This window comes from Monodelphis domestica, chromosome 1 (assembly GCF_027887165.1).
Source record: "Monodelphis domestica isolate mMonDom1 chromosome 1, mMonDom1.pri, whole genome shotgun sequence".
Taxonomy (NCBI): domain Eukaryota; kingdom Metazoa; phylum Chordata; class Mammalia; order Didelphimorphia; family Didelphidae; genus Monodelphis; species Monodelphis domestica.
Window position 1 is genome coordinate 755,916,987 of NC_077227.1, and position 71,590 is coordinate 755,988,576.

General features: G+C 46.8%; 1 protein-coding gene across 7 annotated transcripts; it reads right to left on the minus strand.

Annotated features, from left to right (window-relative positions):
- Nucleotides 1-5,767: 5,767 nt before the first annotated feature.
- On the minus strand, nucleotides 5,768-44,552 carry NT5C1B (5'-nucleotidase, cytosolic IB). 7 transcript variants are annotated; one of them, XM_056814830.1, is made up of 11 exons: nucleotides 44,068-44,552; nucleotides 42,543-42,578; nucleotides 29,468-29,563; nucleotides 28,980-29,168; nucleotides 28,484-28,594; nucleotides 27,100-27,366; nucleotides 26,231-26,398; nucleotides 19,161-19,290; nucleotides 14,169-14,291; nucleotides 10,789-10,967; nucleotides 5,768-6,141 (listed from the first exon to the last, which is right to left on the minus strand). In XM_056814830.1, exons 2-11 carry the CDS (start codon nucleotides 42,573-42,575, stop codon nucleotides 5,803-5,805), a joined length of 1,635 nt encoding a protein of 544 aa, XP_056670808.1. In that variant the 5' UTR covers nucleotides 42,576-42,578; nucleotides 44,068-44,552; the 3' UTR covers nucleotides 5,768-5,802. The 7 variants fall into 7 exon arrangements, with proteins under 7 accessions (XP_056670808.1, XP_007506160.2, XP_007506159.2 ...); XM_007506098.2 differs by lacking the exon at nucleotides 42,543-42,578; XM_007506097.3 differs by lacking the exons at nucleotides 42,543-42,578; nucleotides 44,068-44,552 and adding an exon at nucleotides 41,694-41,845.
- Nucleotides 44,553-71,590: the final 27,038 nt, after the last annotated feature.

Consider the following 71,590-nt stretch of genomic DNA (forward strand, 5'->3'; position numbering starts at 1 on the left):
GAACCCCAACCAAAGAAAAAAGAGAATAACTGGGGAACTAATACCAGAGATTGATGACACTGAGCCTGTCTTTTGAATGCCATCACTCATAGCCAGATTCAAGTGTCCAGTGAAGTGGGCAAAAGAAAACGTGCACTTTGTAGCTTAGGGTCAACTGTAGGGGACTCCCCTTCACAAAATGATGGCTTGTTCTGAACCCCATTTACTCTGCCATCCAGCTTAGAAGCAGCTAGGAAGAGCAGCGCAAGAAGCACTTGGTTTGGAGTCAGGAAGACCAGAATTCAAATCTTTCCTTAGACACTTATAAACTGTGTGACCTTGGGCAAATCATTTAGTCTCTGCTTGCCTCAGTCTCCCCATCTGTAAAATGGAGAAGATAATAACAACCTTTACCTCTGAGGGTGGTTGTGAAAATCAGGTGGGTTAATATTTGTAAAGCGCAGGATAAATAAATTCACAGTTATGAATTTTAGCTAGAGGAAGAGTATGGGGTGACTGACATCTCTACAAAGGAGTAGAAATGAAGAGAAAAAGAATAACAGATTTTGGACCCCAGACACTAAAGTGTAGGGAAGTTTGGTGTAAACTTAACCATATTAAGACAACGTGAATTCTATGCAGACCAAAGTGACTGACTTTTAGGACAGAATGGGCAGTGTGGGGATTTCTTTTTCATATGTTGTATTCATTTCTGCATTTTAGGAAGAATGACTGTGTCTGGGATCTGGATCAGAGAGACCATTCAGTTGGCTGCTTTTTGAACTTTTTATTTTTGTCTTTAGAGGTCCCCAGAATGTCTTCCTTTTTAATAACGAGACAAGGGTTCTTTTCCTGGGTGTCCCCATGATGTAGGGAGGAGGAGGAGGAGGAGGAGATAGGCCTTAACTAGCTGTTTGCCAGTTAAAGTTGTCTTGAGATGTTCAAGGGAGGGACTGAATACCTACTGGCTCTTCTGTGCAAATCCCATCTGTCTCCCTCTACCTGTTGGCAGAACTCGGCCCTGTCCTTGCAGATTCATGCACCCCGTGTAGTCTCCACTCTGTGCTCACCTCCTGTGGCCTCTGTTTCAACTCATGCCTTACTAAGCACCAGGCGGGGAGCTTTCCCATTCTCTGCTTTCTCCCCTGCTGTTGAAGACTGCTGGAAGAAGCTGCCTGGGTCCTTTGTGAATTTATATTGCCTGATTCCCCTGGGCCGGTGCCATTACTGCTGTTTGCCAGCCCTCCTTCCTCACATTCTCTGCCCCAGAACAAATCAGACCTCTTCTGTCCTCAAGCCTTGTTCTCCCCTTCCCAGAAGACCTCACCTCATACTTTGGTGAACAGATAGAGGTCATCTTCGCTGTGCTCCCTCTCCTCCTGAATTCTGCCCCAGAATTCTCAGCAGCACCATTCCCTGATCTCTCCCCTGCACCATCTCTGAGGAAGCGGTGCCTCTTCTTGCCAAGGAGACCGTTACAATGACAGCCTTCCCATTGGCCATTCTGCCCCAGCTCTTCCCGAGACGCTCTCGTTCCTCCTCCACTCAGCTGGTAAATGAAGCTCGTCAGATGTGACCTCCTCACTTCCCCATGTGGGCCCCTGGGATCTAGGAACATCGGCCTGTTTGCTCTTCTTCACCCGCCACCCTCATGAGGACATCTTTCCTGGTCGTCGTCCATGCCTCCTTCCTCTGCCTTCTGCCTCTGCTTCTTTCTTCCCTGCATCTCAGCTAAAGCACCCCCTTTTGCCATTCTCCCTGAGGCTTAGGGCTTCCTGGCTGGGATTGCCTCCCATTTCTTCCAAATGGTACTGAGCCTGGCAGGAGCTTAAGGACTGCTTGTCAATGACTGACCCTGGATCCATCCCTTCTCATCTACTCCAAGAGCTTTCCCTCCTTCCCCCATAATATTCAGCCTCTTTCTATCCACTAACTTCTGTCCTGTGGACTAAGAATAGACCTCGTCTACCTTAAGAAGCCAGTCAGCAAGTGTTCAGGGTCCACTATTACCAGGCCCTGGGCTAGGCTCTGGGGTGCAAAACCCAGAAGGAAGTGGTCTCTGCCCTCCAGGAGCTCTCCCTCCATCCAGGATGGCAACATGCCCATGAACGTGTGTCAGAAAGGAGGTGGCTGGGGGACGAGAGGGTTCAGGAAAGGCTTCCTGGAGGAGGCGCCACCTCAGAAGAGTCCTGACGGAAATGAGATTCCAAGAGGTCTAAGTGGGTGTGAGGGCGTGTTCTGCTCATTGAGCCTCTTTCCCCTGTTTTGTTGTTCGGGGGGCTTCTGTTTTCTACCAGGACAGCCGTAGGTGCTTCCCAGGATCTGGCTACGTCGCCTCATCGTGATCGTGTCCTTCCACGTGATTATTCCTTGTCTCCGTAGTTTATTCTTTTAGCCACCTTTGGGTGTGCGTCCTAGAATTGTACGGCCTTCACCCATGACTGGTTTGATCGCATGTTGGGCTAGAAAGTATGACTTGTGTGTGACTAGAAAGTGTGATTCTGTGGCTTAATGCAAGTTCCACGTCCTGCGAGGGAAAGTGGTTCAGTCGTGCCTGGCTCTTGGTGCCCCGTGTGTGGACCACAGCTAGCCACGGAGCTCTCTTGGCAAGGATCTTGGAGTGCTTCCCCCTTTCCTCCTCCAGGGGCTCCAGGGCTCCTTTGTTCAGGTAGGCAGAGGTTCAGGAATATTCAGGAACAGAGCCCCACCCTCTGTTTTAGTGGGTTTGAAGACCCGGCCCTAGAGAGGTGAAACAAATGCCCCAGGTTACAGGGGGGCACATCGTTCTGCTCCACCACAGTCCCTCTCGGACTCCCAGCTGAGGTGTACAACAACCATTATCGGGGGCACAGTGTGGTATGTGTGAGGAGAAGGAGGAGGAATGGTAGTAGTAGTGGTAGTAGTAGTGGTAGTAGTAGTAGTGGTGGTGGTAGTAGTGGTGGTGGTGGTGGTGGTGGTGGTGGTGGTGGTGGTAGTGGTAGTGGTAGTAGTGGTGGTGGTAGTGGTGCTAGTAGTGGTAGTGGTGGTGGTGGTGGTGGTAGTGGTAGTAGTGGTGGTGGTAGTGGTGGTAGTAGTGGTAGTGGTGGTGGTAGTGGTGGTGGTGGTACTGGTGGTAGTAGAGCAGCAGTAGTAACCGGATTAACAAGCAGAGGGCTTCCTCATTGGTTGGGACAGCCTCCTCTGAGGTCCAGGGCACATAATCAGCTACATTGGAACCCATCAGAAGCCCCGATGTCTCTCCCTCTTGCTTCGGGGTGATCCTTCTCAGTGGCCAGAATCTGGTCCAGGGGTCGCCAGTTGGCCTCCTCAGGAGTGTTTCCATTTAGACGAGGGCATCAGTAAAGAGGTCGCCCCTGTTCTGTCTTTTCCCAGGCTGCCCCTCATCCTCAGAATGCCCCCCTCTTCCCTCCATCTCCCAGGATCACTGGTTTCCCTCGGTCTCAGCTCAGCAGCCACCCACTGCAGGTGCCACCTGTCTCCGGCTGCCGTGCCCCCATAGGTCTGTATTTGGAACCATCCCCCCAGAGTTATTGGACCGTACGCCCCCTTTGGCCCAGCGACAGCTGAAGGTGAAGGAGAGGGCCTGTGTGGAAAAGCATCTACAACGGCTCTTTCCAGAGGAGCAAAGACCTAGCGGTGGGGCAGGTGCCCATTGGTTGGAGCGTGGACATGGTGGAATCCTGTTGGGCCACAAGGAAGGGTGAAAAGGGGGACTTTGGTGGAAGGTGGCAAGACCTAGATGAACAGATTCGGGGGAGGGAGCAGAAGGGAGGACAGTTTAGACAATGACAATGACCTTGGGAGAACCATCAGCGTCAAAGGATGTCCTGAGGTCTTTCTACCTCCTGATGGAGGGGACATAGAGGTGGGGAAAGGAGGGAATGAGGGATACCTCATGAGAGAATTCATTTTGCTTAAATGTGCATCTTGTTGAAAGAGCCCCCTCCTCTTTTTCCTTTAGTGGTAGAGCTTAGAAATCAGTTGTCATTTGAAAAATGTAAATTTTCATTTGAAAAGAGGATATAAACTCCTCCGGGGCAGGAACTTTTCCCTCTAGCTGTCCAGTGCCTAATCCAATAATCCTAATCCGAATCCACAAATACTCACTGATTTATAATAGCCACTCTGCTGTTAGCTGAAAGAATTTTCCACCCCCTATCCACAGAATAGCTTCATCTGCTCTGTCCAAGAAAAGATCAGCAGGATTTAGGGGGCATCGGAGGTGGCATGGGAAGGCTGGGCACAGGCAAGTGCCAAAGGCTTCATCCTTGCCCAGCCTGTAAAGAGCAGCTGGACTGGAGCTGGCACTGGATGCAGAGCAGCCATGAGCAAATGTTTAGAGGAATTAAGATGGAGCTGGAGTGCAGATATCATGTAGCAGGAGATCCCTGAGGATCCGAGGCATAACAAGGTCCCACTATCTTCCCCAAGTCGTCATCAAACCAATAATCTTCTATGGCTCTGAAGGGGTGATAGCTGCAAGAAAAGGGTCTAGACCTACAGGAAAACGTGGACGTGATTAGCCAGGAAAGATCAGGGGGGCGATGATGTAATTCTCTGCTGTTGGCAGAGTGGCTCAGGCCTTCTTTGAATGGGGAATTTGGGGGGCATAGACTAGAGGCAGAAGGGACCCAGGAGCTATCTAGTCTGACTGCCCTCCATATCAGAGAGGTGATTTCTTTTGGTTATGCTGGTAGTGGGCATCGGAGGCTCCAAGCCAGACCTGAAAGTCACTCCTGCTGGGAGAGATGGCCAGGAAGAGGGCAGGTGATGGGCACGTGTGGGTCTCTGAACCTCTACCATCCCCCTAGAGTCCCACGCAGCCTCCTTCCAGAGATGTGTGAAAGCTGATTTGGGCCAAGCTTCAGCCTGGGCGCTGTTTCAGCTAATCTTTAAGTGGCCCCTAGAACAAGAGCCCAGGAGTTGGGATCAAGGGGTGGAGAGGGCAGCTCTTGGGTCTCTCAGACACCGTGTTCACCTTTTCTGATGAATGTGGCGGCCTCTTTTCTACGTTCCCCACAGTCAGTGCTGTGGTCCTGTGTAGCCAGGGCCCAAGTGCACCCCCAGCCCTCTCAGGTCCCCGGATTCCCAGAGTTCAGTGTTGTCTGGATGGCAAGTTAGGCCCTCATGGGAGTGTTTGAGGCCACGCGCTTGTAGATGCCCAGGACCGCTTCCGCGTCTTTCGAGATGACGTTGGCACTGGATCTCTAGGCCAGGCACGAACTCCCTGGAGTCTTTCATGGCTTGTCTGGTGGCTGAGGGAAGTGGTTTCTGTCAAGTATTTTAGACAGTGAGCTCGCCTTTGGCTCTGAAAGGGCCCCCGTGGCTGGGTATTAAGCCTGGCCTCAGTTCATACACTGGCCTTTCAGAAGTCTTGGGCTCTCCCTAATGGCAGATGAGCTGTCGCAGGGGTTGGACTTAGATGGTCCCCTCACCAAAATATCCTGCGGGTAGATTGACTATTTGACAGCTGGACAGGAAGCTCCTCAGGCAGAGCTGAATGAAATGGTCCAGAGAAGGGTGTGGCTTAGGAGCGTGCCCCAGTGGCACCATTCCTGCACCCTCCTCTCCCAAGGCTGGCTCATGGTGTCCAGTCCAACATTGCTTTTACCCAAAAGGCAAGCTACAGCTCTGTCTGTGTCTCTCTTCTGTAGGTCTCTCTCTCTCCCCTGTTTGTCTTTTTCTCTTTGTCTCTGTCTGTTACTTTCTCTGCCTCCCCCCTTGCTCCTCTCTCCCCACCCCAACGTTTCTTCCTCATTCCTTCCCTCTGACAGTGACTGAACATGGCAAGAGCAAACCACATTTTATTTGATCTTAACTTCCCTACTGATTCTGGCTACTTTTTCGAGAGAGGGGAAAGGGCACGCTGGCTACAATAGTACCAAACTTCTCTACCCCCTTGATGTGGAACATGTTATCATCAAAGAAGATGTGCGGCCGGATCTTGACCAAGATGGGCCCCTTGGGGGCCCCAGCCAGGAAGAGAGCTTCGTCGATCTCCAGGCCCCAGGCACGGAGCGTTTTGAGTACTCGGGCCCCAGAGCTGGCTGCACTCCTGGCAGTGATAAGATAGGTCCTGATGGGGCAGAGCATTCTCTCGTCTTTGGCATAAAACTTCTTTTGCAGCCGTCCTAAATCTTGTAGGAATTCTTTCAGGGGACCCTGGGGATAGAACAGGCAGCAATGACAAAGGGCATTTGGAAAACCCAGGAAGGCTAGACACAGAAATCTCCATCAGACCTGATCCATACCGGCTCATGGCTCTGAGGGAGGCAGCCTGCTGGATCTCTCTGTGTCTTGGTCCCCCCCCTCTCTCCCCAATATCTCCTTCTTTTTTTTTTTTTAAACCCTTACCTTCCGTCTTGGAGTCAATACTGTGTATTGGCTCCAAGGCAGAAGAGTGGTAAGGGCTAGGCAATGGGGGTCAAGTGACTTGCCCAGGGTCACACAGCTGGGAAGTGTCTGAGGCCAGATTTGAACCTAGGACCTCCCATCTCTAGGTCTGGCTCTCAATCCGCTGAGCTACCCAGCTGCCCCCCCAATATCTCCTTCTTGCATGGTGATAAGAAGCTGAGGACCACCAGCCATCACCAACCTGCTGTCTAGACCTCACAGTCCCTCGTGCAAGGTGAATGTTGCCTCTTCTTTTGCAACATGAACTCTGGACCTGGCTTTCAAAGGCTCCTAATCTCAGCTGCCCTCACATAGTCTGACGTCCAGCCACAGGGACTTTTCTCTGCCTGTCACACTTCTGCTTCCCTCTTGTGCTTCTGGACTACGCTCATCTTGACCCTTCATGAATGAGGTAGACCTCCCCCTCTGGGATTTTGTGCTACAGCCCAGCCCAGTAAATGAATCATCACCCAAGGACACCTAACAGAAGATGAGTGTCCCTGCATGTGCTGGCATGTACATGCCGGATAACCAGAATGCTCAGGGGACAAGAAATGTGCCCTTAGAGCTGGGTCCTCTGGGCAGGAAGCATCAACCTGTGCTCTTCAGGAATGATCATTTGAATCCCCTGGAGCCACCGAATCAACAGAGATCATCTGGGGAGAGTTAGAAGACAGAGATGACTCTTGGACTGTGACACCTTGCTAAGGGTGACCACGAAGATCTTTGTCATCTTCCCGAGGTTGATGTTAACAGAATCATATTATAATCCAGGAAATCTGGATACTGTAGGTTGTCAAGTCAAGACTTGACTGCTTGGTGGCTTCTTGAACGATTCTTGGAGGTACAAGTCTTTCTGGTAGAAGGCAATATGTAGGAAGTGTTACCAGAGATGATGGAATCTTGGGGAAGAAACAAAGGCTTTCAGGGACATACACAGTGTCTTACATCTACTCCTGAGTCAAGAGGATGGCAGATTTGGGAAATGGTTCGCTAAGAAGATAACACCTGAGAACAGGGCTGGGTTTTGTACCAAACACAGCGATGATGTCTAGAACACAAGAGCACACCGAGCAGAGTCTGGCAGGAATGCTTTCACCCAGAGCCATGCAAAAGACATTAAAAGAGTTTCAAGACCCAGTGAGAAGTTATTTTGCCTATATATTAGGGAGAGTTGCTGGGTCAGAGATCCATCCAGTCTACTACTTTTTGCTCTTTCTTTGTCCTTGGGAATCCCCAGGAATGTCTTCCTTTTTTCACAGAATTTGGTTAATAAATGAAGGGGACAAGGAATTTTTTCCTGTATTTGTGTTCTCCATAATCTAGGTATTGGGAAGGCTGGAAAGATTGATGGACCACCTCTTAATTAGCTATCACCAATTGAAGATGTCTTGGAGAGACTAAATAATGAACTTCTATTTGTTAAGCTGCCTGACTCAGCTTTGATCATCATGAGAGAGTCATGGAGACCTAGATCACTTTATCAGTTATATTGCTGGCCCAACCGATAACCCTGATAAAATCAATAAACTTATGTTCTTACCCCCAAGTCAGTCTCTTGAGATACTTTTAATTGTACCACAACAAAGCAAAATGGGGAGACAAACTTGCCTGGGTATTGCAGAAGTCCTAGAGAGAGCTTACAGTAGAGCAAGAAAAATAGCAAGAAAAATGCCTGGAAAGCAGAACAGAGAAGAGAGAAGAAAGGAGCCACGCTTGTGGACTCAAGAAGGTTTTATACAAATGACAACATTATGGGCAACTATAAATCCTAATTCAAGGAGGCAAGTTGGACCTCAGAAACACATGGTAACTCATCTAAAAAAAAGAAGCAAGCATCCTCAGAAACGTCCCCGGGACTTGGTGATAAAACCCATGGCTTAACATGGTGCTTATTGTCCACACCTTTTTTTTTTCAAAAGTATATTGTATAAATGGAGATTTTGAACCTTTGGACTTCATTCCCCAGAAGTCCTGGGAGTTCCCAAAATTCCCTATAATCTCTCCTGCATCTCCACATTGGCAAGATCACATTATTGGTTTTTAACTGGCGGTAACTCCTCCCATGCTCTCTTCTTTCATGATGTAGCATCAGCAGTGATGGTGGTAAGGTGGGAATGGCTGAAATGGCCAACCAGCCATGGGCACGTGGTTTTTATTTGTGTCCTCTTTATTCCTTGATTTCTAATGATCCTTAATACACCTCATAAAAATAATATTTTTATTATTAGAGATATAAATTGAATTTTTACAATATCAAGTAAATGGATGGTAGTGGTAGGAGTGGAGGACACAAGGTGACATTTCACTTTTCTTTTTTTTTTTTTAAGTTAAAACCCTTACCTTCCGTCTTGGAGTCAATACTGTGTATTGGCTCCAAGGCAGAAGAGTGGTAAGGGCTAGGCAATGGGGGTCAAGTGACTTGCCCAGGGTCACACAGCTAGGAAGTGGCTGAGGCCAGATTTGAACCTAGGACCTCCCGTCTCTAGGACTGGCTCTTAATCCACTGAGCTACCCAGCTGCCCCCCATTTCACTTTTCAATAGAGATTTTTCTGGGAGGGAAGACAGGGATGAAAGAGTGGAAACAAATCAGAGGAAATCTGAATAAATATTAACCGGGGCAGAAAAAGAAATGATAATGTTATTGGCATATGTGAAAGTACTTTAGGCAAAAAGAAGAAAGAGATGTGTGCTTCAGGAAAGATCACACTGAAATATCACGGAGGGGGAAGGTTGAAGCCCTTTGAACATTGGGGCAAAAACAAGATAAAATAAAACTGTCCTCTCATGCAGTAGGCAGAATCTTGCTGATGGGACAGGACCTAGCCTTGTGAAAGGAATGTCCATGCCTCAATGATTTCTGAAGAGTTGAACCAGGAACCTCCCTGCACTTGCCTCAGTGGGTTTGGCTTGTGAGAACCCAAGGTTCACTTCTTCAAGAGGACAGTTAGAACAGGAAGGTACCTTTCCAAGGAATTCAGTTATTATGAAGAGGGCCAGAGTGACCCACTGGTATTCTCACACCATCCCAAGACCTCAAAGAAGGCCTCCAGAACATTGGGTGGACCCACTGTGGAGAATTTACAGGAGGATCTCAAGACAAGAGTCATATGGGATGAACTGGCCAAGGTGGCTCAGCATCTGCATCAATTGAGGGGACAACAAATTGATAAAATTCCAGAAGCAATGGAGCAGGAGGTGGTCCATCGGAGAGCCTAATCGTGTATGGTATTTAGAATGAGCAGGGATAAAAACTATTTGTTTTCCACAGAAATTTGACTTTCCAATATAGACTTACTTCTCTTCCACCAAGGAAGGAGGGACGAAAAGAGAGACAGACAGAGACAGACAGAGAGACACAGAAAAGAGAGAGACAGAAGCAGTCATTTGTCACCAAATTGCTGATCATGCTGATGCCATTTCTATGGCTGTAGGCATGTTGTCTTTTATTTTCTTGCTTCCGTGTACTTCACTGCATAGGTTCAGATAGGGCTCCTGATGCTTCTCTGTAGTCCCCATAGTCTTCCTGGGGTACATTTCATTGTTTTCATGTATTGCACTGGGTTTATCCATTCTCCAGTAGATGGGCATCTACTTCCCCCAACCATTTGCAGCTATTGAAAATGTTGCTAAACATTGTGATGTATGTGGCATCTTTATTTCCGTCTTTCCCTCCTTGAGGTGTATGCCCAGCACTGGGACCTCTGAGCCTTTCAAAGGGTCTGGATATTGGAGGCATTTTTTACATCTGATAAATGAAAGAGTTAAAAAGGGACCCGTAAAATGATTAATTTGAAGATAAAACGAGTTATGAGGAGCAATAAGATAGAGTAAAGCAAGAAATAGTTTTACAGATGATAAAAGGTAGTAAGATGAGATGGTCCTTCATTTCAGGATGTATGAAGGTCATTTGAAAAACTTGCTGTGTTAAGCCTGGAAAATATAATTGGGAAAAACCTGAAAGGGCTCTTCATAGGTTTGAGAGGCCCTTCCATGGAAGAAGGGCCAAGCTTGTTCTTTATTCCCAGAGCAGATATTACAGAGAGGTAGATTGAGGCTGGACGGCAGGATAAACTTCCAAGACAGAACTGCCTCATTCTGGGGCAGCCCAAGAGGCCTTAAAGCAAAAGCTGGATGACCTTTTCTCCGGGATGTTACAGAGAAGGCCCTTTTCAGGGTGTGAGTGGGACCGGAGGGCCGCGGAGATTCCTTCTAAGATGTCAAAATTCTGTGCCTTTATCAAAATTGCAAAAGTGAAGTCAGTGGGAGCCCCCAACAGAATCCCAAATAAGTAGGAAAGCTGTCAAATGGAATCAGTTTCCCTACCAGAAAGGGAAGGATTTGGATTAGATCATGTATGGATTCTCCTCTACCTCTTACATTCTATGTCCATAGGAAAGAATTGTTCAACATACCTGAGCAAGAGGCTTGTTCTCATTAAATGGATTTTGAGAATTTTTGTCTGATCCTTTTTCAACACTCTGCTCCTCTTCGTCTGAGAAAAGGAGGGCATCCCCATCGAAGGCCACTCGGAGTTGTGTATCTGAGAACGGCAAGTCTTTATTCCCCAAATACATTGTGGCCGCAGCAATCCCTGGCAACACAGGCAACAGCTCCATTAGCACCATCCCACGGCCTGCCTCTGTGGTCTCCGGCCACCCCCCAGCCCGATTCCACTTTTTATAACGCCGCCGCAAAGATACATCAACCATCCTCACATCCTCCTATATAAGAAATAGCCAAAGGAGAGAATTGCGGAGGAAAGGGTGAGTCTCGACGACATGCCAGGCCTGCTTTTTAGGTATTCACCCAATTTCGCATGGCAACGGCGCCCCTCTTTTCTGTGCCCCCTGTGTCGGCTCCAGGGCTGGGTAAATGTTTCACATTCTATCCTCTTCCCTTTCTGCATCTTCCACTGCCCAAGCCTTGCTCCCAGGAGAGAAGGAGTGCTTCTTATTCCTCTTCCTCGGGGGCAGGCTCGGTGCCAATCTCTGGGGGTACAAAGAACGACAAAGACGGTGCCTGCCCTCGCGGAGCTAGAAAACGTGCCACTAGCCCAGTACAAAAGACACTGATTCAGAGCAGGCGGAAGATGGCTTCAAAGGCAGGGACTCTCCAGGAAAGGAGGTGGGGGAGGGTTTCCCACCAGAGGTGGTGAGTTAGAAGCAGCAGGAGAAATGAGACAAAGGAAGAAGAAGATGATTGAACATGTCTTTGTTGATTGGAAATTTAAAAAGATTCAGTGAGACAGAACACTGCCTTGCAGGGACCCCAGTCATGAAGTGTTTCCCGGCCATACATCAACACCATTCAAGATTACCAGCACAGACCTACCCCAGGAGGACAAAAGTCAGGTGAGGCCTAAAAGCAAGGGATTTGCCATTGGGCAGAGAGAGATGCAGGGCCGAGGATCGTCTCCTATCAATAGTGCGAGCCTGCAGGTAGTCCTTTTGGGGGCGCATAATGTGCTGGCTGCTTGGAGCTCCAGGACACTGCCGAGCCTTTGGACAGACAGTGATCCTTCAAACGAGTCTGCTCTGGCCTGCCCATCCACGCAGAGACCAAGTGCAGACAACGTCTCTCACCCTGATTTTAAGGAGCATTTCAGTCGCCTCCTTAAGGACGGGGTGGCAGCGGTTACCTCTGAGCCAGGCCAGACAGATGCACCATGAGAGGTGAAAAGGAGTGGAGAATGAGGGGGACCTCCAAGATTCCCATGAAAGCCAGGACTTTACCAATGCTCTGGGATGGTAGCAGGAACTAGAGCACCATGCTCTAGAACACTAAGAACTAAGGGAACATTAGGATTACCCAGAAGCTCGTGGAGAGAAGGCTCAGAGGGGTTCTTAGCAGGCTAGTCAAGACATTTTTGTTAAGTACTATATAGGTGCCAGGCCCCGTGGTAAGCAGGGAGACAGAATCCAAGAAAGGCGCAAGCAGGCCCTCGTTTAATGCGGAAAACCACTCCAGAACAGCTGTTTGCAAACTCTCGTTGTGTTTCTGTGATACTCTGGAGAGCACACCAGAGGGAAGGTGCTGGCGTTCATGGGCACGAAAGGCTTCACTCAGAGGGGAGGACATCAGGGAAGCCAGAGGTTGATATGAGGAGGGAGAACAGGCCAGTGTGAGCCAGAGAACATGCTCAGAGTTCAGAGACGGAATGTCATGTGTGCAACCACAGGGAGTCAACAAGCCAGAGTCTATAAGTGTTTGATACTGAATAATCTCTGGGAGCAGAAACACAAGCAGAGGGCAATGATAGTCCCCACCCTTACATTCTGATGGGGAAAGACAAGACCCCAAAGGGAGGGAAGAAGGAGAATTAAGGCACTCGGTGTGGGGCCATTATAGAAAAATCCCAGATAGGTAAGAGCGCAACCTGAAGAGGAATGAGGATGGGTGTCCTGGCCATCCTCTCTGGAGGCTGTGAACCAACAAAGCTGAGGGAGAGGCTGCCTCTAGTGAGACGTCCTGAATGAGGTTCTAGGCTTCCAGGATGAAGAGACTCTCATGGATTGTAGAGAAAGTATGGAGTCAGGAGGGCTCACCAGAGAGGAATAAAGACATGACGGAGTAAAAGCTCTCTTTGGAGCCAACGGGACTTGGCAGCAGATTGGCTACAGTGGAGAGGGAGTGAGGAGTCAAATGTGGCTCGTAGATTGCAATGCTGAATGACTGGGAGATGGTGGTGCGTTTGACAGTGAAATTTAGAAAGAAGATTAAGGAAGGAAGATAATGAATGCAGTTTTGGCCTCGTTGAGTTGAAGATCTCTGGGGGACATCCAATTTGGGACATCTAGACAGCTGGAGAGCGAAACTAGAGATCAGAAAAGAGATCAAGGCTGAGAGGATGCTTAGCATCGAGATGATCACTGAATACATGTGAGCTGAATCAAATACATGTGACATTCACTTCCCTCTCCTCTTGGTCCTTGAAAGCCAGGCGGTGTTACTTTCTTCCCAGTCGAGGGCTTCACACTTCCTGATCACTTTTTACAAAGCTTGAAAAAATGGAATTGAAGTAGGATTTTTAATAAAGCTTAGGAAAAAGGCTTGGAGAAAGGCAGAGACAAGGAAGGAAAGCTAGAAAACCCAGACCCAGGGAATGGTGGGCAGACCAGTTGGGATGAAGCCAAACGTTCACACAAAGAACCTGACATTAACCCGGAAGTGGAGACTGGAGTCAGATTACAGAGGAACTTGAATGGCAGTCTGTGGAGTTTGGACTTTGTCTTAGAGATGACAAAGAGTCACTAAGGCTTGAGCTGCAGCAATCATTTCGTTGCGTTGTTTCTTCCATGAATGAGCGTTTTTCCTTTAGGAAGAAGGTGGGGAGATAGACAATCTGCTTTGCAGATAAGTGACTGCAGGAGAGAGTGGATTGTGGGGACACCCCTAGAGTAGGGCTTATGGGAGCACAAGCACAGATCCAGTGGATAGAACACCGAGTCCTGGGTGGTCACCTGGAAACTAGCATGGAAAAATGACAAGAGGCGGTACAGGATGGTGTGGGAAGAAGAGGGGCAGCCTTGAAATCAGGAAGATGTGTGTTCAAGTCCCTCACATGTACTGGCTCTTAGATCTGGACAAGTCACAGCCTTTTAGAGATGTTAGATGAGAAGAAATGCCAACCTGCATTGTGGATGGAGCTCTTTCACCTGGGAGGTCTCTATTCCAGTGAAGACAATATCCAGTCTAGTACTTATCACTACATTCAAGCCCTAAAGCAAATGCTTCAGTTAATTTGACTAGGAATATTGAAGAGAAAGTGGAAAGGGGGGGGGGGGATCCATACCTTCTTCTATGGCTTCTTGGACCTTATCAGAATCTGCAGAAAGATATAAATTGGTAAGATAGGTCTTTAGGTAGCCAATAGGGCTTTCTCCACCAGTCATACAGAAGCGGTCAATCAACAAGCCTATAAAGAGACAAGAAAACCACTGTTATGGAAGGGAAACACCCTTGGAAAAGACAGAGATTCAGCCTGGAGAAATCTAGGGTCAGATCCAGCTTTGGACATTATGGCCATGAAATGGTCAAATCAAAAATGGGAAGGAATTCATATCAATCTTCCAACTCCAGACATTTTCTGCGACTGCCCCCATGCCTGGAACCCCTTCCTGACTTTCTGGGGTTCCTTCAGATCCCAGCTCAACTCTTGGCTTCTTTGAGAGGCTTTTCCCATTCCCCCGGCCACTAGTGTTCTCAGATTTATCCTGCCTTTATCTTGTTTGTAGACAGTTATTCGGTGGTTATCTATGGCCTTGAGAGCAATACCTTTTTTTGTATACTCAGGGCTTAGCACAGTATCTGGCACACCGTAGATGCCGAAGTCACGCTTGTTGAGTGATTGGCTTGCTGACTGAAGTGCTGACCTTCCCAAATCAGAAAGCTGGGCAGAAATTATGCCTGTTATGATTTCAGGTTAATGAGAAGAGTGAATGTCATCTCGTGGGGTTAGAGTCAGATACGCCTCAAAGTATCAGCACCCTCCTACGCGTGATAGAATGGAGAGCACCAGGAGATCCCATCCTTGTGCATGAATGGGGGCCGCCATTGTTATTCTGCTTAAGAAACAAACATTTCAACTGATTCTTTAGGGCTTCAGAGAGCATCAGACCAAGTACCTGGAAAGTCTTTTGCCCAGCAGATAGGATTACTTTAATAAATCAGACCATTAAAGCTGCCCTCATGGAAGCCAAGAATTCATGGATCGAAATTGTTTCATTCATTCAACATTTTTTTTCAGTCAACTGGTTAGCATTAATGTACAATAATAATGATAATAGCATACATTCAAGCAATCAATCAATAACCTTTTTAAGTGCCTACTATGTGCCAGACATTATGCTAAGAGCTGGGGAATCAAAGAATGGCAAAAGACAGTTCAACTCTCAAGGACCTCACAATCTGAAGGAAGAGGCCACAGGCCAACAACTATGTCTAGTGACGCTATATTTAGGGAAAATTGGAAATAATAGAGAGGGACGACACTCGATTTGAGGTGGGTGGAGAAGACTTCTTGTAGAAAGTGGGATTTTATCTGGGTCTTGCAAGAAGTCAGGGAAGCTGGGACTGGGAGAGGAGGAAGAGGAGGAGCATTCTAGGCATGGGGGACAGCCTGAAAAAAAATCCCCAGAGCTGAGAGGGTCATCTTGGAGGAAAGACATTATGATTGGATCGAAGAGTAGATGGGGTCGAAAAGCATGTATAGTTTTATAACTCTTTGGGCATAATTCCAGATTGGAAATATGTATTATATGATAATATATGTACAACCTAGATCTTATTATCTGCCTTCTTGAGGAGGGGGCAGAGGAAGAGGGAGGGAGAGAATATGAATTGAAAAATATCTGAAAGTAAATATTAAAATTGTGTCGACATGTAATATGGAAAAAATAAAAAGGAGTACCAGACAATCAGTAAAGTGTAAGAAGCTAGGAAAGGGAAGTGTGTGTGTGTGTGTGTGTGTGTGTGTGTGTGTGTGTTTAGGGGGACAGGTCATGAAGGGCTCTGGATAGTAGACAATTGTGTAATTGATCTTGGAGACAATAGGGAGCCACTGGAGATTATTGAGGGAAGGGGGAAAGATTGAAGGGAAGGATGACATGGTCAGACCTACATGTTAGGAGAATCACTTTGGTGGCTGAATGGAAGACAATGAATGGAAGACAAACTGGAGAGGAGAGACTGGAGGCAGGCAGACCCACCAATAGCTCTTACAGTAGGTCCAGGTGTGACGTTTTGAGGGTCTGCACCAAGACAGTAGTAGTATCAGAGGAGAGAAGGGTCATATGTGAGAGCTGCTGCAGAGGGGAAATGGATGGCATTGGGTGGGAAGTATGCAGGAGAGATTGGGTGAGAAGTCCAGAAAGCCTCCTGGGATGTAATCCTATGGGACTGGGAGGGGACGTGTTGCCATCAACAGTAAGGAGGAGGCAAGGGTTTAGAGGGAAAGATCATGAAAGATCTGTTCCAACATGTTGAAATCTGCTGGACATGCATTTGGAGATGTTGTTAGGAAGGGGGAAGCTGAAGACTAAAGGCCACCAGAGGGATTAGGGTTCGAAAAATAGATTTTAAAATTATCGGCATCAAGATGGTAATCCAGTCCATAGGATCTAATGAGGAAATGGCCCAAGGCAGAACCTTGAGAGACACTCACTCTGTATAGGCTCATTTGCTCTTAGAAACCTTGGAATTTAAAGTTGGAAGATCAATTAAAGGTCCCTTTTATTTTTTCAAACAAGGAAATAGCCCAGGAAGACCAACTGATTTAGCTCCATCTTCCTTCACAACAAATATTCGATGGTTCCCAGTTGCTTCTAGCCAAATATAAACTCTTTAGGCTAAGCTTTGGAGCCATCAGCAATCTGATTTCCCACCTATCTTTGCAGTCTTTCCCTTTCCCAAACTCTCTTCCAATCAGACTAGCCAATCCCATTTTAGCTCCTGTGTCTTGCCCTTGCACAAGTGGTCTCTCCTGTGTCTACAGTTCCTCCCTTTGGTCTCAGATACTGCCAAATCTCCTTCAGTCTCCAGCTCAGCTGCCACCCCTACAGGAGATCTTTCCTGATTCTCCAGAGCTGTCCTCCTTGGCTTCTTCTCTCCTGAGCTGTCTCTCTCTGTTTCTCTCCTTCTCAGAATTATTTATATCTAGCTTGAGTCTATGTTGTCCTTCCCTCCCTTCCCAGCCACTAGAGTATAAGCTCCTTGAGGGGAAGATCACAAATTCTCTCTCTCAGTGGCTCCCAGCAGCGACACATACAAGAAGTACTTCATGTTTGTTGAGTTGTAGACTAACCCTATGATTTAGAGAGGGCCACTTCCATTTCTCCATCAGAATCTCCATCAGAATCCATCAATCAGAAAAGGGAAATGACTAGTCCATGATCTCATAGCTTCAGGGACAGAGAAAACTCCAAAGATGAGGAAAGGTCCCAGATGGCTTGCCAAGGATCACAAAGCTAGTAGTGTCTGGGGCAGGATTTGAACTCAGGCTGCCTCCCCAGGCTGCATTAAGTGACCGGAGGCAGGGAATCTGTGAGTTCTCTTGTCCCTTGACCCACAGCCACAGTGCTGTTCTGCATCTTGGGTCCAGAGGCCCCAGCACAGGACCTCACTCTGAGCAAGTTTCTTGGATGTTCTGTATTCACTGTTGCGTGTCTTCCTGCACTAGGACTGTGTCCCTGGTTACTCTCCGAAGGGCACACTGGGAGGCAGGATGGAGCACATGTGGCCTGTGTGCCCAGCCTGCACCTGCCCCCCCCCTTTTCTAGGTTGGGGACCCCATCTCTGCGGATGACCTTCCCTGGTCTCTAGCTGCCGGCTTTATTTGCTGAGCAGCTTCTTGCAGCCCCATCGGATGGTCTTTGGCCAAGGCGTGCCATCTGCTACGGGCTGCCATTGCCCACTGGAACGGGGCTGCTGGTAAGCCTCTCCCATGCCAGGAGGGCTGACGCTCCCTTGTCCATACCGCAAGTCCTTAGGATTCATACGGGGCCAGAAAGACAACCGGCACCAGCTGGAGCCCTCCGGCCAGGACCAAGGATGCTCTCTGGCTGGGACCCGGGGCCAGGAGAGGCTGTCGTTCTGGTCAAGTTCCTGGCTCTGAACTCATCTGGGATAGTTCGCTCAGCAGAGCCCCCGGAGCCGTGGCTGTCTGGGGAAGAGGCTCCTCTCGGCTCCCGCCCTCTGCCCTTGGAACGCTGGGCTCCAGAGAGGAAGAACAAAGGAAGCGGAAGCTGGCGGGAGCCCACGTGGAGTCGTCCTTTATCCTGCGTCCCTTCCGGCAGTCTTCCTCCGCCAGCCAGAGCTCTAACCAGGAAGGCGCTGCTCGGCCCCTAGTCCCTGGGCTGTGGCCGCCTCTGGGCTGACCAGGGAGCCTCCATCGTTCCTTCCAAGAGGGGGACAGTGAGCAGAAGGAGGGAGCCGGGGATCCCCGGGGGAGCTGCTCTAGAGGGGGACGCAGGCCAGCCGTCCTCGGGATTCCGAGGGGCCCCTGGGGGGGGGGGGCAGTGCTTACTGGCTTTGCCTGGAAGGAGCAACTAGGAGGAAGGAGCGGCGGCTTCGAAGAGGCGAATGTGGGCTTTAGACGGACGGAAGCGCAGGCGACACCAGAGGGGACCCCGCTGGCCCAGCAGAGAACGACTCGGAGGGGGTGTCCTAAGGGACCTTCTGCTCCCTCCCCACCCCGGGCTCATTCCCGAGCCCGAGCCACGGGCAGAGACGCCCGAGACCTTTCTTCCTTCCTATCCAAGCGAACAAACGGGAGGGCGAGGAGCTGCCTTCTACGGGGATTCCCCCTTAGACAGGGTGCCAGCACCCTCCCCCGCCTGCCCAAAGCGGACCACTCGGGCTATTTCCTGGACTCTTCAACATGGTTTTTAACTCAAATTGGATGCTTTTCAGTGGAATTAAATGAATGGGATGTTCCATCTAAAATGAGGGAACGGGGCTGTGTGTACCTATTTGCACATGCATGTGTGTGCGTGCATGTGTGCACATGTATGCACATATTCGCACACGCATGTGTACATATGGGCGGTGTGTCTGTTTACATGTGTGTGCACATGTGTGTGCCTGTTTACACGTGTGTGGTCAGGACGGAGGGCTCTGGAGGGAGGAGAGGGGACAGACAGGCTCTGGAAGCGGGCAGGGCTCCTTTCCCTGGACCTCGCCACATGTCCGTGGGCGGGAGCCGCTTGTCTCCCGGCCGGAGCGCTCCCTGACGCAGGCCGAGCAGTCTCCCAGCAAGAGGCAGCCCCCCAGAACGCCCCCGACTCACCGTGGTGGTTGATGCTGTTAATGAGCCGCACCCCCACCTGGGCGTGGTTGTTGGTCATCAGCACGATGTCGAACAGGTCCTGCTCCTTGGGGTAGAGGCTCCGCAGCCTGGCATTGACGCTCTGCAGGGCCTGCGGGTTGCACACAGCGAGGCATGAAGGACTCCCGAGCGTCCTGGGCCCCAGTGGGGCCTCAGACACCTCCCAGCTGGGTGCCCCTGGCCGAGGCCCCTCACCCCCATGGCCCAGCCCTTCTGCCTTGGAACTGATAGGCAGGAGGAGCTCTGAGGGTCCAGAGGAGACTCCGGCCGGGTGGGGAGGCAGAGGTACTCTGCCAATGAAGAGCATCCCACCAGTGTAGACAAGCAGCTTGGAAGGGGGAGCCCTGAGCAGAAACGGGGGCCCCGGCACCCATGACTTGGCTTTGGGAAGGAGCCCCGCCTGGAGCGCCCCTCCAGGACCTCCTTGGCAAGGGCTCCTCTCCCCTCTGCCCAAAGAATTCTTGGGGAGCAAAGCCTTCGGGGGCTCCAAGCCCCTTGGAAACTTTTCAACCCTTTCCCTTCTATCTGAGAATCACTACCAAGCATTGTTTTCAAGGCAGAGAACAGGAAGGGCTCAGCAACGGGGTTCAGGGACTTGCCCAGGGTCACATAGTAGCTAGGCAGTGTCTGAAGCTGGATTTGAACCCAGCACCTCCCATCTCTAGGCCTGGCTGTCCATCCACTCGGCCCCCTCGCTGTCCCAGGCTCTTTGGGAACCTCTCACTGAAGGCTTGATGGGAAGCCTAAAACGGTCCCTTCTCTAAGGATTCTCTAGGGCCAAGTAGAAGTAAGTCTAAAGTGTCTTCGGCCTTCCTCGGACTTGGCTCAGCTGTGCTCGTTATTCTTGGTCAGCTCACTCAAGTCTGCAGGCGAAATCTCCCCATTTCTGCAGCCTCTTCTTCCACTGGACAAGATTGGGATGGCCTAGACCGGGAGTCAGGAAGAAGAGTTCGAATCCTGACTCTTCGCGGCCGTGTGGCCGTGGGCCCGCCACCTGATTTCTTTGTTGGCCTCAGTCTAGGAATCGTAACGGCACCCTCGCCCCGGGCTCTTGTGGGACTCCAAGGAGGTGGCGTATAGACAGAGTGCTCTGCCAACCAGAAAGCTCCGTCTGGACTCGCCGTCATCGTGGTCTTCGTCCCCCACCACCCTCCTCACGCCAGTGCCAGCTTTGTTCCAGAAGCGCAGCCCCCGGCGCTGAACACCATGCGCCGGGCCTGGTCTGCACTGAGCAGAGGGGAGCGACCAGAGACCTCCCGGGCCTGGGCTGAACCCCGTTAAACCATTGGGCAGCTGCTGGTGGCGGTGGTCAGATGCGGCGCCCCCGGGCTCATTTAGTTTCTGCCTGTGCCGACGGCATCCGGCTCTGTGGGTCCAGCCTTTCTCTCCTCGAGAAGCTCCGGGATCCGTCTAGCATCGAAGGAGTCAGCCGCTCCCCTGGCCTCGAGTCCCCTGCCAGCTGGACCTGCATGCTGTCTGCAAGGCCATGATGAGGCCAGAGAGCTCCGAGAGCCTCCTTTCACAGCGACAGGCAGGCCACTGGTGTGACAGTGAAGGCAATGGCTCTGCTCGCTTCCGTGGGCTCTGAGTTCTAGTGTCTGGCCCCCATCTGGCCTTCTGTCCAGAGGAGCTGCTGGTTCTGCCCAGACCTGCCAAACAACCTTGCATTTCCCCTGAATCAGTACAGTTGCCTCTTGGTCTGCTGGGAGCTGCCTGGGACGGAGCCCTGTGAGAGCTCCTTTGGGATCATTCTTTTCTTCCTTTTCGAGTCGTTCCGTGACCATTCTTTCATTCAAAGGGCGATGGTTTCCCCATGGAAGCTGAGCCAGGGCTCCTGCTTAGCACTTCCATATTCCTTCCCATATTAAAAAAAAAAAACAAGACAAAACAATTCCTTTTTGCCTTTCTGCCTTTTGGACCACTTCTCCAAAGACCGGCACCATGGATGAGCCAGCATCCCTCTGAGTGTCCCGAGCACTGCCCATGAACAAGGACTTTCTGCATCTATTTCATCATCTCTCCAACTCTAGCCTTTCAAAGGTCACTGCTGGTGGCTCAGAAATACACGCAGGCACTGTTCTCTTTAAGGTGAACAAAGAGAGAGGGCAGAGACTGAGCGTCTGTCCCCAAACGTAGATTCTACGCGGAGCCTCTCACCCCAGCAGCCCCAATTCTTTCGTCTCATCCCTTATTCTCTTTTCCTGTAGTGAGGGCACCGTCTCCACCACCTTTCAGGTGAGGACGGGTGCTTGTTTTCCAGGCTAAGCAAACCCTTCCATATTGTGACTTCAGTGGCTGCCCTTTTAAAATGAATTTCCCTTCTCCCTCCTGGGTGGTCACTTCCTACTTCCTACAGGCAGGTCTTACCCATCCCTAAAACCCTGCCCTTATTTAGCTTAGCTTGTTGGCACTCAGTGCCTGACCCTCGGGAGAGCTTTTGTAATGCACTCCTGATCCCATCACTCAAGCAGAGCCATTCTCTCCAGGATCCTAAGGCTGATCTCTCCTCTCTCCAGGTCGGCGCCTCCTTTTCTCATAAGGTTCTCACCCTTGACTTCTCTACAGCTTCCACACCAGCTGCACTCCCTTCCACACACGTCCTCTTTCTTGGCTTCCATAGTACTTGTCTCTCCTGCATCTCCTGACTCTGACTTCTTCTCAGGCTCCTTTGCTGGCTGATGACCCTTGCCATGACCACCGGCTGTGGGGGTTCCCAAGGCTTTGTCCCGAGTTCTTCTCTTTCTCCTCAGGGAGCAGAGGATTCACAGACCTATTTACGAAGCCTCCCTCTCCCCTGAGCTCCAGGGCTCTCTTTTTAACTGACAGAGGGATGGTGTGCCGGCATCTCAAGACTTACCCATGCAGAACACGAATAGAGATTCTCCTTCACCCACCACCCCATCCATCAGAGTCAGGCCCGTCCGTCCTCTCTCCCTGAGTCTCTCCAATTTGTCCTCTTTTCTCTACTCACATAGCCAGCACCCTGGGGCAAGCCCACATCCCCCTCTCCTCCTAGACTACGACAGTACACTTCTGACATGTTCTTCGGCTGCCAGCCTCTCCAATGTCTCGCCAAGTGACTATTTCTCAGGCCTGACCTTGGGGTGCCACACGCTCCTGCTCAGAGGGAGTCGTGGTCCTCTGTCGGCTCTCGGAAAACCAAACTCCCCTTCCTTGTCAGCATTGAAAGCCTCCCTTCCCTTTACCTCAGCACCAGCCCCCAAATCGGGAAGACTGGAGTTCCCATCCAGCCCCAGACATCTTGGGCAAGTCCCTTCCCCTCTGTCGGCCTCTGTTGTGAGGATGGAATGGGATAACATAGCCCAGCGCCTGGCCCATACTGCTCCTCTCCCTCCCCTGAGCTGACACTCATTAACCTGGGCAGCCCTATTTCACATCGCTCGCCTTTCCTTCCCTCGCGGTGATAGCCATTCTACAGAAAGGACTTTCTATCGATTCTGTACGTACGGCTGCCCAGGGCTGTGATCTTCCACTCGTGTGTGCACACAGACACACACTCACTCATACACACATTCACGCATAGACACACTCATCATGCACACACAGTCGCACAGGCATGCACACACTCATAGACATGTACACACAGAGACACACTCATGCACACATTCAGCCACACTCACACATATAACACAGACACACACAAAACACAGATACACAGTCACACAGAGACACACAAACACACATTCATGCGCACAGACACACAGACATGCACACACTCACCGGCACATATATACACTTACAGACATGCACTCATACACAGATATACACTGACAGATACACAGAGACACACACATATATACACACACAGACACGTTCAGACACAGAGACACAGACGCACACATACACACACACAGACACACTCATCATGCACACACAGTCCCACAGGCATGCACACACTCACAGACATGTACACACTCATGTGCACAGCCATGCATACTTGTACTCACTCACACTTATAACACACACAAAACACAGATATACACTACTCATTCACACAGACCCATACACACAGTAACACAGAGACACACACAAACACACATGTTCATGCACACAGACACAGACATGCACACACTCACCGACACATATATACACTTACAGACATGCACTCATACACAGATATACACTGACAGATACACAGAGAGACACACATATATACACACACAGACACATTCATACACAGAGACACTCACAGACACACACATGCACACACACACGCACGCGCACACACACACACAACATGGTGGCTGAGGCTTCACACCATCCTTGAATCTCCAAGTCTGAAGTCATGGAGTTCCATGTGGGTGTTAACCAGGAATTCCCTCTTGCTGAGGCCCAGCCCCCCAGCGATGGGCAGTCTTCCCTTGGCACAACCGCCAGGGCAGCAGGAGGCTCTGGGTCCTCTCCCTTCCTCTTCCCTGTGGTCTCATTAGTTCCCCAGCCATCTTAGCTCATTTTCCAGACTATCTCTGACTTCCCCATCTCAGCCCTGACTGTCCAAGGCCACGTCTCCCCAGACTGCTCCTCTCGTCTCCCTTGTCTCATCCATCCTTGTTGAGGTCTCCAGAGCCGTCTTCCACACTGCTGTGGTCACGTCGCTCATCTCTCCACGTGCCACTGGGGCCTCTCAGTTACTGGCCAAGTTGAGTTTCATGTCCTTGAAGGAGGCTCCATGTTCTAAGAGACGAGGCAAGGACGGAGTGGCCTCTCGTCATAGGAGAAAGCTGGACCAAGGCCAGAGGGAAGACTGAGTTTGAGGAATAGCAAATGGGCCACTTTGGATGGAATTTAGATGAGGGAAAGGTCTAGAAAGACAGGCCTTTCCAGGTCAGCTGAAATGGGAAGCATTTTATGTGCCACGTGAGCATGTCATTTGCTCTTGGTTTAATCTTGGAAGCAAAGGGAGTCCCTGGCAGGAGCTGAGCTGCGAAATGGTATCATCGGGTCTGTGCTTTCAGGAAATTCTTTTGGCTGCTGTGTGGAGGACGGGCTAGAGAAGAGAAGGAACAGATTCAAGGGAGACCCTGAGAAAGGCGTTACAGTAGTCTGGAATAGGCCACTGAAGCCCTGACTAAGCAAGGGGTAAAAGGATGTCTGTCCAGAAAGAATGACAAGACCATAACAACATACCAGGTGTGGACTAGGAGTGGTCAGCGTGAGGGAAGGAAGGACTTTCCCTGTAGCCCTTAAGAGCACCCCTAGCCAAGTGGGGAGAGAGAAGGGCCGGGGGCATTGGGAAGAGCCTCAACTGTAGAATAACGACCAACCAAGCGAGAGCCAGGCTCAGCCTCAGCTCCAGCCCTTGCTGTGGGAGGCTGACCATCTTCCTCTAGCTCTCGTACCCCCCCATTTCCTTCTTTGTAAGACGGAGACATCACCTTGGTACAGTCTACCTTGTATAGCTCCACTAAGTACTTAGCCAGCTGGCATCTTATTGGGATTGGGGGTGCAGATCATCCCACCTCTATGCCATTAGAGGCAACAGTCCCTGCCATGCTGGTCATCCACTTGTAAATGATCATGTCATGATCTCAGTGAAACCTTTGGTGTTTCTTGGGGTTCTGAGAGACCTTAGAAAGAAAGCCTTTGTTCTACAGACAAAGGATCTGAGGCTCTATCAGGGAGCGAGTGACTCGCCCAAGGCAACAATGCCAGAATGAGTCAGAGCCCAGACTTGAACACAGATGTGTCTTGCTCCTCGCTTCTAGGCTCTTTCCACTGTTTGAAGAAGCATTTGAAGATTTCCTCATCCAATCTTCTCCTGTTAGCGGGTAGGAAGGCAAGGCCAGTAGCTGACGATGACGGACAAAGAAATGAGTCCCTAGCTTTGGGTCAAGTCGGACCCAATAGCTCAGCCCAATAGACCGTCCAAACCTCAGCATCTCTCACTCTGAAATGAAGGGGACTGGACGAGGCCATCTCTGAAGTCCTGACGGCTCTCAAGTCCGTGTCTGTAAGTGATTCCTCATCACTAATAGCCACTAAACAGAGACCTCAGGGTTCCTGACCCTCATGCCAAGGCTTCCTTGACCAATTACAAACTGGGCTAACTTAAAGGGAAGCAGTGGTTGATGCCATTTCCCTTCGGAGGCTCTTTCAAAGAGGAATTTTTAATGTGCTGATTTTGAAGTGTGAGCAGGTGCCTGAGCCCCTCACTGTCTCAGCCTCCCTGGATACTGTCTCCCCCCAGCCACAGACTTGTTTTCAGGCCGATCACAGCTATGTTCAGGGATTGAATACCACTGGTTGTCTCTGATCCCCTCCCCTCAGGACCTAGGTGGAGGTGGGTCACTCTGGAACATTCTCTTCTGCCTAAACCATTGTCTATCAGGGCTCCAGTAAGGAAGGCCCATTTCTGGGAGCTATTTGGGGATGACCTAGAACCCTAAGAGGACCACCACTACCCTTCTTTGCCACCAAGGCTCTGGAGCACGTCCAAGTTGGAAAGACCTTTAGAACAGAGTTGGCCAAAGGCTGCCCTGGAACCCAGATCCCTCAGCTTTACGGACAGGGCCTTTTTCCATTCATTTTGCATGTTTTTACCAGAAACGATGACTGTTACCACATTTGTCCAATTAGGCCCACGTGTAGAGGGGAAACACTCTCCTAGAGGGTAAGAGATGGCCACAAGAGCTTGACCAAGCTGGGGGAAAGGCTTGAGTTTGACCCCAGGCCAGGCCTTCTAACGTCCAGGGCACCAGGTTTTCTTTTAGAGCTGGCCAAATCTGCTCTTGGGAAATTGGGCTCTGGGCTCCAGTTCAGCATGTTAATCCCTGGGAAACAGTTCCTTACATGGAGGCTGATGAAAGGGATGGCAGTGTGATGGATGGGGGAAGCACGAATGGGCGAGCTAGGAGATGGCCATAGAGGAAGATGATGATGGGAGCCACAAGTCACAGAGTCAGGCCCAGAGGGGCCCCAATAACAAAGCACCTAGTCTAGACCCTTCCCCGAGCAGAGGGGGTGCCCAGAGCTTGCCTTGGGCTTTTCTCCATTCGGCCTGGGACGGTTACCTTGATGAAGCCAAAGGCAGGTCCAGGGCTCAGAATGACATTCTCATTGAGGACCTGGTACTCCATGTACTTCTCCAGTCCTTCATTTTCAAAGATTTTACTATCTTCCACCATATTGAAGAGTGCTCGGGAGGAGACAGCAATGGTGATCGCATTCTTAGGTTTGGGCTGCAGGGAGAGGTGGTCAGAGAGATGGAGGAGTCAGGAAGGGTGAGGAAGAAGGGTGGGAGACAGGCAGATACACACAGCTAGAGGGAAAGTAGGGTGAGCAGTGGAGTCAGAGTGGAGGAGGGGTGACTCCTGCTGAAGGGCAGGTTGGTTGGTTGGTTGGTTGGCTAGGTGACTAGATGATGGCTGATGGCAGATGAGAGAGGGAAAGATGGATGAGTGAAGGCCAAGAAGAGAGGATGGGATAGACACACAAAGGGCTGGGGGAGAAAGAGGGAAGCAATGGGAGGACAGGTAGAGGGGATGGGAAAGGGGCACGTTAAGGAGGCTGAAGGGGGCCAGAGTCCAGAAGAAGATAATGGTCTGGGGCCATGTTGGCGAACCTATGGCACACGTGCTGATGCATGCCAGAGGGGGCTGCTCCCTTCCTCCTCTCCACTTTGCCTGAGGACATTTCTGTTACCCACCCCTCTGCCCAGCAGCCCAATGGAGCGCTTCCTCCTTCTCCCATCTGGGGTAAGGCGTGGGGCTCACATGCAGTGTGAGGGTTGCAGTTTGGGCACTCGGTCTTTAAAAGGTTCTCCATCACTGGTGTAGGGTGTCAGGGTCTGGTGGGCTACAGAGGGGCAGGGGAAAAGCCCAAGAAATGGGAGGTGGAAGATTCTGAGGGGAAGGGAGGAAAGAAAGTGGATGCTGCTTACTGGTCTGGGTCGACCCGGGGTCCAGTTGGAAACGTCCTCGTCAGTGTCTTCACTCTTGGGGCTCTTCCGTCCCTGTGGTGCCCAGGGCTTGGACCTCTCTGAAGGTGGGGGTGGGGAGTGGGGGGAGGGGAGAGGTGTAGACAAATTCGGTTCCAGCTCCTGGGGAGAGCCAGGGGTCTTCTCGGGGGTCCGCAGAGTTGGTGAACTGGGAGAAGATAACTTCTGCTCCACAGGCTCTGCGCTGGAGACTCGAGAATTGCTGATAGACTGGTGGAGACAGGAGCAACTTTGAGTGATGCATCCTGGCCCTCTTGACCCCAGGCCAGTCTCCCCCCACCCCAAACACAGCCATGAACAGCTGAGGCCTCTGGCTCAGCAACCCCCCCCCAAAACCTAGAAACCTGCCCCCAGCCTGAGATGCAACAGATCCAGATTCCATGTCGATGGAAATGTTCACAGAATGGCCCAAGGATAAGACGCCATGGCTGGTGCTGGGGGGTGAGAGACCCAGGGAGGGCAGGGGGGCTCGCCTCAAGACCTGGAGGTCCGGAGCTCCTGCTCAGTCAGGCAGTGGCCGGGACCCTGAGCAAGTTCTGCTTTCCACCGGCTCCCTAATTTGTAAAATGGGACCCTGGAGGCCTGGAGCCCTTCCTGCCCATCGTTAAGGGTTGGAGCAGCAGGCACAGTAAGAACAGCCAGCGTTTCTGTGGCACTTTAGTCCCCGGGAAGTGGGTGCTATGATTGTAATCCCCAGTTTACAGCTAAGGAAACTGAGGCAAGCAGAAGGGAGGCAGTGAGCCGCACAAGTGGGGCTGCCGGACTCCCCAGGCTGCCGGCTTCCCTCATTCCCCAGAGCCACTAGATGGCCTTCCATCGAGCTCCTTGTCAGCTCCGGGGATGGGGCTGGGGGGGGGGGAGGGCATGGGCGGCTGCCCCAGCAGAGATGAGCCCTGCCGCAGCTGAAACAGCACCGAGAACAGCCTAAAGGTGCTTCCTGAAGGGCCGTTTCTTAGACTCCATTCGGGGCACAAGAGCCCTGCACAAGGCCTCGGGGAGCCGCGTTCAAATTCAGCCTCAGATGCTTAATAGATGGGTGTCCCTGAACAAATCCCTGCTGCTTGCCTCCGTTTCCTCATCTATAAAATGGGGATAATAGTGGCACCTAAGGATCAGGGAGATTGTTCTCATGAAGCGCTGAGCACAGTGCCTGGCACGCAGAGGGGACTGTTTCACTGCTCGCCTCTTTTCTTCCTGTTGTGAATGACCCCCAGGCTCTCCGGCCCAGGGTTCGGTCCCGCCTTTTCTGTCCATCTCCCAGTGCCCCAGGCTGGTGGCCTGCGCTCCCGGCCTCCCCCTCGGCTGCCCCCTCCTCCCTCAGGCTCACCTTCATGTTCTTGTTTTTGGCGTCCTCTGCAGAAGAAACCCGGGAATTGCGGCCCAAGCGGAAGTTTTTCTGAGAGTCCCCTTTGGGCATCATGTGCTCCTGGGCTATACCCTGTGGAGGAGAGGGGAGACGGGGTGCTTGCCTCGAGCCCCTGCTGCCCGCGGGGCCGGCGTGAGTGCAGCCAGGACACAGCCTCGCCCCTGCGGCCCTGCCATCTCCCTCCGTTCTCCCGGCTGCCAGGAGAAGAGCGGCCAGAGGTGAGCCTCGCCTCGCCTCGCCCCGCCTCCCTTCCCCCGGTCCCTTGCAAGGCGCGTCCAGGTGCCGGTCCAGCTGCCCCCCAGGACAGCCGCCTGCTCCGCTGTCGGCAGCGTCCGAAGCCACGCTCTGCTGGGCAGGCCCTGGGTCTCCTGGCCTCCTGCTCTGCCCTCGGGGACCCTCCGCCTCCCCCCAGAATTCCTCCGGCTCCCCCGAAATGGAGTGGCGTGTCTCTGCTCACCCTGATTATGATGGCCTGCTGTCCCTGCTCCCACAACAGGCACACATATAAATAAACAGTCAGGCTGCGGAAGGGGCCAAGAAGTAATGCTCCCTCCACAGCACCCAGGCCAAGGCAGCGTCTATACGACGAAAAACACCACATCGAACAACGCCTTAGCGAGTGAATCGGGTTGACAGAACGCCTCATCTGAAAGATTGTGCAGAAATCAGTCATTGCCACGGCCAGACGCCCTGTGCCCTCCCGCTCTGCCCCAGAGGCTGTCCTCCCCTCCTAGGCGAGGAGGACGAGTCCGACCTGGAGCTGTAGACGCGGGGAATGCTGACTGGAGGGGAAGCAGGGACCGGCTGCTCCTACTTCTCCCTTAACCACTCTCTGGCCAGACGGGTCACCTGGGCCATAGCTCTGGCCTCCTGGCTCTCAGGCTCCCACCCCTGCCTCAGCTCCTCTCAGCAGACGGATCCTTCCGGCTGGACCCTCGGGCTCACCTGGGCATTCTGGCGGGTGTTCCCTCTATCGATGTCTCTCATGGTCCTCCTGTCCACTTCACTGGTTTCTCTGGGAACTTTCATGGCCCCTTCAAACTTCAAGCAGAAGAAAAAGACGAGTGAAGTGGGTTTGGCTCAGCCTTGAGGTCTCAAGCCCAGGCTTCACCCAAAGGGACCAAAACGCAGACACCCCCATAGCCAGACAAAACTGCCCTCGGGAAGCAGGAAAAGCCTTGCATTTCAGTCTCGGTCCTAGTAGCTACCTGGTGATGGCGCTGCCCCAAGGGAACCTCGGAGGCAGTCTCCTAGAGCACTGCCAGGCCAGAGGGGTGAAATAGTGGCAAGAGTCTTGAGGGCCCTCTAGAGGGCTCGGAATACAATCTTCCAAAGATCAGGGAGCTGGATTACAACCAAGAACGATCTACCCACCAAAAGGGAGGAGATTCCTTGAGGAGGGAAATCGATTTTCAGTGAAATAGAGGACTTGGAAGCACTTCTGATGAAAAGGCCAGCACTGAGCAGAAGATATGGCTCGCCAATACAAGCCTCAAGAGAAGAATGAAAGGGCAATTGGTGTTAAGGAAAAAAAAAATCTTAAGAGGCTCCGTAAAGTTAAACCTTTTGTATTCCCAAATAAGAAGGTACATGTAACCTGTAAGAACATGGTTATTATTAAGAACCTCATCTGAACTCATTCAAAGAGGGAAGAACATATTTATGTGTGTACATGTTTGCATATACATATACATACATACATACACACAAAGACTCAACTGGGAATAGAAACCTGTCTTACCCAACAAAGAAGTAGGAAAGGAAGGGGGTTCGAGAAAGGCAGCAATGATGAAAAGGGAGAGTTGATTAAGGGATGCATGCAGTGGTCAGAAGCAAAGCAAACTTAGGAAAAAGGACAGAATATACAAGGATAAGCAGAAGAAAATAATATAGAGGAAAATGTACAGTTAGTAATCATAACTGGGAATATGCCTGGGATGAAGTCACCCACAAAACAGGAGATAGCAGAATGGATTAGAAATAATATCACAACATATTATTTACAAGAAACATACTTGAAACAGAAAGACACACACAGAGTTAAAATAAGGGACTGCAATAGAATCTATTATACTTTAGCTAAAACAAAAAACAAGGCAGGGGTAGCAATCATGATGTCAGACAGAACAAAAGTAAAAGACTTACTTAAAAGAGATAAACAGAAAGGCAGCTGGCTGGCTCAATCAATAGAGGGAAAGGACTGGAGGGAAGGGTCCTGTGTTCAAATGCAGCCTCAGACACTTCCCAGATGTGTGATCCTGAGCATGCCACTTATAAACCCAACTGTCTGGCCCTTATTACTCTTCTGCTTGGAATCAACACTTACATGGAATGAATACCTTCTAAAGACAGAAGGTAAGGGTTTAAAAATAAATAAAAGATAAACAGGTAAACTACACTTTGCTAAAAGGTACTATAGACAATGTAATGTTAATATTAAACATATTTGCACCAAATGATGTAGCTTCCAAATTTTTTCCACATTTTTCATTTTTATTTAATTAATTAATTTAGAATATGTTTCCATGGTTACATGATTCATGCCATTTCCTTCCCCTTCTCCCTCCCCCTTCCTGGAGCTGATGAGCAATTCCACTGGGTTTTACATGTATCACTGTTCAAAACTTGTTTCCATATTTGCAATAGAGTGATTAAAGTCAACATCCCCAATCATATCCTCAGCATCCAAATTCATAAAGGAAAAATTAAATGAGTTATGGGAGAAGAGATAGTAAAACTATATTAAATCCCAGCTTTCTCTTCCCAGAACTAGATAAATATACCCATAAAATAAATAAGAAGTTAAGGAAATGATTTTTTTAAAGCTTTGATATAGATCTCTGGAGAAAACTGAATGGGAAAAGAAAGGAGTATACTTTTTATCAGCTGTATATGGCATATTTATGAAAATTGATCATTTTTAGGGTTATAGAAACCTCATAAATGTAGAAAAGCAAACATATGAAATACACCCTTTTCAGACCATACTGCAATAAACATTATCGCAATTAATAAAGGTCTGTGGAAGTACAGACTAAAAATTAATTGGAAACCAAATAATCTAATCCTATAGAATGAATGGGTCAAAGAATAAATCATAGAATTAATAATTTCCTTAAAAGTAATAACAGCAATGAGACAACAGCAACCAAAGTAGTACTTGTGAGAAATCTATCTATTTATCTATCTAATATGTCAATAAAAGAGAAAAAGTACATAAATGAATTAGATATGCAACTTAAAAAAGCTAGAAAGAAAACAAATGTTGAATCCCTAATTAAATATCAAAATGGAAATCCTAAAAATCAAAGGGAGTATTTTTAAAAAGATCAGTATAACTAGGAGCTGTTTTTAATAAGTATAACTAGGAGCTGGTTTTCTGTGAAAAAAATAAAGTATTAATTAATTTGTTTAAAAACACATTAATGTAAAAATTAAAAGAATATACATCATCACTAAAGATGAAACTAAAACCATTTTAGGAATTATTTTGCCCAATTATATGCCAAAACAACAAAAAATCTCAATGAAAATGATGAATATTTACAAAAATAAAAATTAACAGAAGAGGAAATAACCTTATCTTAGAAAAAGAAATTGAATATGCTATTAGTGAGTTCCCTAGGAAAATAAAAATAAAAAATAAAACATCCCCAGGCTCAGATGGTTTTTCAAATGAATTCTACCAAATTTAAGGAGCTATTTCTTTCAATAGTATATAAAGTATTTGAAAAAAGGGGGGGGGGGGAGAAATCCTACACAAAATTCCTTTTTTGAAAGAAATATAGTTTTGATAACTAAACCAGAGAGCAAAAGCAGAAAAAGAAAACTATAGGCCAATTTCCCTAATGAATAGTGATGATGCAAAAATGTTCAATAGCATTCAATAACAAGGAGATTCTATCAATGTAAGCAAAATTCATTCCAGAATTGCTGGGAAAACTGGAAAGTAGTTTGATACAAGTTAGGCATAGATCAATTATTTCACATCCTATACCAAAATAAGGTCAAGGTGGGTACATGATTTTGACCTAAAGGGTGATAAAGGCAAATTAGAGAAGCATAGAAAAAATATCCTATCATATGTATAGACAAGGGAAAAGTTTGTGACCAAACAAGAGATGGAAAGGATAATGGGAAGGAAAATGAATAATTTTAATTAAATGAGATTATAAAGTTTTTTTGCACAAAATGCCCCAGTGTAGCCAAAATCAGAACAAAGAAGTAGGAAATTCTGATGAGGGAGGGGTTATAGCAAATTTCTCTGATAAAGCCCCAATTCTCAAATTTGTAGAATAATGATATAAATAAATAATATGTATAATAAATATAAAATAAATAAGAATAAATAGAAAAAATAAGAACTTCTCTCTAATAGGTAGTCAAAGGAAATGAACAGGCAGTTATCAGAAGAAGGAAGCTTCAGTAGTCTCATAAAGAAATTCTCTAAATCACTTTCCATTGGAGAAATGTAAATTAAAACAATTCTGGGGTGCCATCTTCCACCTATTAGATTGAATAACATGACAGAAAAGGGAACTGACAAATACTAGAGGGGATCCAGAAAAATAGGGACACAAATACATTGTTGGGGGAGTTCTGAACTGGTCTAACCATTTTGGAAAACAATTTGGAAATATGTCCAAAGGGCTACAAAACCGCACATACCATTTGACCACTACCATGTCTGTTATCCCAAAGAAAAAGGAAAAAGATATATCTCTATAAATCTCTGTGTGTGTGTGTGTGTGTGTGTGTGTGTGTGTGTGTGTGAGCTCTCTTTGAGAACAAAAATATTGGAAATTGAGGAGATGGCCATCAATTGGGGAATGTTTGAACATATATTGTATAATTGTGACTGAATACTTTAATTCAATGAGAAATGATGACTAGTAGGGTTTCAGAAAAACCTGGGAAAACTCATATAAACTGATACAAAGTGAAGACAGCCGAACCAGGGGAACACTGTATATATTGTGAAAGCAACAATGTAATGATGATCAACTATGAAATACTTGACTTCTCTGATGAAGACAAGGATCTGAGACAGCTCCAAAGGATCCATGATGGAAAATGCTCTCTACCTTGAGGAAGACAAGTGATGAACGGATGAACCTATCTCTCCTTTCCAGTGCAGGCTATTCCACATCTACCATCTAATCAAAATCTGAGTAGCTAGTGCGTACAGACCCCAATCGCTCCCCCTCCAGGCCATTTCCCTTCCTTTCTCAATAAGTTTTATAGCATCTGCCTGTAACTTTTCTCTCACTCCTGGTCTCATATTTAGGAACTTTAACATACAGATTTGTTCTCTCTCAAATATCCTAACCACTCACTTCGTTAACCCACTGACCTCCCATGAGCTTCTCCTCCATCCCACATTAGCTACACGCAGAGATGGTCACCACCTTGCTGTTGACACCATTCATAGCTGTGCCACCTTTATATGTTTGAAAATTCTGAAATTCTTTATCTGATAATGACTTTCTCATTCTCCCTCCAACTTCCCTTACATAGCCTCACTCTTCAGCTACCCTGTGACCTCCTTTCCCTTGACCCATTGGTTCTCTTCCAGGCCATCTCTCCTGCACTAGTGACTCTCTCCTCTTCTTCCCATCTTGACCCTTTGATGAACCAATTGAGCTCGCCAAAGTCCTCTCTTGAATCTCTAGACTCTTCATTATACTGTTGATTTTGCCCAGCCAAGCCTCAGTCTTAGTCCACTCCTATCACCCACGCAAGGGCTGCTGAACAAAAGCCAAAAAAGTCATAATAGTTCTTACTGTTCTGACACCACAAACTGATGTTAGACAATTTCAACTAGGTTCTTACCACTGCCAGGCAATCCTATCCCACCTCTCTTCCCAGCTCACCCTGCTGTTCTCCACAACTCTCTCATTCCTCATGAAATTCCCCATCACTCCCCACCTATCAGTGGAGAGCCCTGTTTCATATTGTACAGAAAAAAAAATTGAGGCCATTCACCATAAGCTTTCTCTTCTCCCCTCTTCCTCATCTCTTATCACTCAGGATCTCCTGCTCCTCTCTCCTCCTTCACCCGAGATCACATGATGAAGTGCCCTCACTCCTACCAAAGAGCAACCCTTTTATCTCTCAGATGATTCCATTCCACCTCATTTTCTTCAACAGATTTCCCCTTGGTCTTCTATCATTTACCTTTGACCTCTCTGTACTAGCTCTTTCCCTAAGCATGCCCATGTCCCCCCATCTTCAAAAAGCTCCCTAGATGCTCCCATGCCTGCTAATCATCATCAACATGGCTTCTACCTCAGTAGCTAAGCTCCTCAAAAAAGCCTGTGCAAAGGGTGTCTCCATGGCCCTCTTAAGCCCTGTAAAATCAACTTCTAAGCCTTATCATTCCACCAAAGTTCTCTCCAAAGTGCTCAATGATGTCTTGCTTGCCAAATCCAATGACCTTTTCTCAGTCCTCCTTCTCTGTGACCTCTCAGAAGCCACTGACACTATTGACCACTTTCTTTTCCTTCATACCTTTTTTCTGCTGGGTTTTCAGGACGTCTCTCCTGGCTCTCCTCCTGCCTCTACGACCACTCCTTTTCGGTGTCTTTTCTTGGATCTTCCTCCACGTCGCTCCCTCTAATGATAGGTGCCCCCTCTTCTCTTCTCCCTGTAGACTACTTCACTTTGGTATCTCATCAGCTCCCACAGATTTCATTATCTTTGTATGGGTGATTCTCAAATGAATCTTTCTCCACGGACCTCTAGTCTCTCATCTAAATGGATATCCACTAGATATTTTAAACTCAATCTTTCCCCCTAAACTTTTCCCTTTCTGCTACTTTTCTTCTTATTTAGAGGCCACTCTTCCTCCCAGGCCCTCAAGGCTCCCAACCTGGGAGTCATCCCGACTGTCTCCACTGCCACCATATCCAAGCTGTGGCCAAAGCTTTCCAATTTCACATGTGCACCATCTTTTAAATATGTCTCCTTCTCTCCTCTGATCGTTCCCCTTCTCTGGAACTATTAGCTTCTAGGGCTCTGGCCTGCTTCCATTCTCTCCCTTCTCCAGTTCATCCTCCATTCAGCTGCCAAAGTGATTTTCCTCAAGTGCACCCTCGTACTCAATAACCTCCAGAGGTTCAAACTATCAACTCTCAGAAGCAAATACAGAATGTTCTGCTTGACATCCAAAGCCCTTCATAACCCAGTCCCCTCCCACCTTTCCAGTCTCTTTTTCCTTTTTTTGAAAAAGTAATTAATTAATTTAGAATATTTTTCTATGGTTACATGATCCATGTTCTTTCCCTCCCCCTCCTGGAGCTGACAAGCCAATCCCACTAGGTTACACATGTGTCATTGTTCCAAATCTATTTCCATATTGTTCATATCTGCAATAGAGCGATCACTTAGAGCCTCCATCCCCGATCATATCCCCATTGAACCATGTGATCAATCATATGTTTTTCTTCTGCATTTCTGCTCCCACGGTTCTTTCTCTGGATGTGAATTGTGTTCTTTCTCCTAAGTCCCTCCGAATTGTCTTGTATCATTGCATTGCTGCTAGTAGAAAAATCAGTTACATTTAATTGTGCTTTCCAGTCTTTTAAAATAAACTTATTCCCTTCTATATATTCTTCAGTCCAGTGACACTGGCCTTCTGGCTATTCTGCAAACAAGACACTCTATCTCTCATCCTTGGGCATTCTGTCTGGGTGCCCCCCAAACCTGGAATTTTCTACCTTTTGTGCTTTGGCTTCTGATCTCCCTGGCTTCCTCTAAGTCCCAACCAAAATTCTACCTTCAACAGAATCCTTTCCCAACCCCCAATTAATGCCAGTGCTCTCCCACTATTTTTTCAACTTTCTATCATTAATACAGCTTGCTTTGTTTATATTTGTTTGCATGCTGTCTCCACCACTAGACTGTAAGCTTCTTCAGGGCTAGGACTGTCTTTTGCCTCTCTGGATCCTCAGCATTTAGCACCGTGCCTGGCACTCAGCTGGCTGACTATTTTCTTTTGTACTCAAAGAGGACCCAAATGGCAGGGTCGCATGGCTGATCAAACCAATATGAGCTTTGGGATTTCACTGGCTGCACCCTGCCTCACCTGGGCTGTCCTCTGTTCTGCCTCCCACCATCTAGAGCTTCCGGCATCCTGAGGAACTGCCTGCTATGGGAAGCCTTTCTTGACCTCTTTACATGGTAATATATCCTGTCCTGGCTCCTTAATATGACATATATGTGTACATATATGTAGTGGCACACATAGAATGCTATACATGTAAGATGCATCTTGCGGTGTTTGTTTATGTGTTTCTCCCTCCTCTGACGGTGCCCCCACACTGGGGTGGGCAGTCATGCCCTCACCCTTCGCTTATTGTATGAATCAGCTTGCTTGCTGGCCGTTCTCCGCTCAGCTCCCCGTGTGATTTTTCTAGAGCACAGCCTTTGGAAAGCCATGTTGGCCCCCTGCCCATCGCTCAGGGCACTCCGGTGTTTCCTACCACCTGGGGAGTCCAATCTCAACTGCTCCTCCCCGGCCCCTTCCTGCCTGGCCAGCCTCCTTAGACCTTCCTCCTCTCCACCTTCCTGGCACCCCCCATTTCTCCTGGACCCTCTGGGCCATTTCACTGGTCCTGCCCAGAACCTTGTCCCTCCCCGTCGAGATGCCGCCCTTCCTCTGGCTTGCTTCAGGTCTCAGCTTCTCCCAGAAGCCTTCCTGGGTCCCTGGGAATGGCCTCTCATTGACACTGTCCACAACGGGAGCCCCATTTGACTGGGCGGGCTCCCAGCAGGCAGTGCCACGGCGTTAGCCTTTCTCCATTTCTCCAATTGTCCACTTAGGAAACGCCACAGCACGAGGGCAGAAAACGTTGTTCATTTTGCCTTCAGAGTCAGTAAAGCGCAAGTGCTTAAAAATGGTCCTTTGATTGGATGGAGGGTCAGAGGCCAAGGAAGGTCCTCACTCAGAGCTGGGCCGGCTCCCATCGGATTTGTCGGAGCCACTGCAGCCGGGGCGGGTCTTCAGGGCCAGAAGAATCATCTTTTCTATTTCAAAGGCCTTCCAAGGGGACAGGGCTCAGCGCAGGGGGAGGGGAGGTCCCTCTGTCCCCTCCTGCCTAGCCTAGTGACGAATGCCATCGGTGACCAAGCGCCCCACTTCCAGATGCACCCATCTGTCCTAGGTGGTGAGGGGAGGCAGCGAGGGGTGCTTAGCCCTCCCGGAAACTACACCCCCCTCAGGAGACACAGGACTTTCTTGGCCCTTTGTGAATGGGGGTCCTTGGGGGATCGCCACCCCTCCCTCGCCCCAGCTGGGGAAGGTACAACGGAGGCAGGAGAGCCCTTGTGGATGGGGCTTTCGATTCGTGATCACCATCAGAAATGTGATTGGGAAATATTGAACACGATCAGTAAATCCCAACCAAACCAGGTAATGGTACTGTGTGCTTGTCTGCCGGCACACACTGGCAGGGGTTCTTGAGGGCTGCTTTTGTGGCTCTCGTTTCCAGTTTGCATGTTAGCACCACTGACACTTCCAAAGGCACCAGACCATGGCTAGCACTGACCACTGGGCTCCCATCCTGTACGCCAGACCATGGCTAGCACTGACCACTGGGCTCCCATCCCGTACGCCAGACTATGGCTAGCAGTGACCACTGGGCTCCCATCCTGTACGCCAGACTATGGGCTAGCAGTGACCACTGGGCTCCCATCCTGTACGCCAGACCATGGCTAGCACTGACCACTGGGCTCCCATCCTGTACGCCAGACTATGGACTAGCAGTGACCACTGGGCTCCCATCCTGTATGCCAGACCATGGCTAGCAGTGACCACTGGGCTCCCATCCTGTACGCCAGACCATGGCTAGCAGTGACCACTGGGCTCCCATCCTGTACGCCAGACTATGGCTAGCACTGACCACTGGGCTCCCATCCTGTACACCAGACTATGGCTAGCAGTGACCACTGGGCTCCCATCCTGTACGCCAGACCATGGCTAGCAGTGACCACTGGGCTCCCATCCTGTACGCCAGACCATGGCTAGCAGTGACCACTAGGCTCCCATCCTGTACGCCAGACCATGGCTAGCAGTGACCACTGGGCTCCCATCCTGTACGCCAGACCATGGCTAGCAGTGACCACTGGGCTCCCATCCTGTACGCCAGACCATGGCTAGCAGTGACCACTGGGCTCCCATCCTGTACGCCAGACCATGGCTAGCAGTGACCACTGGGCTCCCATCCTGTACGCCAGACTATGGCTAGCACTGACCACTGGGCTCCCATCCTGTACGCCAGACCATGGCTAGCAGTGACCACTGGGCTCCCATCCTGTACGCCAGACCATGGCTAGCAGTGACCACTGGGCTCCCATCCTGTACGCCAGACCATGGCTAGCACTGACCACTGGGCTCCCATCCTGTACGCCAGACCATGGCTAGCAGTGACCACTGGGCTCCCATCCTGTACGCCAGACCATGGCTAGCACTGACCACTGGGCTCCCATCCTGTACGCCAGACTATGGCTAGCACTGACCACTGGGCTCCCATCCTGTATGTCAGACTATGGGCTAGCACTGACCACTGGGCTCCCATCCTGTACGCCAGACCATGGCTAGCAGTGACCACTGGGCTCCCATCCTGTATGTCAGACTATGGGCTAGCAGTGACCACTGGGCTCCAATCCTGTACGCCAGACCATGGCTAGCAGTGACCACTGGGCTCCCATCCTGTACGCCAGACCATGGCTAGCAGTGACCACTGGGCTCCCATCCTGTACGCCAGACCATGGCTAGCACTGACCACTGGGCTCCCATCCTGTACGCCAGACTATGGCTAGCACTGACCACTGGGCTCCCATCCTGTACGCCAGACTATGGCTAGCAGTGACCACTGGGCTCCCATCCTGTACGCCAGACCATGGCTAGCAGTGACCACTGGGCTCCCATCCTGTACGCCAGACCATGGCTAGCAGTGACCACTGGGCTCCCATCCTGTATGTCAGACTATGGGCTAGCACTGACCACTGGGCTCCCATCCTGTACGCCAGACCATGGCTAGCAGTGACCACTGGGCTCCCATCCTGTATGTCAGACTATGGGCTAGCAGTGACCACTGGGCTCCCATCCTGTACGCCAGACCATGGCTAGCAGTGACCACTGGACTCCCATCCTGTATGTCAGACCATGGCTAGCAGTGACCACTGGGCTCCCATCCTGTATGTCAGACTATGGGCTAGCAGTGACCACTGGGCTCCCATCCTGTACGCCAGACCATGGCTAGCAGTGACCACTGGGCTCCCATCCTGTATGCCAGACTATGGCTAGCAGTGACCACTGGGCTCCCATCCTGTATGTCAGACCATGGCTAGCAGTGACCACTGGGCTCCCATCCTGTACGCCAGACTATGGCTAGCAGTGACCACTGGACTCCCATCCTGTACGCCAGACTATGGCTAGCACTGACCACTGGGCTCCCATCCTGTACGCCAGACTATGGCTAGCACTGACCACTGGGCTCCCATCCTGTACGCCAGACTATGGCTATCAGTGACCACTGGGCTCCCATCCTGTACGCCAGACCATGGCTAGCAGTGACCACTGGGCTCCCATCCTGTACGCCAGACCATGGCTAGCAGTGACCACTGGGCTCCCATCCTGTACGCCAGACCATGGCTAGCAGTGACCACTGGGCTCCCATCCTGTACGCTAGACCATGGCTAGCACTGACCACTGGACTCCCATCCTGTACGCCAGACCATGGCTAGCAGTGACCACTGGGCTCCCATCCTGTATGTCAGACTATGGGCTAGCACTGACCACTGGGCTCCCATCCTGTACGCCAGACTATGGACTAGCACTGACCACTGGGCTCCCATCCTGTACGCCAGACTATGGCTAGCAGTGACCACTGGACTCCCATCCTGTACACCAGACCATGGCTAGCACTGACCACTGGGCTCCCATCCTGTACGCCAGACCATGGCTAGCAGTGACCACTGGGCTCCCATCCTGTACGCCAGACTATGGCTAGCAGTGACCACTGGGCTCCCATCCTGTACGCCAGACTATGGCTAGCAGTGACCACTGGGCTCCCATCCTGTACGCCAGACTATGGCTAGCACTGACCACTGGGCTCCCATCCTGTACGCCAGACTATGGCTAGCACTGACCACTGGGCTCCCATCCTGTACGCCAGACTATGGCTAGCACTGACCACTGGGCTCCCATCCTGTACGCCAGACTATGGCTAGCACTGACCACTGGGCTCCCATCCTGTATGCCAGACTATGGCTAGCACTGACCACTGGGCTCCCATCCTGTACGCCAGACTATGGCTAGCACTGACCACTGGGCTCCCATCCTGTACGCCAGACTATGGCTAGCACTGACCACTGGGCTCCCATCCTGTACGCCAGACTATGGCTAGCACTGACCACTGGGCTCCCATCCTGTATGCCAGACTATGGCTAGCACTGACCACTGGGCTCCCATCCTGTACGCCAGACCATGGCTAGCAGTGACCACTGGGCTCCCATCCTGTACGCCAGACTATGGCTAGCAGTGACCACTGGACTCCCATCCTGTACGCCAGACCATGGCTAGCAGTGACCACTGGGCTCCCATCCTGTACGCCAGACCATGGCTAGCACTGACCACTGGGCTCCCATCCTGTACGCCAGACTATGGCTAGCAGTGACCACTGGACTCCCATCCTGTACGCCAGACCATGGCTAGCAGTGACCACTGGGCTCCCATCCTGTACGCCAGACCATGGCTAGCACTGACCACTGGGCTCCCATCCTGTATGCCAGACCATGGCTAGCACTGACCACTGGGCTCCCATCCTGTACGCCAGACCATGGCTAGCACTGACCACTGGGCTCCCATCCTGTATGCCAGACTATGGCTAGCAGTGACCACTGGGCTCCCATCCTGTACGCCAGACCATGGCTAGCACTGACCACTGGGCTTCAAGTCAAGTCTGGCCAGACAGAGCCTCCCAAACGTCTTCCTTGAAGAACTAAAATGAGCATCAAATATTGAGGGGGAAGGGAGAGAGGGGTTGAGCGATCTGGATAACTGACTCAAGCTGTGACTTGCTCCTTCTTCACAATTTAATTCTCCGAGTATTTATAGGGTGCCAGGCTCTGTAAGGATACAAAAATAGGGGTGCTTCCTGCTCCCTACCTTGGCCTTGCCAGAGATCAGCCTGTTCGGGTGTCTCTGCCTCTGGTGCCCTATGAACACTCTGGAGATGCCTTTCCTCTGTTTCCCTTTTGCTTTTTCCTCGGCAGACGGACGTTACAAATGAGCCCTCGGACCCTAACATTCTAGGATTCTATGATTCAATAATCACAGAAGGCGCAAAACAGAACGGGGAGAAACCCGCATTTAAACGGATATTAGCTACTGGACGACCGAGCCAAGGCTCCCTCCTGGACCTTTTTTACGGGTTCTGCTGGAGAGCCGCTTCTGGATTAATGCCTGAGAGAGCCAGGAGGAGCAAGTAACTCAGAGAGGAACCTGTGAGCCTCTGGCCTTCCGGAGGGAGGCAGGAATACAGGAAGGTGGGGAGGGCTGCCTGACTGCTTGACTCTTCTGGATTGGTCAGGAGAGGCCTGCAGCCTGCCTGGGGCTTGGAAGGGAGGGCCTGTGTTGTGCTCTGCGTGGGGCCCTCCTCTTGTGGGGCCTCTCCAAGGCTCTTTGGGAAAGCTCTTGAGCAAAGGAGCCCACCCGCGTCCAGGAGACTTCCTTAAGTGGCACCCTGGGCCCCTTGGCACAAGGACAGAGGAGCCCCCACTAAGCGCCTGGGTGCTGCCTGAGAATCCTTCCTCTGCAGAGAAGCCATCAAAGTCAGCCTGCCAAGGAAGGGAGGCCTACCAGGGGCATGCAACCTCTCCTCGCCTTTGTCCACAGCCTGCCCTCGCGACGCCTTCCCTCCACGGGGAGCCAAGGCGAAGGCATCGCCCAGGAAAGGCCGCAGCTCGCGCCCAGGCTGGAAGCCTTTCGGTTCCCGACCGCCTCCCTCATACTCACGGTTTTTTTCTTTGTGGTACTCTCTTGATTCATTTCCTAAAGGGTGAAGATGATTCATTTAAATAGATGTTGGCCCTTTCCCACACCCATTGTATGTTTCTTCCCTGCCTCGCTGGTATTTGGAATGCTAAATTTGTGACATCATGCTGGACTCCATGGCAACAGACCAGCTGGGATGACTACGTGCATCCACTGCTCTGTTTTAAGAGACGATTTTTCATCAAATTTAAATTTGTCAATAAGTGGAATCAGGATGACCCGGGAAAACCCAGGATCTGCCACGTCTGAAGGACTAACGCAAAAGGATGCTCAGTTCCCTCCATCCGGCAGATCCTGGCGTTCCCTGGTCACTTCCATTATGTAGAAATGATTCAATTCACTTTGGACTTAAAAAATACCTGTGAGGGGGCAGCTGGGTGGCTCAGTGGATGGAGAGCCAGGCCTAGAGATGGGGGGTCCTGGGTTCAAATCTGACCTCAGACACTTCCCAGCTGTGTGACCCTGGGCAAGTCACTTAACCCCATTGCCTAGCCCTTACCATGCTTCTGCCTTGGAGCCAATACACAGTATTGATTCTAAGATGGAAGGTCAGGGTTTAAAACAAATACCTGTGAGGTGGGAAGCCCTGAGGTGCTTGATCCTAAGGATAGGTGAGAGCTATGGCCTCTAGAAGGTTACAGAGCACAAGGAAGCGTACCCACAGCTACAGGATAAGAGGGAAGGAGTCCAGTGCAAAGGAGTGGCCTAGGCAGAGACCAGAGAGATCCAAGGAAGAAGAGAACCCTTTCACCTGAGGTGGGCAGGGAGGGCTTCTTGGAGGAGCTGGACTTTGGGTCATTCTTTGTAGAAGGGAGAAAAGGTGGAGATGAAGTGGAAGCCTTTCCAAGCACGGAATAAGTTCTATTCTGAGGCCCAAAGATCTATGGACAAGACCAAGAGATTAAGAATAGAAGGGAGAGACCAGGAAAATTAGGTCAGAGGGGAAATAGTGGGTTCCCCATTGCCTAGAGTATCCAAGCAGAGGCTAGACAACTTGTTGACTTTGTTGAGAATATTCTTAATCAAGTATATATGAACTAGAAGAAGCTCTGGGATCCCTTCCACTTCTGAGCTGTCATAGTCTGGAAAAGTAACTCAAAGCCAGTTTATAAAGGACTTTGAATGTCAAAGTGAAAAAATATCCATTTCATGGGGAGCCACAGAATGTCTTTGAGGAGTGGAATAACACAAGAGAAAAGTTCTTTCAAGAAGCCCTTCTCAATTTTAATCAACTCTCAATCCCACTGTGTATTCTTTAACCCTTACCTCCCTTCTTAGAATAAGTACTGAGAATTGATTCCAAGGCAGAAGAGTGGTAAGGGCTAGGCAATGGGGGCTAAGTGACTTGCCCAGGGTCACACAGTATCTGAGGTCACATTCGAATCCAGAACCTCCCATCTCTGGGTCTGGCTCTCAATCTACTGAGCCACCTAGATGCCCCATCCCCCACGGTGTCTTTTTATGATTATCTCCTAGATTGATTTACCTGTTAAGGTCCCCATTGTAGAAAGTAAACTCCTGGAGGTCAGGCGTTCTGTCCTTTTTGTCTCGGAAGCCACTGTGCATGGCATACAACGCAGTATGATAACTAGTCTGGAGTTGGACCAAGCCCCAGCTGGAATCCCGGGATTCTATGATCGGAGAGAATCGTAAAGGCTGCCAAAGCCAATTTGTCCCTGAACCAGAAGCTCTGTGACGTCCTACCAGAGCAGCTCGGGTTCTAAAGCGATGGGCTGATCATTGTCCCTGGCGGCAGCCATAGCCATCGGGGACAGCTTTCCTGGGGGTGAACCTTCTCCAGTAGTCTGGGCTGATTTCCACCTAAGGCTCCCACTTTTGCAATCCGAAGGGAAGTAGAACAAGCTTCATCCTTCTTCCTTGGGACAAAACCCTTGAAATAGGAATAGACTGTATTCCCTCACCCCCATCACTTCTGGCCCGAACAGCGGCTCACTCCAGGTTTCCTTTCTGGATATGTGGTCAGGACCTTTTCAACCAACTTTTTATGAGGCACTGTGGTGTCACAGTGGATGGAGTGCTAGGGGAGAAACTGAGGAGTAGCCTGGGTTCAAATCCAACCTCTGACACGATCCCAGAAAAGTCACTGAACTTCTTCATGAACCAATTTCTTCTGCTATAAACTAGAGATACCAACAAGGCATTAGAGTCTCCAAGTGGCTTTGGCAACTTTAAAGCCCTAAAGAAATGGGTGAGTCCAGTAGAGTCAGGTCACCGGATTTCAGATCTTGGGTTTGGGATAAAATGCCCATATTGTTAAGATAGAGGAAATTTAACTCACCTTGACAACTATTTACCTCTGACTTCTTTCTGTGTTCGTTGGTCATGTGCTGAACCCGACTGGTGGAGGGGGCAGGAGAAATCAGAGAGGTAAGCCACCAGGGACAAAGCCACATTCTAGCCATTCCTATGGTAGGGGCACAGATGGTTGCCAGGAGGAGTTGGGAATAGGCAGCTCCATCCCTATGAGTGGTGCTCGTTAGAGTTTGCGGCACGTGGAGTTTGGGACTGGATTGGTTCTCTGGGATTTGGAGATAACCACAAACTGGGACAGCATCTGGTCTAAACACTTTGTTGTACAAAAGAGGACACTAAAGTCCATTGGAGGGAAGGATCTAACCATGAAGTAAAGAGCAGTCTTCACGGTCTACTGTCTATTATTCATTGATCACCCAACAGAATTCTGCGTTCATTTATGTACATAACACTCTCTTAGGCACTGAGGAGGGAGCCAAAGAACATTTGAGACCCTTTTCAAACTTTATGGTAAATCCGAGTGTTGATCTGTGAAAAGGGAGGAAAGAAAAAGCAAGAACCTTGACTGTCTCCCTCATTGCACCCACCCCATAAAAGACTCATGTCTTTTTCATTTTTGTCTCCGTGACATCAGGCTCTCAGAAGAAGCCCAGGGCTAATTTTTTTATGACCCTCCATTGGACAGGTCCAAGTCAGTTTTGAAAATGGAATTATCACTGTCATTTTTCATCTCTGATGAAATATAAAGCAGATATACCAAAATAAATGGACATACACTTCATTAGAAAGATTCTCAGGGCATTTAGGAAACAAGACAGGGAGAGTTTCAGGTCATTCTTTTCTTTTTTCTTTTTTTTCCATAGTAAAGTTTCTGTTTATTGAAATTGTCACAAATTTTAAGATATAAAAACAGTTTAAAGCCTTGTTGTATCCTCCATCACGTCAGAGGCACGACTTGCATTTCGCTGGATAAGTCTTAAAGTTCTTGAGAACTCAACTCGATCTGTGAGAAATATCACTATAAATCCAACAGTGATCACAGAGCTTGTCATCATGTGAGTCATAGATGGTGTTAATTTTTTGGTTGTACTGAATATTTCATTGTTCACCAGGGGTTTCATTTCTAAATCCCCAAAATGAATTACTAAAGTAAAATGGAATTTATTATGGTAGTTTATTTTTACAATAGAGGGAAGATATTAAAGAAGAGAGAAAAGGGGGGAGAGAGACAGAGAGAGAGAGAGAGAGCTCCAGCTTCCTCTGACCCAGGTAGAAATTCTAAGGCCCCAGCCAGGGGAAAGGAGTGTCAAGGTGATGAACCTTTCCCGGAGGCAAGGAAGGAAGTCAGCCTTTACACTCACAATGTTGTCAGTTCAATCAGCAGATTCTTTTATCAGCCTCAACTCCAGCAGGCTCCACTCCAAGTGTGTCTCTTTCAAACTCCCAGTATCCCTCTTCACTCCAAGTCTCTCTTCACTCCATGTGACTCTCTTCAAGTCTGTTTCCACTTTTAAAGACCTTTTTCTCTTGTGTCACTTCCCCTAAATTTTTACATCTACCAATCACAGCCAATGCTCCACTCCAGGACTGTTCACTCTTTCACATGATCACAGACCTCCCATTCAATGTATTAAATGGGTGTTCACACCTTTTTGTGGTTAAAATGCAAAATGGATAGATCATCATTCTCAACTTTAAGTACTGTGTTTACACTTTGGGGATTAAAATCTAAAAATAGACCAGGGATTACAATTTTAATCTTCACAATCAAGGAAGAGCCAAGTACCTCCATTGTTACAATCTGGGGGGAGCCAAATCCAGTCTTCACAATGGGATATCTCCATTGCTTGCTTACTGACATTCCATTTGACAGGGAACAACCTATGTTCCCTGAAGGCTGTGTTCAGTCAGAGCTCATCACCACTTTGTGATCTTTTCCCTCCCCCTGCCATGTCTTTTTTCCCTTTTGAACTAGTTTAAAATCACTCAGAAACATTTGGGAGAAAAAGCCATTGGGTTCTTCAAGGGGCCAAATATTATCTAAGAATCTAGGAGAGGGAATGAATATGAAACCCTAGAACCCTTAAAATGCTCAAGGATCCTCTCTCCTCATCCTATTCTCCCTATATCTAGACCCAGACTATGGGAAATGGCACTGGCTTCTTCTATACACTTATCCCTAAGTGTGATGGAAATAATGGTCCTGATCATTTCCCCATGGGAACGGGGGTCCTGAGGATCAGTATCTATTGCAATCTGAAAGCATCAGAGGTCCTTCCTGTGTAAGCATCAGAGTGCAGACTAGGAGAGCAGTGCATTAGGATTCCAATTTTGCCATTTCCAACATTTATCACTCTCCTTTACTGACATATTGGCCAATCTGATAGGTGTGAAGTGGTATCGCATACTTGTTTTAATTTGCATTTCTCTAATCAAAAGGGATTTAGAACATTCTTTCATATGATTATTGATAGATTTGATTTCTTCTTCTGAAAATTATTTATTCATATCCTTTGTCCCTTTGTCAATTGGGGAAAGACTTGTATTCTTGTACATTTGACTTACTTTTCTATATATTTGGGAAATGAGATCTTTATCAGAGAAATTTGTCATAAAATCTTTTCCCTAGTTTGTTGTTTCCCTTCTAATCATGGAGACTTTGGTTTTGTTTGTACAAAAGTTTTTAAATTTAATATGATCAAAATTATTCAGTTTACATCTTGTAATGTTCTTTATCTTTTGTTTGGTCCTAAATTCTTCCCTTCTTAATAGATCTGACAGGTAAAGTATTCTATGTTCATATAGCCATTTTGATCTTCTCTTAGTATAGTGTAAATATGGGTTATACCTAACTTTTGCCATACTGTTTTCCAGTTTTTCCAACAGTTTTTTCTCAAATACTGAATTCTTTTTTTTAATTTTTTTTAATTTTATTCAAATACTGAATTCTTATTCCCAAAGCTGGGATATTTGAGTTTATCAAACACAAGATTGCTAATGTCGTTTATCCCTAATCTATTCCGTTCTATTTCCCTTAGCCAATACCAGATTGTTTTGATGATTATTGCTTTATAGTACAGTTTGAGATCTGATACTGCTGGGCTGCTATCCTTTGCACAATTTTTTATTAATTCCCTTGATATTCATGATCTTTTGTTCTTTCAAATGAATTTTATCATTTTTTCTAATTCTACATAATCAAGTTTGGTAGTTTAATTGGTATGTCTCTGAATAAGTAAATTAATTCATGTGGAATTGTAATTTTTATTATTATTAGAGATGTCTATCCAAAAGCAATTAATATTTTTTCTAATTGTTTAGATCTAACTTTATTTGTGTGAAAAGTGTTTTGTAACTGTGTTCATATAATTCCTGGATTTGTCTTGACAAATAGATTCTGAAGTAGTTTATATTATCTAGAGTTATTATAAATGGAATTTCTCTATCTCCTGCTGCTGAAACTTGTTGTAAATGTATAGGAATGCTAATGATTTGTGTGGGTTTATGTCACATCCTGCAACTTTGCTAAAGTTATTATTTTGACTAGGTTTTTTTTGGGGGGGGGAAGTTGTTAATTCTGTAGAATTCTCTAAGTATGCCATCAGATCATTCAGAAACAGTGATAATTTAGCTTTCTCTTTGCCTACTTAAATTTCTTCAATTTATTTTTATTGATAAATTTCTAGTACAATATTAAATAATAATGATGATAATGGATGTCCTTGCTTGACCCCTGATCTTACTGGGAAGGCTTCCAACTTATCACTCTGCAGATTATATTTGCTAATGGTTTTAAATAGATACTATTTATTATTTTAAGGAAAGGTTCAATTATTCCAATGCTTTCTAGTGTTTTTAATAGGAATGGGTGTTATATTTTTGTCAAAGACTTTTTCTGCATCTATTCAGATAATCAGGAAATTTCTGATAGTTTAGTTATTAATATGATCAATTATGCTAATGGTTTTTCCTAATATTAAATCAGACTTGCATTCCTGGTATAAATCCCACTTGGTCGTAGTGAATGATCCTTGTGATATATTGCTGTAGTCTCTTTGATTGTATTTTATTTTAAGATTTTTTGCATCGATATTCATTAAGGAAATCATTCTGTAATTTTATTTCTGTTTTTGGTCTTCCTGGCTTAGATATCAGCACTATATTTGAATAATAAAAAGAATTTGGTAAGATTCCTTCTTTGCCTATGTTGCCAAATAGTTTATATTGTATTGGGATTAATTGTTCTTTAAATGCTTCATAGAATTCACTTGTGAATCTAACCTTGGTGGTTTTTTCTTAGAGAATTAATTGATGGTTTGGTGATTTTTTTTTCTGAGATGTGATTATTTAAGTATTCTACTTCCTCTTTTGCTAATCTGAGCAATTTATATTTTTATAAATATTCATTCATTTTACCTGGATTATCAGATTTATTGTCAGATAATAAGACAAAATATTTGCTTTAATTTCCTTTTCATTGGAGGTGAATTCACCCTTTTCATTTTTGATACTGGTAATTTGATTTCTTCTTTTTAAATCAAATTAACCAATGCTCTCTTTCATTTATTTATTTTTCTCATAAAATCAACTCCTAATCCTTTATTAGTTCAATAGTTCTCTCACTTTTAATTTTTTTAATTTCTCCTTTGATTTTTTAGGATTTCCAGTTTAGACTTTAATTGGAAATTTAAAATGTGTTCTTTTTCTATTTTTTCTTTTTTAATTTTACACTCAATTTATCAATTTGATTTTTCTTTATTTTATTGATGTAAACATTCAGAGATTAAAATTTTCCTCTCAGTACTGTTTGGGCTATATCCCATCAGTTTGTGACATATTGTATCCTCATTGTCATTGACTGTTTCTTTAATGTATTCTTTAATCCACCCCCTTTTTAAAATGAGATTATTTAGTTTTCAATTAATTTTTAATTTGTCTTTCTATAAACCTTTATTTATTATAACTTTATGGCAGTATGATCTGAAAAAATGCATTTTTCCTGCTTTTCTATATTTATTTGGTTGTAAAGTTTTTATGCCCTAGTATATGGTCAATTTTTGTGTGTCTAAAATGTGCTGCTGAAAAGAAGGTATATACCTTCCTTGCCTCCATTCAGTTTTCTCTAGAGATCGATTAAATCTAATTTTCTATAATTTCATTCACTACTTTTCTTTCTTTCTTGTTTGTTTTTTGGTTAGATTTTTCTAGTTCAGAGAGGGGAAGGTTGGGGTACCCCACTAATATAGTTTTACTCTTTCCTCCTTAAGCTCATTTATTTTGTTCTTTAAAAATTTAGAGGCTATGCCATTTGGTACATATATGTTAAATATTGATATTACTTCATAGTCTATAGTACATTTCTTCAAAATATAATTTCCTTCCTTATCTTTTAATCAGATATAATTGTACTACTGTTTTTTTTTTTAGATCTCAGTTGAAGTTCTATAGATTCTGCTCTATTCCCTTACCTTTGTGTGTGTCTACCTGCCTCAAATGTGTTTCTTATAAACAATATATTGTATGGCATTTTAGTTATCCCCATATAATCTATCTATGTGGACTTCTTTTAAGCACTATCATGATGTTAAAATTTTTAAGAATTAGAGATCTCTTTCCACAAAGGAATTTAAACAATTTGACCCTATTGAATCTCACAAATTTTCTCTTTCTTATTTACCTACTTAGGCTTCTCTTGAATCTTGTATTTAAACATCAGTTTTTCTGTTTAGGTTTAGTCTTTTCATTGGGAATGGTTTGTAATCTTCTATGTTGTTAAATGGCCATTTCCCCCCTGAAAGAATATAGTTAGTTTTGATGGTTGGTGATTCTTGGCTGTAAATCTAGTTCCTTTGCCTTCTGGAATATCATATTCCAAACCTTATGATCCTTTAATGTAGAAGCTGCTAAATCCTGTACAATCCTGGCTGTGGCTTCTTTGTTTCTTTCTGGCTGTTTGAAGTATTTTCTTCTTGTCCTGGGAACTCTTGGAATTTGGCTATGTTATTCCTTAGAGTTATCATTTGGGAATTTATTGTGAATCTTAAAACTTCTCAGACTCCACCTTAGAACATTTGGTTAAGGCTATTCCCCATTTAAACAATGGAGGTACTTGATCAGGAATGTATTGGGAATTTTAACATTACTCCACCCATACTTAGGCATACTTTTAGGGGAAGATAAAGTTGTAAAACTCCTGATTGAACAATGAAGGTACTTAACTCATACTTATAGTGAGGCCAAAACCTTAATTTAAGCTAGGTCTATTTTTAGATCTAATACAAAAGGGTGCTAAGTACCTATGAAGGTCAAATTAATCACTAAAAGGTCAAGCAACTTACAAAGGACAAGCTTAGCAAAGAGGTGTGAAGTTTTAGTCTACTCAGGGAAAGTGATTAACAAAAGAAGATATGAATTAAAAATGGTCAGTCCTGTGGAAAGCATCTACTGTGATTGGTAGATGTGAAAATTTAGGGGAGCTGACATAAGAGAAATTTTTCTTTAAAAGGAGCTGGCTCTCTCTACTTAGGTAGGGAGTTGAATCTCAGACTAGTTGGAGTAGCTGGGACTCTGAACTTAGTTGGAGTTTTGCTTGGGACAAAATCTTGTGGTGAGTGGATAAAAGACTGACTTAGTTTTCTCTCTTAAAGAGAAAGGCCTAGGCCTTTTCCTACTATTTCCTCTTACTCTGTCTCTCTCCCTTCCCTTAATTCCTTCATTTGTATTCATTAAAATCTCCATAAAACCCAGCTGACTTGGATATTTCATATTTGGGAATTTTTCCCATGGCAACCACTTATTTTTGATATAAAATCAAGTCACTAAAATTATTTTTACAGTTTTGGCAATTCACAGTCTTGAAACCATATTTTCACAGTCACATTATTGAAGGAGGTGGTCTGTGGATTCTTTTAATTTCTATCATAACTTTTTGTTCAAGAATATCAGGGCAGTTTTCTTTTTTTTAATCATGTTTTTCAGGTAGCCCTATAATTCTTAAATTGTCTCTTTCTATCTATTTTTAGCACTTTTTAATTTATTTATAATATTTTTCCATGGATACATGATTCATGTTCTTTCCCTTCCCTCCTCCCTCAACCCTCCTGGAGCCAATAAGTAATTCCACTGGGTTTTACATTTATCATTGTTCAAAACCTATTTCCATATTATTAATATGTGCAATAGAGTGATCTTTTAAAACCAAAACCCTAGTCATATCCCCTTCGAACCAGGTGATCAACCACATGTTTTTCTTCTGTGTTTCTGCTCCCACAATTCTTTCTCTAGATGTGGATACATTCTTTCTCATAAGTCCTTCAGGATTGTCCTGGGTCATTGCATTGTTGCTAGTAGAAAAGTCCATTACATTCGATTGTGCTACAATGTATCAGTCTCTGTGTACAACATTCTCCTGGTTCTGCTCCTTTTGCTCTGCATCCATTCCTGGAGGTCTTTCCAGTTCACATGGAATCCCTCCAGTTCATCATTCCTTACAGCACAATAGTATTCCATCACCATCAGATACCACAATTTGTCCAGTTATTCCCCAATCGATAGACACCCCCTCATTTTCCAGTTTTTTCCTCACTACAAAGAGTGGCTATAAATATTTTTGTGCAGGTATTTTACCCTATTGTCTCTTTGGGGTACAAACCCAGCAGTAGTATGGCTGGATCAAAGGGCAGGTAATCTTTTAAGTCCTTTGGGCATAATTCCAAATTGCTTTCCAGAATGGTTGGATCAATCTACAACTCCACCAGCAATGCATTAATGTCCCAATTTTGCCACAACCCCTCCAACATTTATCACTTTCCTTTGCTGTCATATTAACCAATCTGCTAGGTGTCAGGTGATACCTCAGAGTTGTTTTCATTTGCATTTCTCTAGTTATAAGAGATTTTGAACACTTTTTTATGTTCTTATTGATAGTTTTGATTTCTTTATCTGAAAATTTCCTATTCATGTACCTTGCCTATTTGTTAATTGGAGAATGGCTTGGTTTTTTGAGCAATTGATTTAGCTCCTCATAAATCTGAGTAATTAGATCTTCGTCAGAAGTTTTTATTACAAAGGTTTCTTCCCAATTTGTTGCTTCCCTTCTAATTTTGGTTGCATTGGTTTTGTTTGTACAAAAAATGAGTTTATTGTAATCAAAATTATTTATTTTACATTTTGTAATATTCTCTATCTCTTGCTTGGTCTTAATTTCTTTTCTTTCCCATAGATCTGACAGGTATGCAATTCTATGTTCACCTAATTTATTTATAATTTCCTTCTTTATATTTAAGTCATTTACCCATACTGAATTTATCTTGGTATAGGGTGTGAGATATTGCTCTAAATCTACCCCCCCTACTGTTTTCAAATTTTCAAAGCAGTTTTTGTCAAATAGTGGGTTTTTGTACCAAAAGCGGGGATCTTTGAGTTTATCATAGACCATCTTGCTGAGGTCATTTACCCCAAGTCTATTCCACTGATCTTCCCTTCTGTCTCTTTGCCAGTACCACATTGTTTTGATTTTCACTGCTTTATAGTACAGTTTAAGATATGGTACTTCTAGACCCCCATCCTTCATTTTTTATTAGTTCCTTCAATATTCTTGACTTTTTATTCTTCCAAATGATCTATGTTATATTTTTTCCAATTGTATAAAACTGTATCTTGGTAGTTTGATAGGTATGGCACTGAATAAGTAAATTAATTTGGGTAGGATTGTCATTTTTTTATATTAGCTGATCCTACCCACAAGCAATTAACTTTCTCCAATTATTTAGATCTAGGTTTAATTGTGTGGAAAGTGTTTTGTAGTTGTGTTCATATAAATTCCTGTGTATGTCTTGGCAGATAGATTCCCAAATATTTTATATTGTCTAAGATGATATCATCTGCAAAGAGTGATAATTTAGTCTCCTCATTGCCTATTTTAATCCCTTCAATTATTTTTCTTCTCTAATTGCTACTGCAAGAATTTCTAGTACAATATTAAACAATAGTGGCAATAATGGACATCTTTGATTCACTCCTGATCTTATTGGGAAGGCTTCTAACTTATCCCCATTGCATATCATGCTTGCTGATGGTTTTAAATCTATACTGCTTTTATTTTTAGGAAAGGCCCATCTATTCCTATACTTCTAGTGTTTTCAGTATGAGTGAATGTTGTATTTTGTCAAAGGCTTTTTCTCCATCTATTGAGATAATCATGTGATTTCTGTTGGTTTAGTTGTTGATATAGTCAGTTATATGGATGGTTTTCTTAATATTAAACCATCCTTGCATTTCTGGCATAAATTCCACCTGATCATAGTGAATAGTCCTTGTAATCACTTGCTGGCATCTTTTTGCTGGTATTCTTTTTAAAATTTTTGCATCTATGTTCATTAAGGTCTCTAGTTTTCTTTCTCTGTTTTTGTTCTTCTTGACTTTGGAATCAGTACCATATTTGTGTCACAAAAGAAATTTGGTAAAACTCCTTCTTTGCTTATTTAATCAAATAGTTTGTGTAATATTGGGATTAGTTCTTGTTTAAAAGTTTGATAGAATTCACTTGTGAATCCATCTGGCCCTGGGGATTTTTTCTTAGGGTGTTCCTTGATTGTTTGCTCTTTCTTTTTCTGAGATGGGATTGTTTAAGTATTCTATTTTCCCTTTTGTTAATCTAGGTAATTCATATTTTTGTAAATATCCACTCATTTCACTAAGATTGTCATAATTATTGCCATATAATTGGGCAAAATACTTTTTAATAATTATCTTACTTTCCTCTTCATTAGAAGTGAGGTCACCCTTTTCATCTTTGATTGTTAATTTGACTTTCTTTCTTTTTTAATTAGATTAACCAGTACCGTATTTTATTTGTTTTTTCAAAGTACCAGCTCCTAGTCTTATTGATTAGTTCAATAGTTCTTTTACTTTCAATTTTATTAATTTCTCCTTTGATTTTTAAGATTTCCAATTTAGTTTTTATCATTTCATTGACTTCCCCCCCTCCCTCTGATTTGTTAATATATGCACTCAGGGATATAAATTTTCCCCTGAGCACTACTTTGACTACATCCCATTGTTTTTTCTATATTGTTTTCTTATTTTCATTCTCTGAAATCAATAATTGTTTCTTTGATTTGTTCTTTGATCCACCAATTTTTATTTGGCTTCTGATTATTTAGCTTCTGATTAATTTTAAATCTGCCTTTCCATAACTCCTTATTGATTATGATTTTTATTGCATTATGGTCTGAAAAAAATTACATGTATTATTTCTGCTTTCCTACATTTGTTTGCAATGTTTTTATGCCCTAGTACATGGTCAATCTTTGTATATGTGCCATGTGCTACTGAAAAGAAGGTATATTCCTTTTTATCCCTATTTATTTTCTCCAGATATCTATTATCTTGATTTTTCTAAGATTTCATTTACTTGCCTCACTTCTTCCTTATTTATTTTTTTGTTTGATTTATCAAGTTCTGATAGGGGAAGGTTGAGGTACCCCACTAGTATGGTTTTACTATCTATTTTCTCCTTAGATCCTTTAGTTTCTCCTCTAGAAATCTGAATTGTGTACCATTTGGTGCATATATGTTGAGTACTCATATTTCTTCATTATTTATATTGCCTTTCATCAAGATGTAATTACCTTATCTCTTTTAATAAAATCTATTTTTGCTTTAGTTTTGTCTTACTTGCTATTCCTGCCTTCTTTGTCTCAGTCGTAGCCCAGTAAATTCTGCTCCACCCTCTTACCTTTACCCTATGTATGTCTACCTGCCTCAAGTGTGTTTCTTGTAAACAATATATGGTAGCATTCTGGTTTTTAATCTATTCTGCTCTCTATTTCCTTTTTATGGATGAGTTCATTCCATTCACATTCACAGTTATGATTACTGTCTGTATATTCCCCTCCATTTTGACTTCCTCCTTTGATTCTGCCTTTTCTCTTATCCCTCTTACCCTCCCCTCTATCTTTTCACTTTTAGTCAGTCTCCCCCCTTTCCCCACCCTATTGTTACTCTCCTTCTCACCCCTCCCCTCATATTATTACCCTCTTTCTGTAGTGCCTTTTAAATGACCCCCAACCTCTCCCTCCCTTTTATTGCTCCCCTCCCCACTAGCCCGTTTATTTAGTTCTACTTCTCTATAGGGCATGATACAATTCTCTGCCCCAATGGATGTGATTGTTCTTCCCTCTCTGAGTTAATTCCAATGAGCGTAAGATTTGAATATTACCTGTTGCCAACCTCTTCCACCCTTCTTGGGTCTTCTCCCTACCATGTGCTTTTTAATGAAATATATATTTACCCCCTTTTTTCTCTTTTCCCATTTCTCTTAGTATTATCCTCTTTTGTACTTCTAGTTTTTTATATATTTTTAACCTATCATCCTATACAAGTTGTCATTGTACCCTCTAAGTATACTTCTTCTAGCTACCCTGATGATAATAACATTGTTTAAGAGTTACCAATATCATCTTTTCATATAGGAATACAAATCATTTGAACTTATTGGGTCCCTGAAAATTTTTCCCCTTTTTAAATTACCTTTTGGTGATCCTCTTCATTTCTGTATTTGGGCATCAAATTTTCTGTTTAAGTCTGGTCTTTTTTTCAGGAATGCTTGGAAATCCTCTGTTTTTATTAAATGACCATACTTTCCCCTGCACTAATATAATCAGTTTTGCTGGGAAATTGATTCTTGGTTGTAGACCCAGTGCCCTTTCTTTCCTGAATAGCTTGTTCTGCACCTTCTGGTCCTTCACTGTGGTTGCAGTCAGTTCCTGTGTAATCCTGAATGTGGCTCCCTGATTTTTGATTGTTTCTTTTTAGCAGTTCATAGTATCTTTTCCTTGGTCTGAAAGTTCTTGTATTTGGATATAATGCTCCTGGGTGTTGTCAATTGGGAATTTAATGCAGGTTGTGATCTATGAATTCTTTCAATCTCTACTTTTCCCTCTTGTTCAAGAATATCAGAAAGTTTTCTTGGATAATTTCATGTAGAATGAGCTCCAGGATTTTTCTTTTGTCATGGTTTTTTGGTAGTCCAATAATTCTTAAATTGTCTCTCCTGGATCTATTTTCCAGGTCTGTTGTTTTATCAATGAGGTGTTTCATGTTTCCCTCAATTTTTTTTATTCTTTTGATTTTGTTTTAGAGACTCTTTCTGCCTTGTGAAGTAATTTGCTTCTAGTTTTTCAATTCCAATTTTTAAATACTGAATTTCATCCCTGGCTTTTTAATCCTCCCTTTCCTTTTGATCTATTTTTCTTTGTAGGTCATCTTTCACTTTCTTTGCCTTATTTTCAAGCTGGTCAATTCTGGCTTTTAAGTCACTGTTGTCTTGGTTTAGTTCATGTACCTCTGTTTCCAGATGACCTATTTTGTTTTTTAAGTTATTTCCCCAAATTTTCCACAGCCTTTCTTAATTGTTTTTTTGAATTATGTTTTGCATTCTTCCAAAGTCTGAAACTAATTCACTGGAGTTCCTGAGTTTTTGCTTGGTGTTCCTTGGTCCTCTTCTGTTCCATTTGCTTTTTTGTTCATTTCCTGAACAGAAGCTGATGATTGTAATTTCTTTTTTTCTTTTTCTGTTGTTTACTTATATTTTCCCCTTCTTCCCCCCTCCTTATTGGCTGTATTCTTGCTCCTCTGTTTATTTACTGGATCTGTGAGTTTGGGCTTTTTTGACCTGAAGGGGCTTCTTCTCTGCTCTGCTAATTAATTGGATTAGGCTGAAGGAGCTGACCTCTTGTATTAATGTGTCCGGAGGCCAGATCTTCCCCGGCAGTCAGCAGAAGTTCAAGGTGAAAGTGAAGATGTGGAGGCTGAAGGTAGTTACCCTCATCCTCCTCTCTTCCTTTCTGCCAGTTGCCTTCCTGCCAGCTGCTTGGTCAGAGCCCTGGGCTTCTCTTGGTGGTAACAAAGTACTCTGTTGTGGTTGCAGCCTTTTCCCTGAGACACCAGTTAGCCAGATTCTTACCTCTTGTCTCAGCAAAGTAGGTGGGGGAGGGGTGTTAGGGATTGAGCTTTTCTGCCCTCTGGAGTCTTCTTTTCTGTACTATTTACAAACTAGATTAAGTCAGTTAAGCTGATCTGAATGTGCCCTGAGGCCAAAACTTCCAGAGGCAGAGGCCCAAAATGGAGTAGTGGTGGCTGAAGGCTTTGATCAAGCTGCCCTCCTCTCTGCCCCTCTTCTCCAGCTGACTCCCTGACAACCATGGTCAGAGCCTCAAGTAGCTATGGTAGCAAGGTGCTCCCTCTGGACTGGAGCCTTTACCCCAAGATCCCACCAACTGCCCATGTCTTGGCACATTAGGTGGGGAGAGTGTCCTGAGACCTTCCTTCTTTCTTTTCCTTATACCCAAGAATTCAGCCTCTATGTACCTGTTAAGTTGAATTGAGGAGGAGGGTCCCTCAACTCTGTCCTGTTGTTACATTTGATTTTCTGGCCCCCTTGAAGAGCTTTGTTTTTTGATTGATGTGGAAGGCTTTTCACGGAGGAATTGATTTTTGCTGTTTCTAAACTGCCATCTTGACTCTGCCCTTTTTTCATTCTTTTGTTTTTATTTCATTATTTCTTGATGCCTCATAAAGCCATTAGTTTCTATTTGCTTGATTCTAATTTAAAAAAACAATTTCCTCTATTAGCTTTTGTGCCTCATTTTCCACTTGACCAATTCTACTTTTTAAAATGTTGTTTTCTTTTTGCATTGCTTTCAGTTTACCCCATTTCCCCACTTAGTTGATTTTTGAATTCCTTTTTGAACCCTTCCAATGCCTGAGACCAGTTCCCATTTTCCTTGAAAGTTTTGCAGGTGGTTGCTTTGATCTCACTGTCCCCTAGAGAATCAATGCCTTGCTCTTCTTTGTCTCCATAAAAAAGTTCTATTCTTAGGTTTGCTCATTTCCCCTTTTACCTCTATCTTAAAGATGGGCTTAGTTCTCAGGGTGGAGGGTGCTCTCTCTTAAACTTCACTTTTCCCATGTTGCTTCCCCCAGCTATAGTCCTGGTTTTCTCCAGCTTTCAGTTCTTCCACAGCAGTATGATTACTTGTGAGCTGAGAGCTTTGGAAGCTGCTGATTCAATCTCCTCTAGGGCTTGCTAATGGCTTGCAGAGCTTAGAGCACTGTGAGTGAGTAACCTTGTGCCTGGAGCCTGGGGCTTCACTGCAGATCAGAAAGGGCTAAGCATCCTGGACTTGGAGCTTCACTGCAAACTTGTGTCAGCGTTTAGGGTTTCTGGGGGTGAGCATGGGGTGTTCTGCTGTTGTCTTAAGCAGGATCCTGGAGTCTCAAAGCTGTCTCGAACTCAGGTTTGGAACCTGGCACAGTAGGGAGGGGGGGTAGCTTACCCTCCTCTGAGTGCAGTTTTACTTCTGCCTCCCCTCTCGCCCCAGTGAATAGACCCTCTCTGCCTACACTCCAAGTTGTTTTCTGCAGACCAAGTTACTTCAATTCTTCCCTTTGTTGGTTCAGTCATTCTTGTATTCCTGCTATTTTAAGGTTGGTTTGAGAGGATTCTGAGTGGTTCCAGCTTTTCATGCTGCTAGTCTGTCATCTTGGCTCTGTCTCCCATCCACATTCTTAAAGCAATCGTGGTCGTGCCAGGAAATATTTCTTTTTGAGTGAGCTCTTTCTTACTGAGGTTGTGAATCCCTTTCATAGAACCCTACATGTGGCAAGGACCTCAGAGACCACTGAGATTAACCTGAGCCTCTACAGTGAGCCAGACATCTGTTTATCTGGTCCTTTGCATATCCTCCAGCAATGAGAATCAGGGTCTTGGGCAGCCCATTCCACTCTGGGACAATTAATTGTTAGGGAAATGTTCTTTGTGTTAAGCCTAATTCTACCATGCTTTACCTTCCCTCCGTCCCCAATACTCCCAATTCTGCCATATCTAATACTCTTCCATGTCTAATCTCCCTTTAAATACCGGGAGGCAGCTATTTTGTTCCCTTTATTTATGTTTTCTTCTTCTCCAGGTTAAAAATATCTAGTTTCTTCTGTAGAAGTATTAAGAAAAGTGTGGTGATTGGCATTGATCAACTACTATTGGCTTCCCAGTCAGAGACTGACTTGTTCATGTAGATTTCCTGAAATAGGTTCCATCTCTGAGATGTAGAAAAAAGAATGTGCAATTCTCTCTGTCTCTCTGTCTCTGTCTCTGCCTGTCTGTCTCTCCCTCCCTCCCTCCCCCTAAAAATATAACACTTTAAGAAAAAGCTCCCCCACCCCCATCCTGAATCTGTCTCTGTCTCTTCCTTGGGGAATTTGTTTCTCAGTTTTGTTTTTGTTCTAGCATCCAATCATGTCTGACTCTGTGACCCTGCAGACCATAGACTCCAGGCACTTCTGTTCTCCACTACTATCCATTGGGTTTTCTTATCCAAGAGGGGATCGCTTCTTTGGTTATCTCCCCAGCCAATGTTTCCCTAATAACTATACCCCAGTTTTAAAAATGTCCAATGTTGACTCTATTTTGTAGAGTTAGGTAGGTGGATAAATCAACGTATAGAGCATTCAGTGTCAAGCCTTACATTAAATGCTGGGGATACATATAGAATCAAATAAGATAGTTCCTATCCCGAAAGAGCTTACATTGTAATGGAGGACTTCTGGGTAAACATGGTGGCAGTCTAGACACAGGACTCTTCCTCTCCTCACCACCTACCAATAGAGACTACCTCAAAAAGCCAAAAAAAACCACAACCAAATTCATATGAACAAAGGGACTCTACCTAGGGTGCAGCACCGAAGGTGCGTAGGATTTGGGCATTTCCATACCATAAGATGGTAAAAAAGCTTCCTCTAAAACACAAGCTGATCCACCCTTTCCCACCCACCTACAGAGCCAGAGTCAGAGTCAGCGCATGCTACAATCAGTGAGTGAGTGAGGGGCACCTCTGGGTCCTTGGCAGCTGACTGAGACCACCAAGAACCTACCCCTGAGAGCAGCTAGACCTGAGGCCCCAGCAGGCTGAGGATCATAGACTGTAGGTTCCTGCACAGGAGATAGCACAGAGAGGGGCCTCAAACAGTGGAAGCTACAGACACTCGGGAGCTGACCTCAGCCAAAATCCTTGCTCCTTAGCTCCATACACAGAGAGCCTGCCCATCTCACTCAGATTTCTGACTGGAAAAGGGAAGTAAAAACCACCACAGTGATGGCAAATAGTGCCCAGGAACAACAATTTCCCAACACCAAGAAAAACAAGAAGAAGGGGTTGACCCTGGATAATTTTTACAGAGGAAAAACTCATGCTACAGAGGGCATAGAAGAGGAAATACAAATAAATGCACCAAAAACTTCCAAAAAATGGAAATTGTCCACAAGCTCTTGAAGATTTTAAATTGGAGCTTATCAAAAAGATGGAAGCCTTCTGTCAAGAAAAGGGGGAAATAGTCCAAAAAGAAAATTATATTGTAATGGGAATAGACGAATACATAAAAGGGAGCTATATGGGAGGGTTGTAGGTGGAGAAGGGCACCCATTCCATGAACAAGACAAAATAGCTTGAGAAAGATGTTGGGAGTGTGGTGGCCCATTGCTGGAGCCCCTCCTGAAATAATAGAATGTCTCCAGTTAGGAGTGAGAAGCTTGAGGGTGGAGGTTTCTCCAGAATGACTAGGAGATTAGTAAGGAGCTGGACAAAAATCTGCAGAGTGGAATCAAGAGTGAAGAAAGGCAAACATGCTCAGAGGAAGAGTTTTCAGCTTGCTGTGAAGGCTTTGGAAGGAAGAAAAAAAGATACAAAATTCTTGCCTTTGATGAGTAGTTGATTGAGAACCAAGCCTAGAGATGGGAGGTCCTGGGTTCAAATCTGGTCTCAGATACTTCTTGGCTAGGTGATCCTGGACAAGTCACTTAACCCCCATTGCCTAGCCTTTACCAATCTTTTACCTTAGAACCAATACACAGTAATGATTCTAAGATGGAAGGTAAGAGTTTAAAAAAAATCCTTGCTTTCCCATTCTCTAATTCCATGTAGTAACATTGCCCCTGTCAAGGTATGGCACTCCTCTGTGAATCTGTCTCCTAGATTCAGTGAATTGATCTTTAAAAGTCACCTGTAGGCATGGCCAATGGCCTTCATCCTCTAGCATCACTTCCTTTCTGATTCTCTCAGGGTGCTTATTTGTACTTCCTCAAGGGTGTCAAACACCTTCATTTTCCCAGATCACTTAATTCCTTGTTACTGGACTCCTTTTCTGGGATTAGGCCTCACCCTTTCAGCCTATCTTCTTGGGCATGAACTGGGAACAACCAAGTGCGAGGGACAAACAAATGAAAGAAAAAGTCAGGTTGAGAAGGATGGTCCCATACTGGGTAATCAAGGAAGACTGTAAGGCCATGGAGTCAACAGTGCCATGCATTCCTGCAGGCTGCAAGCATTTGGCACCTGCTGTTTTCCTTATATTATTCCCTTGGCAGACTCAGTGAGAAAATGGACTGGTTTGGATCTTGAGTACTTGGTTTGTTCTGAAGGCAGTCTTTCTCACTGAATATCCACAGGAAGCCTAGAACAGACCCTCATCTCTGCACTTGCCCTTCTGGCCTCATGAGCAAGTGCCAGCTTGGATGAAATGTACTTGGAAGAGTTTGCTGCTGGGTCATAGGCTTGGACCCAGCTGGTCAGCAGCAGCACTTTTGGAGGCCCAAGTTTGTCCTTGGTGCCCTCTTTAGCCCTCTCTCCCTGTCGAATCCAGGGCCTCCCTCCATTCTCAGGGCAGCCTCCTCCTCCCTCTGGAAGAATGTCTTTCTAGGTTATATTGAACCTTCCCCTAGAGAAGAGGTTTTGGTTTCTAGGCAGCGATATCCAGCCATGAGCAAACCCTAGATGGTGTTTAGGGATGTACGAGACATCTCAGTGTTTTAAAACAAGGTCACAAATGGGGCTACCTTGGCCACCTCCATTGGAGGAGCTTTGTCTGAGTATCCGAGGGAAGGCTCAGCTGGTGCATTCTGGAGCCTCCTGCTAATCCTCCCTGCCTCCATCAATCCATGACATGAACAGAACAATCTTTCTTGAGAAAGATTCTCAAAAGGTCAGCGATTAAAGGGAACTGAGTGGCCACTGATCCAGTCCAGTCTGAGTCTGAATGAAAATCCCCTCTGTGCCTTTCACCACCAGGTGGCACTGAGAGCCTCTCACCAGCGAGAGACCATTCACTTGGCAGTTTGCAGAAGCCCCAGGAAGTGGAAACACCAAATCAACTTGAGCTCTTTGGATTTGGAGTAGAGAAGACCTGAGTTCAAATGCTTCCATGTCCCTGAGTAAGTCACTTAAGCTCTTCCAACCTCTAATTTCCTCATATGTGAAATGGAACTAATGGTAGTCCCTAATTCATAATGTCATTGTAAGAAAAGAATGAAAAAAACACTTGAGAATTTTTAAGGTCATCCCCACCACCATAGTCACCATCATCACTGTCATCCCCACCATCATCATCACCATCATCCCCACCTTCATCATCACCATCATCACTGTCATCCCCACCATCATCATCACCATCATCCCCACCTTCATCATCACCATCATCACTGTCATCCCCACCATCATCATCACTGTCATCACTGTAATCCCCACCACCATCATCACTATCATCACTGGCATCCCCACCACCATTGTCACCATCATCACTGTCATCCCCACCATCATCATCACCATCATCCCCACCTTCATCATCACCATCATCACTGTCATCCCCACCATCATCATCACTGTCATCACTGTAATCCCCACCACCATCATCACTATCATCACTGGCATCCCCACCACCATTGTCACCATCATCACTGTCATCCCCACCATTATCATCACCGTTATCACTGTCATCCCCACCATTATCATCACCGTTATCACCATCATCCCCATCATTATCATCACCGTCATCACCATCATCATTGTCATCCCCACCATCATCATCACCGTTATCATTGTCATCCCCACCACCATCGTCACCATCATCACTGTCATCCCCACCATCATCATAACTGTCATCACTGTCATCCCCACCACCATCATCACCATCATCCCCACCTGCATCATTGTCATCCTCACCATCATCATCACCATCATCCCCACCTGCATCATTGTCATCCTCACCATCATCATCACCATCATCCCCACCTGCATCATCACCATCATCACTGTCATCCCCACCATCATCATAACTGTCATCACTGTCATCCCCACCACCATCATCACCATCATCACTGTCATCCCCACCATTATCATCCCCACCATCATCATCACTGTCATCTCCACCACTATCATCACCGTCATCACTGTCATCCCCACCACCATCATCACCATCATGCATCATTGTTGCTATTATCATTATTGTCAGAGAGTCAGCCATCTCAAGCCTTCAGATAGGCATCTCCTTCTAGGTCGGGGTGTTGGGCCTTTCTGCCTAAGGGTGAATTCACAGCGGTGCCCAGGAAAAATTCGCTCAGAGCCCACATCCATTGGCTAACCCTGCCTTCTTCTAGATCTAAGTTAGTCCTGGCTGGTGACTGTTGTGTGCTGAAGTTAATTGCTCCCAGAGGCAGATCCATCCACGGGCTGAAATGCTTCAAAGGGAGTTTCAAGTCTTCACATAGAATCAATAATAGTGAATAATACGGAGCAGCATTCACATGGCACTGGAGTGTTTACAAAGTTTTATACACAGGTGATGCCATTGGAAAACAGTGTTTAGTCACCAGAGAATACAAGGCATCATGAGTATGTGCTAGAGATGGAATTCCGGAAAGCTTGGCCCTTGCCCAAACCGTGGTGGCTCTCCCCATGACTTAGAGTTTCTTCTTGGGCACTGGACTGCTCTGGCTTCACGACGAAGCCTGCGGACCCCTTGTACCCCTTCTCATAATGAGGCTTTAAATCTACATCAAATACAGTCCAGAGGATTACAAAGGAAACAGATTATGCTGAAATTCAGTTATCAAAGCATTAACCCCCAAACACCTCCACGGATGTTCTGCCCATGTAGTTTGAGTCTTCTCTGGAGCAGTTCCTGGGGAGGAGCACAGTTTCCCAGGAGGCTGGATCAGCTTTAGATCCAGAAAGTGGGAGGTCAGTAGAGTAGGAAATGGAGGGTCTGGTATGAACTGACCATTGACCAGGCCTGGGTTAAGGTCACTGGTGGGTATCCGTGCCCCTATTCAATGGCCCTTCACCTTTTCTGCCATGTCCTTTCTTTGGCTTCCTTAGTCCAGTGGTCCCACTGAAAAGGTGAAGAAGCTACAGTTTGTACAGCATAGCAGACAAGCAGCCATTGAGATGGTCAGTGGAGACCACCAGTGAAGGAGGCCTTCTTCCTACAGCCCAGGCTGTTGGCGTGTTCACGTCTTCATCCTGGCAGCACAGAAGTCTCATCTTTCTCCAAAGATGTTCTATGGATTCAGTCCAAAAACCCCTCATTCAGCCCAAAGACTCAGACAAAGCAACGACCCTTAGAAATGGTCAAGGAAGATTCCTTTTCTATCCCAACGTGTGAAATCAGTGACCATAGCAGTAGATGTAGCCAGCCCTGGCCCGTCTCTGCCTAAGCAGTGGTGCAGGCTGGGAGATGGGATCCATGAACCACTGCTTCATGACGCCCAGAGCGCAGTCACGGCACTGATCCAAGAACTCCGTGATTGGTTTTTGGAACTCCCATCCATCACCACTCCTTGTGTCCTAAGGGTTCAGCCCCTGGGCAGCTTGCTGGCCCTTCTCGGGGATGCCATTGTTTTTAATAAAGGGGGAGGAGAGTCTGCTTTTGTTTTAGCATTTTCTGCTCTGTTTTTCCTTCCAAGCTTACTGTCACTGGTCAAGGTGGGAGGCACTGGGATCAGCCTCTCTAGATTCAACAAAATGTTCCTCTGTGTTTTCCGTGATGTTATTGTACGCTTTCAATGAGGTGAAAACAGCGCCAAGGTCAGCGACTGCCCCAATAGCAGATTGTTTAACCAGAAAAGGCTACCAGCCAACTGGACTGGAAGGAGAGTTGGTGCATGACTTTCTGTTCACAGATGTCTGAGCACTCAGTGCAGCCTCTGAGACTGCCTCAGTTCTCTGGTGCTTGTGCTGCTCATTTTGGCCTGACAATTAAAACCAAGAAAGCAGAGGTCCTCCAGCAGGCGGCACTGCACCATCCCTTCAGAGAACCATCATTCATAGCAAATGGGCACACTGTGAATGCTGTGGATAAGTCATTTACCTTGGCAGGATGTCCATATGGATGATGAGGCTGATGCCTGCATTGTCATAGCCAGTTCAATTTTTCCCAAAGAAAAGGGTGGAAAGAGAACAGGTCTTGGGTCACCTGCCAAATGGAAGGTCTACAGTTGTGCTGACCTCATTGGACACCTAGGAAACCTTCTAGCGCCATGCCAGGAGACCGGATTCCTTCCTTGTGAGTTAGGAAGATTCTGAAGATTACATGGCAAGAGAAGGTATCAGACAGATCCTTTCTCAACCTGAGCTGCCAAGCATTCAGACTCTCCTGCAGGAAGTGCAACTCCAATGGGCTGGCCACTTCTTTTGAATGCCAAATGCATGTTTACTAAAAAAGTTAGTTTATGGAGAGCCCACCCAAGGCAAGTACTCACTTGGAGATGAGAAGAAGTGATAAAGGACTCCCACGGTGTCTCTGAAGAACTCTAGGGTGCATTATGAGACAAAGGAGACCCTGGCATAGGACCATCCAGCACGGTGTGCCCACATCAAAGAAGACTCTTGGTTCTATGAGCAAAGCACAGTTTCATGGCTCAAAAGAAACACGGGGTGGGTGAATTTCGAGATTTCTCCATCCTCAATGTTCTCACACGTTATTTGTGCCAGAGCCGGGGTAGAGCCTTCTAAGCTGAGCCTGGACTGAACAGGCTCAGCTGGACATACTGGACATTGACCCCGACCTAGTGATGCCACTCTGGTCTTCATCAAGTACAAAGGACAACAGCCAAGCCACTCAGAAAGTGAGCACTGGGGAGTGTGCACCTTAGGCTGAAAGGGGGTATTTGTGCATAGTTATTGCTATCATTTCCAAGAAAATGTCTCTATTCAAATTAAGTGATGTTAAGTCGTTGCATGAACCTAGTCTCTCATCAGTGGCATTTGACAATGGCAGCACCTTCATGAACCCTCTGTAAAATAAGGGCTGGCCATCATGGCCTCTCGGGTCCATTCCACTGTCTTTGATGAGTCTGTGCCTAGAACTAGTTACTTCATGGCGAGGCTTCATGTTTCCTTTCTTTCTGATTTCATTCATCGGTTCATTTGTCTGTCTCTAGACCCTGGCTGGCTCCGGCAGTGGCCTAGGAAGGGAAGGGAATGAGCTGACCTCGATCACACCTTCCACATTTCTTCTTCCATCCTCCATTCCCTGAACTCCCAAGGCCAAAGCCCATGGAGCAGCGAGTGCGTCCTGGGGACACATGGCTCAGGGCAGACACTGTCCAGGCACTCTGGGCTCCCAGCATCTTGAGGATGCTGGGGGTTGGGCTGCAGCCGGCTTCTTTCTAAGTTTATTTGTGTTATCACGACGGTGACCATGTTGTGCAACACGGGCTTTGAAAAGAGCCCGGATTGTTCTGTTTATATTCTACTGTTCTTTCATTAAACATTTCTAAATAGTCACAGGGCCAAATGCTTACAAAAATAAATGGGATCAAACCCGGGCTCTTGCCAAGCCAAATATCTATGGCTTCTAGCAATTAGGTAATTTCCAACATTGCTCCGGTGACGCTGGCTGATAAGTCAATCGTCATGCAAAGAAATGTTCCAGACCGGCCTTTATTAGTATGTCCTTCACCGATAGATGCGGAATCATTTTCCTTTTTCCTCCAGCATAATTGGAGTGCCCCCGCTGCCTCCTCTCCTCCCCGGCCCCCCACACCCGTCCGTGGCTCCTCATCATAACAGTTTATATCTGGAAAATGTCATGGCAAAATGGGAAAAGAGGCCTTCTAAGCCCAGTGAAATGAGGCCCTGCCGTGTGAATGAAAGTAGCTCTTTCCATGTTTCCCCCAAGGTGTTGGGCCTGCACTCTCTTGTCTTCTAGGCTGGCACTAAAGTGCCTCCTCTTCCATCTTGGCCTCCACTAGAGTGAGCCCGAGGAAGTTACCCCACAGGGTAGCCAAGGAAAGCAAGCCAGCAAGATTGCAGCCATTACATGCATATTTAACATCTTCCTTAAGGCCACTGCTAACAAGCACTGGTTAGGAGGAGCCTGAGGAAGAGACACTCTGGGCTTTGGGCTTCTTCCTCAAGGGATGAAGTCTGGGCTAGCGGAATGAGCCTGCAACTTGCCGTCAGAGGTCTAGGTCTGCCATTTACTGGCCGTGTGACCCAGGCAGAGCAAGCCAATTAACCTCAATTTCCTTATCTGTAAAATGGGAAAATGATGACTTCTGGAATTGTAAAAAGTCACATGAGACAGTGCACACACAGTGATTCATAACCCCCTGAAAGAAGCCGAAGGGGGGAAATGTATGTGGCACTGATATATCCACACCTGGAGCACTGGGCTAACTTTTGAGGTACCACACAGCAGGGAGGGCATTGATCATTAATATTTAATATTAATATATTTTAAAGATTCCACCTATGAGGTGACAAGAGTGATAAGGTTCTTGTTGACCAGTTATTTCAGTCATGTATGACTTTATGACCACATTTGAAGTTTTCTTGAAAAAGATTCTAGAAGGGTTTGTCATTTCCTTCTCTAGTTCATTTTATAGAGGGAACTGAGGCAAATAGGGTCAAATGACTTGCCCAAGGTCACACATCTAGTATGCATCTGTGACCAGATTTGAATTCAAATATTACTGATTCAGGGCCAGTACTTTATCCACTGTGCCATCCAATATGCCTAGAATAAGGGGAGGGGGCTACTGGGTGGTTCAGTGTATTGAGAGCCAGGCCTAGAGATGGGAAGTTCTGGGTTCAAAATTGGCCTCAGACACTGCCTAGCTGGGTGACCCTGGGCAAGTCACTTCACCCCCATTGCCTATAGCCCTTACTCCTCTGCCTTGGAACCAATAACCAGTATAGTATTGACTCTAAGATGGAAGGTAAAGGTTTAAAAAAAATTAAACGAATCATAAGGAGAGGTTAATGTCACTTCATTCATTTATTCAACGGGCATCAAACTCCTATTTTTGTGGGGGAGAGAGAGTGTCTCCCATTGGAGATTTAGAGACAAAAAAAATCCTTCTCTCAAGTTGCTGTCATAATACTGAGGGGGGGGAAGGATGGAATGGGGAACAGCATGGTGGACCAGTAGTGGATTCAGCTGTGGACCTGGATTTCAGTTCCAACTTCAGATACTTAATAGCTGTGGGATTAGCTATTCCAAATAGCTAAATCATTTAACCTTTCTCTGCCTCAGTTTCCACATCTGTAAAATAGAGATAATGATATAGACTACCTACCAGGATTGGTGTGAGGATCAGGTGAGAGAATAGCTATAAAGCACAAATTATTATTATTTATTATTACTCAGGACTCAGTGGGATGACTGGAATTCCAAAAGACAAGATGTAGGTGGAACTATTCTTCTGGGCAGATATCTAAGTCCCTCGGCAAGAGTGTCCTGGCACAGATCAAAGGAGGTGGGCACAGAATGGAGGCATGCCGATGCCAGGCTGCCCTCAGAACCCTCAGATAGAAGGCAGGACGCCAAGAGAATCGGGGAGCAGATCCCGAGACTACATGGGTAACTTCATCCTTCAAACAGCAGAGGGAAGGGACTGGAAAACTGGGATTCTGCCTCTGCTTCTTAGGAGCAAGGAGGAAGCACGTGCTGAGGTGGAAACCCTGAGGCCTTTGGGCAAAGGATCCTCCATCATGGAGGTCGTGGTGGAGGGGTTGGATCCATTCTGGTCTAGGCAGGACTTCCAGATTCAGTGATTCCTAGTGAGTTCATGCTGAGCATCCTTGGGCGCCCTCCATCCAGTCACTTTCTGAATTCTATGGATTTTTCGGCTCCTGTGAAGTTCTTGCCCTTCTTGCCATCCTCTTGACTCCCACTCTTGTTCCCTCCTTCCAGCTGTCTGTGGTCCACACTAGCCACCCTGAGGAGCCCGCCTGCCTCTCCCCTCACAGCTTTTTATGCGTGTCCTTGGACACATCACTTCCAGCTCACAGCTGCGGGTCTTTCTGTTCCCTCCAAATAAGGCATGAAGCACTTCGGATGGAGGGACTCCCCACACTGGCTCTCCCAGTTCTTTTCACTCAAACTGGGCTAGATCCTGCTTTGCTGTCTCTGGGCTCCCTGTGCAGACGGGACCCATCGCCTCCCTCCTTCCGCAGCTGTGCCCACTAAAGACCTACATTAGTGCCACCTCCTCCAAGAGGTCTCCTTCCTGTCAGAAGGGCTTAAGGACCCTGAGAGCCTGCATGGGAACAGCGGCTTGTCCATATCCCGGGCAGTGAGGGTGCGGAGCCTGGAGCAGGGCGGGGTGTGGGTGCACGTGGGGCCAGGGGAGCAGGGGGATGGGGCAGGGAGCTGCCTCCAAGTCCCATGCCTCGTGGCTTCCGGTGGGAGCCTTTCTCAGTGCCGCCCCCTCCTCACTAGAGCCTTTCCCCAAGCTCACCTTCCACCCTCCTGGGAGGCATTTTGTGTGGCTCTGGGCTTGGGCATCGTCCCCCACTAGAACGGGAGCCCCCTGAGGGCAGCCCGTTTCTGAGTCTGCTTTTTCTTCCTTCCTTTGCAAACCCTCATAAGCTCTTGTCCGTAGACTTCCTTGGGCCTGTGATAGGCAGTTTGCTCTTGGAATCGGACCCGAGCCAGAGCGGGCCACTTGGCTGACTCTGCTGGGTGGAATCCACAAGGGAAAGTGATCAACTCCGACCCTTGGGCCCAAGTCCATGGTGTCACTGTCACTTTAGCTCCTGCAAGCCTGGGGAAGGAGGCTGCCCTGGGGGTGGGGGCGGGGGTCAGCAGGCAGGTGGTAGGAGAGGGCAGGCCCTCGGGCCTCCTTCCCTGTCAGGGGACCGCTGGATGTGGGGCTCGTGGGCAAGCACCGCTTTTGAGGAAGGACCCTGGCAAGCTGGAGGGAGAGCAAAGAGCCTCCGGAGCATCATGTTGGTTAAAGCTTAATCGAGGGAAGGGCTGACGCTGGTGGACGAGCCGGTCCTCGGGGCTGCGCTCTCTGCCCTGTGTCTCCAGGGGGCCTGGCCAGCTCGCTCTGGTCAGTCAGAAAAGGGTCCTCTCGCTTCCCGTAGCTGCAGGCGCCCTGAAATGATCCCCGTCCGCTTAGTGTGTGCGTGCGCGGACAGAAGCCTGCAGGGAGGACGCCCATCTCCTTCCCCAGCAGCTTCTGTGGGAGAGGGATGGCGCTCCGCTTCCGGCTCTCTTCTAGCGGCCACCTCACCGGCAGGGGCAGCCGGCCTGCAGACGTGCGCTCTTCTGCCCCTGCTGGGTTACTCTTCCCCCATCTCGGAGAGAGAATCCTCTTTGGCACCTTGAGGAAGCCGGAAGAGCAACCCGAGGTCTGCTGGTGGCTGCGCAAGCCCAGGAGCCACCCGATGGACCTGGCCAACAAGGAGTCCCAGGCTGCAGGAAGGGGAGGGAGCTTCCCGAGAGCCTTGCTGCTTCTGGGGGGTGGATGGGAGGGAGAGAAAGGCGGAGCAGCCGCGTCCAGCCGGAGCGCTCTCCGGGGCACCTCGCTCAGGCCACTGAGGCTGCCCTCGGGCTCCTGCTCGCTCCTCTCAGCAGCCGGCCCTTTGCAGAGCGCGTCGAGGACGTCAAGG

Excerpts from the sequence above, each read along its gene's own strand:
- NT5C1B (XM_056814830.1), bottom strand. The coding sequence starts at position 42,575 with ATGAATCAAGAGAGTACCACAAAGAAAAAAACC. Across the intron at positions 29,564-42,542 it reads GTACCACAAAGAAAAAAACC|TTTGAAGGGGCCATGAAAGT; the intron begins GTGAGTATGAGG and ends TTCTGCTTGAAG. Across the intron at positions 14,292-19,160 it reads TAACAGCATCAACCACCACG|GCTTGTTGATTGACCGCTTC; the intron begins GTGAGTCGGGGG and ends GTCTCTTTATAG.